Source organism: Castanea sativa, chromosome 4, assembly GCF_040712315.1.
Source record: "Castanea sativa cultivar Marrone di Chiusa Pesio chromosome 4, ASM4071231v1".
NCBI classification, from domain to species: Eukaryota; Viridiplantae; Streptophyta; class Magnoliopsida; order Fagales; family Fagaceae; genus Castanea; species Castanea sativa.
In genome coordinates, this window is record NC_134016.1 from 41,251,783 (window position 1) to 41,323,252 (window position 71,470).

Consider the following 71,470-nt stretch of genomic DNA (forward strand, 5'->3'; position numbering starts at 1 on the left):
ACTGCATACAAGAGAAGTATCCCTGATTATTGTAAAGATTCATATTTTTTTGGCAGGTAATAAAAACTTAGTGGGGATTATGTATGTTTGGGACTAATTTATATGCTAGTTTTGTGTTTTTTTAATTTTAACTACAGTTTTTTAGAACTTCTTTATTTTATTTTTTTCACTTTTTCAAAATACAAATATATTTTCTGCAAAAAGTTTTTAACAAAAAGCTAAATAAATTATTTCTAAACAAAAATAATTTTCATTTTATTTTTAGTTTATAACGTCTGCGTGCATGTCCATTATTTAAATTCCAAGGGAGTAAAAGCAAATGGGAGGGACAATCCTCTCCGTTGGGTGAAATAAAATTTTAAATCATGCATACCTTTTCATAGGTGTTAAATCTAAACCTTGAAATAGATTATTTCCATTGATTATTATTCGGAAAAATAATAATAGATTTTGATACCAATCAAATTACATTTTTTTCCCTTAATAATTTGAGGGTTTTGATTTAACTCATGATTTATTGTATGGGAGATTCTTGATTTTATATATATTTATATATATATATATATATATATATATATATATATATATATCATTTGGACACGATGAAGCCTTCACTCCAGACTTAATTAAGGATTAACTCTGTCGGCATAAGGTCCAAAATTGCTAAGTCCACACATAAAGAATCTCTTGTTAAATCCGTTAATCTGTATTGGTTCTTTGCTGAAGTTACTAAAGTTGTTTTGATTTCCTAATAAGAGTATGGCTCTTGCTTTGGTTGTTCCCTACAGGAATGATTCCCTCTAGATAACACATGCGGACAATCTTGTTGATTTACCATGAATAGTAAAAAAGTTAATTTTACCGTTTAACTATATATATATATATATAATTTTTAGAAAGACAATATTATTCATAATATTGTTGTATATGAGAGACTTCATAAACGCCAAGTGTGTTTGACAACTGATTTCTTTGTTCTCGCTTTGTTGTTCATTATTGTTTTAGGCCCATACCGCAGATCAGATTAGCTTTGAAAGGCCACTCAAAAGTACTCTTGGGTTGGGCTTCCTTTATGGTTTCAATTTACCATTGTTTCAAACTTGAGCTAATGTACCGTTAAAATACATCTGTAGTTTTTTTTTTTTTTTTGGGGCCATCGTTGGGCAACCTAGGTCATGTTAGTTGAGGGAGCCTTATTCTGAGACTCCAAAGGGCGGTGGATCAAAGGTTATTTCCGTAACATTGGGCTGTCCGTGAGTGAAGAGACAGAACTCTGGGCTTTAAGGAATGGACAAACCTTATGCATTGATCTCAACATTCTGGCAGTTGAGATTGAAATTGATGCAAGTAGTGTTTGATTGGATTTCAAACGAGTATAATTGCAACTTACATCATGCCTTTCTCATTATGGATGGTAGGACCCTCATCAATCAAATTACTTAAAATGAAGATGAATCACTGCTATCATGAAGCAAACAAATGCACAAACGCCTTGACTAGAAAAGACCCGATAATTCTCCATGACTTTGTTATTTTTTATAGTACACCTATGAACATTTCTATACTTTTATTTTATGACAAAATGGGTGTGTATTATGAGAGGAGTTATCCTCAAACATCTGCTGTTGGCTTTCGTTAGTTTCTGTTTATGATAATCATTTTTTCTACCCAAAAAAAAAAAAAAAAAAAAAACTTATAGTTATAATTTTTTGGGCGATGCTCGTCTTTATCTATGTCGAGAAAGTTATGGGTGGATAAGTGGATAGAAGCTTCAGAATTACTAACCAATGGCCATCCAAAGAGAGGGTGTTGATTAGGCACAGGAAAAAAAGAATATGTGCCGCTAAATTAAAAGAGATGTTTGATTTGTCGTAACGTGATAAACATTACGATATTAACTTAATGTGCTTCATTATTGTAAGCGATTGTGAAAACTATTACTCGCTACTCTTTCCTATAAAAAAATGAGATAAAAAATTTCTTTTCCTTTATGTAGATTTGGAGTAGAAAGAATTAACCCTCTTCTTCCACTGTAATCTTAACTACTTTGCTTTCGATGCGAAATCTCCTTTTGCCTCCCATATCTAGAGTCTCGAAGAGCTGATAGTCAGAGTGATTACTGCCTCCAAGGATTACTACCTAGCTAACAGTGGAGGTCCAATATAAGGGCAGGCAAGTGGTTTCCTAGAACAAGGAAGCAATTTTCGTCTCTCTATTGTTAAGCTCTTTTTTATTAAGCCAGTGTTCGTTAGGGTACAACGTTCATTATACTACACTAACTGCCGCATGCAGTTTTTGTGTTAGCATGTGAGTGCATTCTTTTATCTTATTCCCTTCCCTATATATATGTGTGTTTCTCAACCAAAAAAAAAAAAGTCTCAAACTATAAAAGCTAATAATGAGAGACATGTAAAGATCTTTATCTGGTTTTAATTGACTAGAAAGCATATGATTGGTATTATAGGTTAAAACTCAAAAGATATTATAGAAAATGTAAATCAAAGGATAATTCATAAAAATTGAGAAATTAAAGAAAATGTAAATCATAGAATAAGAGCATGGTAGATGAGGTGGAGAAGTGTATTAAGGAGTATTGTGGTCATGGAATACTTATTAAGTTAAGAGTAGTGCTATATGTATTACAAGTTTTTACTACAATGAGTTTACAAATTAATGTGTCACTGCACCAATCATAAAGAGAAACAATTCAAATATTCAATTATGAGATGGTTGAAACCCACCAAACATATTCATTGTCATATCAACCTGTAAGTTTTATATTATAAAACCTGTAATGCCTTAGTTGCTAGAGATTATTTAGTCATGTTTAGAGAAAAGAAACTTATACAGCGATAAGAAAGAGTAAGTTGATTCAAATTGAGCAAAAGAAATGAAAAAAGATGCAGAAAAAAAGAAAAAAAAAACATTATAAGTAGAAGAAGAAATGACATATCAATTAAGAAAATAATAAAATAACTTTGAATATTATAAAATGATAAAAAATAATAATAATATATGCAACCGTCTAACTAATATTTTGAGAATCTATAAATGACCTAAAATTTTTGAAACTAAATCTTTGTAGTTATTGTTTAATTGTTTGTTGGGTTTATTCATTCATTTTGATTAGTTTTTTTTTTTTTCATTTATTTTTTAAGAAATGTACAAAGAGGCTTATATGGATTTAGGTATAAAGGTTAGATCACTAGTAAAGAGGCATTCACATAAGTCATGATTTATATAATTGTAGATACTAGTACCATGGTACGCATCATTCCAAAAACATTTGACAAACACTGGAAGGACTGTAAACATGAAATTCAGATATAATAATAAGGTTAAATTACTTCTAAAATCTTATATAGTTAACTCGTCTGCATCAAGATCTCATCCATATAAACCCCTTAAAAGTAAGAGCCCTGGTTCTGCAAAAACACAAAAACAACATTAACTGGAAACATGATTTAAGAAAAAAAAACGAGAACACATTTCTCAAAGTTCAATCGTCAGTTTCGGTTTAGAATTAACTCATCTATTTTTATGCTAAATTTTTTTTGTTAAAAATGTGCTAAATTATATTTGTAATTTAAAAATTTTAAAACCCTAATTTAATTTAGTGTCGGTTTAAAATCAACTTAATTATTTAATTTATTTACTAAAAATTTTAGTTAAAAATATGTTAAAATATACTTCTACTTCAGAAAATAAGATTTTAAATACTTATACGATATAAGCTAAAATCAATTGCCATTTTCTTTCCAAGGACGGCTTGTTAATTATCAAATATTAGTTGTAGTAATGAAGGATGTTGATACTTTATCCATTTAAAATCAATTGCCACGACCTTTCAAGCTTGATAAAAAAAAAAAAAACAACCGAAGGGGTAATAACTTGTTAATTAGCTCCTTATCAAAAAAAAAAAACTTGTTAATTAGCTATGAAATCATGTCGTTTAACATGACTTTTTTTTTTTTTTTTGCGGGTAAAACAACCGAAGGGGTAATAGCAAGCATGACCTTTGATATAGAATAAGGTCTAATATTATAGACCGAAAAATTTCTAAATTATTGAGTTAATAAGTTTTTAAGTTTATTTTAGCTACTGAAAATAACTCGTCAATTTAACAATTAATGAAATTTGTCGTTTGTCTCTAGAATTATTTTTGATATGGACTTAACAGAGACTTTTGATCTAGGCAAATTTTTTTTCTGCTTAATTCTTTTCACAACTAGCGCCTTTATTTTTGTATATAAATTAACAAGTCCCTTACAAGTTACAAATAAATTTCTAGAAATTCCTTGCATTTAATATGATACAATAATACAAGAAGCAAGAGCCTAGTATGGCTACAGAAACATAAACAGCTATATAAATTTAGATTTTTAGACATCGATCACACACATAACATAAGCTTGATAGACACATACATAGCCAAACCGTTCGAGATGGACCTAAATTTAAAGCTAATAATAAACTAAGGCCATTGGGTCTATGGACATTTGGTCTTGTTCCCATGGGTGGTCATATCAGTGTAGCAAGTCCCACACAGCTCTCTGTTCCCTGCAGTACCAGGTGGCACACACTTGCACCTCACACAGCACGTGCCACACGCCCTGTTGCACAAGTTTGGCCTCGAGTGAAGACTACACCTCTGCTTGCACAAACCTCCACAATCTAAACCCAAAAACCAAAAAATATATATTAATATATTTGAAGTATATGTATATCTGACCATAAGAACCCAAAAACCGTTCATTTATTTATTACAAAACCAAGTATTGTGAAGCTCAGTAATGATTTTGCGGAGAAATTATAGTAATATGCAAAAATGGCAAATTGCTAAGGGGCTAAACTTCATTTTTAAGAAAACCCAAATACTGACCAACCTTTTCTCCAATTTCACCCCAAATGAAACAAGAATCCAAAGAAAAGTGTCTAATTTTTTTTAACTAAAGTTATGTTCTCCTCTTTATACTCCACTAGTTTTAACAACATGCACATGTGTTTAATTTTTTTTTTTCTATTTTAACTATATATAGAAATATTTTATACAAAAACTGTGACAAGTTAGAACATAAACTTTTGAGTATTTTAAGAAGTTTATATTAATAGAGTATGAAAGGCCAAAGGATTTTTATTCAACAAAGACGGTTAGCATATTGCAAACAATTTTTTTAGGGGCTTGGGGGTGTTTGGAAGATATGTTAAAATAAATTGTAGACCCACCAATTTCCTGCATGAGCCTTCTGTTTCCATCTTTCACAATAAGCTGGAAATAGAAAATATTGCCAAATGAGACGTGTGGAATAAGAAAAGGAGGAAAGTAATAAACAGCTTCAAGAAAAAAAAAAAAAAAAAAGGAAAGTAAATGGATCTTTTGTGCTACCTGGCTAGGAAGGGGTAGCTCTTCTTCAATCTTGATATCAGAGGAAACCTACATGCAAGAAGATTTGAAGATCAAAGATAAGTATAAGTTGAAAACAACAATATGTCACAAAATTATCATTTCTGAACAACAAACAAGAAACCAGACTGCACCATTGTAAAGCAGAAGAGTAAAGCTCCCAAGAAAAAGAGCACACGTAATGCCATCATTCTAGTCTCTCTTGCAAGTACCAAAGGCTAACTGAGAATGTGTGTAGTTACTTATTGCTACTTGCTCAGAAAGCTGGCATTGCGTGTTCTTTATAGGCGATTCATCAGTGGCGATTTTACTAAAATGGTCAGAGTTCACACCTTTTTGTTTTGGTAAAATGCTAACCAAACAAAATTACATCATTTTGCATAATTTTACCACAATTTTTTACGTAATTTTTGTCGCAACATATCGAGTAGTAAATGTTGAAAAAGAAATAAAATAGAATCTTTTATTATACCGACGAGTTGCAGTAAAAATTACACAATTTTTTGTGATTAATTTTCGTCTGTTGGTTATTATTAGGCCTGACATGTATATGTGGGGACTCCTCGAAGTTTGGGCACTGCCAACTAGTTGAGTAGTTCTATCAAAATATCAACCACTGTAATTTATGTGTGAATAAATTTAAAGAGTTGGTAAACGTGGTGCTAATCAAGATTATTGGTGTTGCTGTGTTTGGGTTCAGATCCGCTGCCATCATGACGTGGTGCTAAGTACTAAGTACTAACCAATGTTCTTTATATGCAAAGCGCACGTTTTATCTTCACAAAAGGTCATAAAATACACGTGACGAGTAAGAATGCATCTTGCTTATACTTTATACTATTATTTTTTCCCCTTTATAACGATAATAAGCAATATTAGGTATATCATTAAAATCTTGATAAAGTTATCACTTGAATTATTTATCATGTAAAATAATATGAAAACTTTTATTATTAAGCCACATTCCTATAGTGGTATATTAAATTTTAATTAAGATAAGATTACAAGGCTCTTGACAAGTATATGATTTATTAATATTATAGGTATGTTTTTGTTATGATTTATTTAGACAAATGTAAATTTTCAAAGTCTTACTGTTCTTTTAGATAGATTTTATTTTTTAAGACGAGTTGATGGATTAAAGTTATCAACACCAAAACATAATTGAGACTGCGCCCACCTGTATTTAATTGGCCACATTTTGGCACTCTCAAATGATTATTCGATTGGAAGTTTGACCAAATCTTGATCATATAATTGAAGCAACCAAAAGAGTTAAAATGGTGGTTAGCTAGGGAAGAAAAATGGGTTTTGATTGCTAAATAGGCTTCATGCTTTTGAAATATGTCTATTCTCTTTGAAGATATAGTAGAGCTACTAAATTATACCGAGTTTTTTTTTAATATATTATCTTAAACATAATGTGTTTTCTTTATTAGAGAATATTTATACTAATTTTCCTGGATTTTATTCTTATATTTGCTATCAAGCTACTTACCAAAAATAAAAAATAGTGCTTGCAAGCAAGCTTGATTTGCACAGGAGAAAGATTGAAAGAACATAGAAAATAAAAAAGTCATATTGGGGATTAGAAAAACACTTTTTTCTAAAATTCACAAATCTTGTCAGCCCAAAATCCTAATATTTTAAGAAAAAAATCTTTTGTGGAATGCTCGGTTTATTGTATTAATCTAAGATTTCAAAATAGTGCCACTTGAGTATGAGCTGCCGAGAACAATATATATATATATATATATATATATATATATATATATATATATATTAAAGGACAAGCAAAAAAAGAGTTGTTGGTGAATTAATTGTATAATATATAATCTCTAGGTTGTTCTTTGAATAATAATTAGGACTCTCATTATTTATTATTTTCTGGTCATGACTCATGAGACATCTTAAGCTTGTTGCCCTTGGACCTAGGACCTTTGCTCGTACTTGTACACGAGTCAAAATGGTGCTTTTACTCCACACAGCTGGATGTTCATTACGTACTGTAAAGCCTGTACTGCACAGACTAATACCTTGGAAGACAAGAAAAAAATAATTCTGGTACATTTTTATCATGACATTATGAATTATAATGAAAGTGACAGAAACCAATTAATCACAATATGTTATATAAGATGATTATGAAAAAATTAAGCTGTTAAAAACGTAATCCTACTGTTACTCATGGAAGACAAATACTATTAGCAAGTTGTTTTCAAAAAACATTATAAAAACAAAAAAGGCTAGAATATTCATATTAGCTCACGTAACGTAAAAATTTATACTATTTTAGTATAAAAATATACTATTTTTTGTTTTACATATTTACTTTTTAAAACATATTTTATTAAATTATTTATTTTATACTATATTATATTAATTTTTCTTAATTTTTTTTAAGCATAATAATTTCTATATATTTTCTTCATCAGATAAATAAAAAAATTATAAAAAATAAAAAATAAAATGAACAAGGTCAGTAGGCTTCAAAAAAAAAGAAAAAAAGAAAAAGGTTGGTATAAATTTATATTGTTGCTATAACAAACTTGTAAATTTACATCATTATACATTTATTAATATAAGTTGACAAGATATGTAAATCAATTTTATTTATTGATTATGTTTATGGGTGCCCTTAGGGCAATGATTAATAATTAATTTTAAGAAAGTTTTGACACTACTTTTATGAGAAATGAAAAAAGCTATCAATACATTAAAGTTATGTTTGTTAACAATTTTTGTATTCTATTTTCAAAAACTTGTTTTTGAGAATATAAAAAAAAAAATTATTTTTGAAAACAAAAACATGTTTAGTTAGTTAAAATTAAAAAAGATAATTTTTTTGAAGGAAAAACTATCTTAATTTTTTTCTTTACGCATAATAGTTTCTATTTAGTCTTGTTCTTCATCAGATACATAAAAAATATATAAAAATTTAAATATAAAATGAATAAGATTAATATAAATTTATACTACTACTATAATAAAATTGTAAATTTACATTATTATACACTAACTAATATAAGTTGACAAAAATATGTAAATCAATTTTATTTATGAGTCATGTTAACAAGTGCTCATAGGGCAAGAAATTATTAGGTCTACCAGAAGGATTGTTGACATGGTCCTCCCTAATCTCTCAGCCTAGGGGTGTCCACGCCAATCAAAGACCCGCCAGAACTGACCAAACCTACTCGTCACAGCCAAGTTGACATTTCCAACGGGTCGGTGACGGGTCTCCACTATCAGAACCCGACTCTTGTCTCTTCCTTACTCAAATCTGGAAAATCTAGCCAAGATCTACTCAAACTTAGCCAAAACTCCGGTAAGCCCGACTCCAACTTGGCCAATTTTTCATATATCCGAAGAAGTCTCGCCTAACTCTCTTTAGAGTCGGGCAGATCTGACAAGATCCGACCATATTTCGACCAAAAACCAGTGAATCAAAAAACCCAAAACCGACTGATTCTCACCTGAAGCCCGATACAACCCGACCTAATTGATCTGAAACTCTATTCGGGTCGGTTGCGGATCAAAATCTTCCCCACCTGATACTTTCGGGTTGAGTCTAGGTTGGGCACAAACTCGACCCGTGGACACTCGACTCAGCCAATAAAACACTCTTGTTTATGCAAATGTGATATTACTTGGTAATTTTTTTTATTTTTTATTCCTTATACTGATTAAGAAACTCACTCATATATTTGCATAGTCTATCTAAAAAAATTGCATAAATGACATTGTCTTATTGGTTAGAAGAATTATATTAGCAATTCTTTTGGAGAACTTGGTAATTTATCCCTTTAAGATAATGGTTAACTATTTATTTTAAGAAAATTTTGAAATTATTTTTATAAGGTATAAAAAAATGTTAAAGTATTAATTATTTTTTTATAATTTTTTTTAAAAAAAATAAATTATTTTAATATTTCTACTGCCATTGTCATTCTTAGCGGCAAGTTGATTTAATGACACCAATAGTTTTAAAATTTGTACGTGTCAATTGTCATATCACAGTACTTATTACAATTTGCAGTAGTGAAAAATAATAAAATATTTACCAACTCCTACCGGTACACCCTACAGGTCACGACAAAAAAAAGAAGAAAAGAAAGCAAAAAGCAAAAGAACGATATAAATGGATAAGTGAGCTGGCAGAGGTGAGTTGTCGTGACCCGTCAGAGTTTGTTCACTCCCTCTCACTAAAACTAAAACCAATAAAACTAGGAATGGTATTTGTCCACACTGACTTTGGCCTTGGGTTAGTGTCAAAGCATATCCATTTTTAACGCATATCAGATCATCAAGTGATCAGCCTTACAGCTGGCCTTGCTACCTGTATATGGGGACTCGGAAATATTGGACACCAGCTCATGCCTCTCTCTCATCTCTTCTTCCAACCCATCTGGCTCCCATTCTCTCTTCTTTCAAAAACCATAATAATAAAAATATCAGAGTTAGATGGGTTACTTGAGATATTTTTTTGGCTTCAGTGTTTATTTTTGGTAAGACCAAGATTCGGTTTTCGGAATTTTGTGTGTCATGTATATCTTCATTGACTCGGTTCATGGCCCATGCATGGGTCGCAATTCTGTCCTTTATATACGTAGTTTTTTTTCTTTTTGATAACGCTATGTCGCTATCTTATACGTAGTAGTAATGGATTGCATGCAATGCATGCGCCATGGCTAAATTTACATGTCCACGAACATTACTTTCATCTTCTTCTCAAATTTTAGAGTAAGTTATGTATTAAGCCTTTTAACTTTTATATTATATGTCAATTTGATATTTAGGGGTGTTTGATAGAGTAATATGAGATAAAATTTTTGTAAGTTTTAAAAATATTTGTAGGTAAAAAAGTGTGTAAAAATACTTATAATGTTATTTAAAATGTAAAAATATGAATTTAAGACAAAAGACCAAACAAGCCCTTAACATTTTAATTATTTCAATTTGATTTCTAATATTTTGATATTGTGTCAAAATAATGGATAGAAAATACTCACGGGTTTAACGGCAAAAAAAAAAAAAATTATGCCACATCAGATTAAACATGTACGACCTATGGAATAAAAAAAAAATTTAAAAATTAAACTAAAGATGAGAATAAACTATTTTGTCAGCCCTTCTCTTCTTGGTTAACAAACAAAAAACAAGTAAATAAAAAAAGAACCCATCACAGTAAACATAGAAGCAATTTTGAAATTAATTATTGCAAATTGTTTCCTCTCCTATTGTCTCCAAACGGAAAAGTGCTTCCCTCAGCTACAAGAGCCATCGGCCGGGTTCCTAGCAAAGCTGCTGCCTGTTGTAATGTCCTTTTCCCAATCTTGAACCAACAAAATTAAATGTGAATTAAAATTTAGGAACGATTCCCAGGTTTGAATAGAAAATTGTGTTTTACTAATGATATAAGAAAATCCAAACTGCTATGTAACTAATTAATCAAAAACAGTTATTCATATTGAGAAATACACTTAAAACAAGAGTTAGACCACAAAAAAGAAACAAGAACAAAAAAAGATTTAAAATAAAGTTTGCAGAGGTGTGATCTATTCTTGAAAAGTTGAAATGAATATACCTACATGTGTCCAGAAGGGAACAAGAACAGAAATAAAAAAGAAGGTGCATATGTGAAAAGTGAAAATCACAAATTTGAGATATAGATGCAATGACTGAGCAAAAACTCTACAAGTTCTAGGAAGTGCACCCCAAATTACGCTTTCCAAACTCACGATCGACAGAGAGAGGAAACAGATGGGTTGCAAAAATCAATCTCAAAATTGCTTCTACTTTCGTTTATTGTGATGGGTTACTTGTTTTCTCTTTGGTAACCTAGAAAATAGTTGATGAGTGAGACAGAGAAAATAGTTTATGCTCTTCTATAGTTTAATGCGATCTCAAGTGTGTAGATTTTAATTTGTTTGATTTTTTTTTAATCTGATGTGGCAATACAGATGTCCATTGATGTGGCAAAAAATATTTTTTATTTTAAACCATTTGCCACGTCAACAATTTCTGTTCAAGAGATAACGTAATGACTAAATGAACACAATTTAAATGGCTAAGGACTAAATTAACACAATTGAAAGTTTTATAGCCATATATTTAATGTAATTGACTAATCCTTTGTCAAAATGTACTTTAATTGTAAATTGGGTAGATTTAAGTTGCGTTTGATACACAACAAGTGATTGTATTAAAGATATGAAAATTGATCTAAGAAACAAGTGAAGAAAAACTGTTTTACTGAAACTTAACAGATAACTCGACAAATGGTATTTATTGAGATTTACTAGGCAAGCTCGACACCAGCTCAATCTATCGAGCTTTACAAATTCAGAAATTTCATATTTGAGTTTCGGCCCACATTTGACATATTTGTTTAGGGTTTCTTCTCTCATAACCCTATACATATATAAAACTTATTTTAAAAGCCGTCACACATGGAAACAGAGATCAAGAGCTTTATTTTCTCAGTGAGAAACTATTGCGTTTGTACGCCATAGGATTTTGTAACCAAGTGCTTTTTGATCTTCATTATTGATGAAGTGAAGAACTTTGTAGCCAATAATATCTATTCAAATTGCTGGAGTTAGTCACGTACTGGAATCCATGCAAAGGGTTAGTCACAAATTGGAGATTTGTGCATCAAGTCCAATTGGGTATTGGAGAAAGGGGTCAACTGTAGGTTGGTATTTCAAGATAGACCAAGGTAGTGGTAATATTCCTTATACTTGTAATCGCTTGATTGTTGATTAGTGGATCTTGGGAGTAATGATTTTAAAATCACCTGGTGAGATTTTTGCCTCGCGAGAGGTTTTCCTCATTTGTTAACAAATCACCATGTCAATTTAATTTCCGCTACATTTAGTTTTAATTGGTGGTTTGTTAGCGCCTTCACGATTTGTATGCAAATTAACCTAATTAATTAACTTGAATAATTAAATTAATTAATCAGGGTCAAGCTATCTTAACCCAACAGAAAAGTTAATGATCAAATTGAGATATGATGTAAAGGATAGAAACCAATTTTGTAATTTACCCATTAAAATATCATGTCTCTCTCCTCCTTTTAAATAAAATAATCTCTCTTCCAATCTCTCATCTCTCTTCTCTCTCCCCTCTTAAATAAAATAATCTCTCTTCCAATCTCTCACATTTCTTCTCTCTCTCCTCTTATGCTTTCTCTCTCTACCCAATTCAAATTTGTTTATGTTATATTGTTATTTATAGCCTTAGGTATTTGTTAACAAACCATATTAAAAAAGTTTTGAAACTACTTTAATTGGAAATATAAAAAGTAGTCATAACAATTAATTCATTTTTTCTTTTTTCATAAAAAATTCTAAAGATATTTCCTAATTAAACCAATATTCTTATGGCATCCGTTAAATTTTTTATTTTATTTTATTTTTAGTTACCATGGAGATGGGGGATTTGAGTGGATGTTTCTGTTTTAAACCCCAAGAGATGCTAAATGAGTTACAAGATTTTTGATCAACTGATTATGATTATGATTATGATTAGTATAACATCACTTTTGCATTGGACCACTACTAATATTATTTTTGTTGTAGATAAATACAAATTATTATGTATCTAGACTTAATTGTACCCACAATACCTCTGTTGGCACAATTTGTTGTCCTTCTGTACATGCTACATACTCATTTTTTTCTCTCATTTTCAATACCCATAAGTCATTATATCAAAATTTCATAGTAAAAGTCTTTCCAAATGTTATGTTGGTCAATTATATATATATATATATATATATATATATATATATATATATATATTTATTATTATTATTATTATTATTATTATTATATTTTTTTTTTCTTTTCAAAATGATGCCTCTACTTGTAACTACGATATTATTGCGACAATGCCTTTCCTTTAGGTTTCTCACCAAAAAAAAAAAAAAATGCATTGCTTTGGTACCGTCGCTTCCTCTCCCATGTAGTTGGTGGTGCACAATATGATGACACTATGCACCACAGAAAGCCAATTCTACAAGCGGTCGGTGGCTTTGAAACTTGCTTTTGTGCAATGGCGCACCTTAAATGCAATGATTACTTTACAAGTATTAAGTATTTGTAGAATATGAGAGTAAAAGCTGGGATTTTAAGTCTCTAAGAAAAAATTTCATATACATATACACTTGAGGCTAGAGTAGAATTCTATCTCATAAATTTTTTTTATTTTTAAAAATTGCTTTATTTAAGCAGCCAAAGACCAAATGGCGTTTTTAACTTCTCCCTCACACATTAAGGGGAAATTGCAAGGTGCAAATGCAATAACTCCATATCATGCAAAACTCACTCTACTCATTGGTGGCATTTTTAGTACACATACACACCATCAGCCTCTGCGAAACAGAACTCCCCCCATAGAACATGTAACATTCCCAATGTGATACATAATGTGCAGAGCAACTTAATTTTTATGTTCTGACAATTAAAATAACAAAATTGCAATGTCTTAATATATTATCCACCACCCAAAAAAAAAGTTTGTATTGAAAATTTTCTGTATTAAGTAATAAGTATTCCTATAATCTCTCATTTTCCTATTTTCTCACATGGCTGTTAGTACAGACCTGCACGATTAATTACCTCTGTGGACCAAAGTTATTAAAATTCGGAAACTTCACTTATTTCTTGAATATCACAAGGTACTACACAAGCAACCACAGCCCACAGTACCCAGCCATGCTGCACGACCTTCGTCTGCATGTAGTCGAATCAACTCCACATTCTTCATCAGTAAAACACCTGTGGTCGGCACGAGCATCAGTGATGTGGCAAGCACTCTCAACCTGTTGGTTATCATTAGCAGGACAGACTTGCAAAGACATTGCACTTGCCCGCCTTGCTTTTCACTCTGCACAAATAAAAACTTCATTACTTACATGATTCAATTCCACATTTGAGAACAACAGAAGTATAAACTACAAAAGTGAAAATTGAAATAAAAAGGTCCGAACTCAAAACTACACTAAGACTTGGTTCTCCAACAGTAGTAGTAGTAGTTTCAAATTCATCCATATTCGTGGAATGATGTCAATTCCCCTCGACTTTTAATTGTCAATTTTGTGACCCAACCTTCAAAACTGAGTCACTTTCTAATGACAAAATCTACTTGATTTTCAATTGACTTGATTTTGGAACTTAAAGGACGAAATGGATGTGATTAAATATATAGGAACGAAATTGAAACTGTGCCAAATGTGCAGGGTTGAAAAATGTTGTTTGGACAAATTATAATAATACAAAAAGGTTAGAGTAAACTATGCATGCCAGGAAAATATAAGTTTGCAAAAACTTCCATCCAATCAGGAAGCATCTTTGGAGTATGCTAAAGGAAGAATTTCAACAACGACGCTAAGGAAGGGGATTCTGGTCTATCCGATGGGGAGAATGTTCATAGGGCTGGTTTGCGGTCCCAGGTGGAGCATCTTCTATCCTTAGAAGAAATTTCCTGGAGACAAAAATCTAGGATGTTATGTATCAAGGAAGGGGATAATAACACAAAGTTCTTTCACAAAATGGCTAACTCCCATAGAAGGTCTAATCTTTTAAGGAACTTGGAGGTAGATGGGGTGGTCTTTGAGGAGGCCTCCGAGGTAACTTACCAAGTTGTACAATTTTATAAAAAGTTGTACAAGGAGACTGAGGAGTGGAGGCCTTTGGTGGAGGGCTTGAATTTTGATCGTATTGGGAATATGGAGAGGGTTTGGCTTGAAAGGAAGTTTGAGAGAGGAGATTCTTCAAGTTGTTAGGGATTTGGAAGGGGACAAAGCCCCAGGTCCGGATGGGTTTACTATGGCGTTCTATCATCATTGTTGGAAGGTAGTGGAGAAAGATGTCCTAGCGGTCTTCGAAGAGTTTTTTCACCATTGCAAGTTTGAAAAATCCCTCAATGTGACTTTCATTGCTTTAATTCCTAAAAAGAATGGTGCCTCCAATATTAGAGATTTTCGACCTATAAGTTTGGTGGGGAGTGTGTATAAAATCTTGGCCAAGGTCTTGGCTAATCGCTTGAGAGTGGTTTCAGATCAGTTGATTTCTGAGAATCAGAATAGCTTTGTGGGCGGGAGACAAATCCTAGACTCGGTTCTCATTGCAAATGAGTGTGTGGACAGTCGTGGGAAAAGCAGGGTTCCTGGAGTCATTTGTAAGCTCGACATGGAGAAAGCTTACGACCATGTGAATTGGGAGGTGTTGTTGTATCTGCTGAATAGGATGGGTTTTGGAGTGAAGTGGTGTAAGTGGATTCGTTCTTGTATATCCACAGTTCAGTTCTCTGTTTTGATTAATGGGTCCCCAGCTGATTTCTTTGGCAGCTCAAGGGGTTTACGACAAGGAGACCCGCTATCTCCTATGCTGTTCTTGATCTTGATGGAGGTGTTTAGTAGGATGTTGAGAAGAATGGAGGGAGCTGGCTTGATTCGTGGTTTTAATCTCGGGGGTAGGAGGGATGGTGGGGAACGTGTTTCTCATCTTATTTGCAGATGATACTATCCTTTTTTGTGATGCTAAGGTGGAGCAAATTCTCCATATTCGGTTGTTGCTCCTCAGCTTTCAGGCGGTTACAGGTTTGAAGGTCAATGTGCATAAGAGCGAGATGGTTCCTATAGGGGAGGTTGGTGATGTGCATACTCTGGCTGATATCTTGGGCTGCAGAGTTGGATCTTTACCTATGTTGTATCTTGGCATGCCGCTGGGGGCTTCTCACAATTCCCTTTCAATTTGGAATACAATTTTGGAAAATTTCAAGCGTAAATTATTTGGGTGGAAGAAGTTGTACTTGTCTAAGGGGGGTCGATTGATGTTACTCAAGAGTACGCTTTCTAGTCTTCCGACTTACTTTCTATCGTTATTCACCATTCCTACTCTTGTGGCTAATAAAATTGAAAAGTTGCAAAGGGATTTCCTATGGGGAGATAGCAAGATTCATTTGGTAGGATGGGATAAAGTTTGTGCGCCTATAGCTAATGGTGGCTTAGGGATAAGAAAACTCACTACCTTTAATAGAGCTTTATTGGGGAAATGGTTGTGGCGGTTTGGAAAGGAAGAGGGTCGGTTATGGAGGCGGGTAGTAGCCTCAAAATACGGGGAAGACTGGGGGGGATGGACCTCAAAACTGGGTAGGGGAGCTCATGGTTGTGGTTTGTGGAGAAGTATCCACATGGGTTGGGAGGATTTCAGCAGAAATTGTCAGTTTGTGGCCGGATTGGGGAATAGGGTGAGATTCTGGCAGGATGGGTGGTATGGGGATCAACCTTTTCAATTGGCTTTTCCAAGGCTGTATGGCATTGCCATTGATAAGGAGGCTTCTATTGAAGCTTCTTTGCATTGGCAGGGGGCGGAGGGTAGAAGATCTTGGAATGTTCGTTTTAGCAGATTCTTTAATGATTGGGAGATGGATGAAGGGCTGCAATTTCTTCGTATTTTGGGTGCTTTAACCCCTCCTATGGATGTTGGAGACCGGATGAGATGGAAATTGAAGCCTAATGGGGCTTTTGATATCCGGTCGTACTATTACAAATTAAGAAACTCCCCTTTAACTATCTTCCCTTGGAAAGCGATTTGGAGAGTAAAGGCCCCTAGGCGAGTTTCTTTTTTCGTTTGGTGTGTAGCTTGGAATAAGATCCTAACGGGAGACAATCTGAGATTGAGGAGATTGAATTTTGTGGATTGGTGCATTATGTGTCGTCATTGTGGAGAGACGGTAGATCACTTACTCCTTCATTGTGAGGTGGCCTATCGATTATGGAGCTTTGTCTTCGGAACTTTCGGCCTGGCTTGGGTTATGCCTAGATTGATTTCAGACTTGCTCTTTGGTTGGTGGAATTGGCTGGGAAAGCACTCATCTCAGATCTGGAATTTAGTCCCGTTGTGCCTCCTTTGGTGTATTTGGAAGGAGCGGAATCGGAGGACTTTTGAGGATTTGGATTGCTCCAATGATCAGTTGCTTGCTTCTTTTAGTGGAACTCTTTTTGATTGGTCTCGGGCGTGGGGACTCACGTCTTGTGACTCCCTCCCTTCTTTTCTATGCTCCCTCTTCCTTTTGTAATTTCTTAGTTGTTTGGTTCTCTCTCTTGTCTCTCTTTGTTTTTTCCTCTTGTATTTTCTGGGTTGCTCTATGTTCTTCAGGCATAGAGTAGCCGCTCGTATATATATATATATATATCTCTTACTTATCAAAAAAAAAAGAATTTCAACAATCAATCGCTATACAAGCAAATAGGAAGAACACCTGGGCAAAACTCCAGTTAGTTGGAATATAGCTCTCTGGAAGCCTGTCATGCAAATCTCTTAATACTGGAAGGGGATGACCCTCAGTTGTGAAGATATAATTCCAATCAACCAAAAATGAATCATCAAACAGAAGATAGAGATACTTGCACCTACAGGAAACATTAGACATTGACATAATTTTAAGAGTGAAAATTCTATGGCTGAGATAATATTTCTTTATTATTGATAACGTGAAAAAAAAAAGGGAATGACAAAGCTTTACGTTTCAGTGAGGAAAAAACTATGCTGATGATCTTCCAACTGCATAGTTGTCACATCTTTAACGCTTGCAAATCCCCCTTCCACTTTGGTGTATAAATTAAGAGAATTAACAATTGATTCACCCACTTTTAAGTACCACGAATCTGATAACATGGGAAAAAAAAAGGAATCAAACAAATGTGAGAATTAAAAATTAATTCACCCACTTTTAAGTACCATGAATCTGATAACATGAAAAAAAGATAGAAATCAAACAAATGTGAAAATCAGAATAGTCCAGAGCGCAGCTGAATAACCATCTGCCTTGATTAAAGTGAGAATTAATACATTTGCGTGATATGCCTGCAACCATGCTCATAACGAAGCTTAAAGAACACAAGAAAGCAAGTCCTAAAAATCAAGCAATCCAAATTATGGACATGATAATTAAAATGAAGTGTAAATTACATATTTGGTCTCTAACCTTTACACTGTATGTCAATTTAATCTATGTGTCAGTTTGGTCCCTAACATTTTGGCATTGTGTTAAAATGGTCTCTGCCGTTAAACAGTGGATGGAAAATACTGATGTGGCTAACAGCCAAAGTGACATTATTTTCATGCCACATAGACAGCCGGTACTGGAACGTCAGCATATACTCGACAACAAAAAAAGAAGAAGCAAAAAACCAAATTAGATATCTTATGCTCTATCTCTGGGGTAATGTCACCCACCATCAGTTGGGGTTTAAATTGAATAGGTTTAAATTAGGGTTAGAGAGAGAAGTGGATAGGTGGAGTGAACTGGGTCGATTGAGAGAGAAGCAATGAAATCAAGAGGGGGGGGGGGGGGGGGGCGGGGACAAAGGAATGGAAACCACTGTCTCGTCAATTCCTTATTTTTTTTCCTACCTTCCTTTAACTTATGTTGTCAAACTGTGGGCTTTCTTCATCTTACCAAATTTAAAACGGGAAAAAGGAGAAGAAGGGATGGTACTACAGAAAGTCAGGAATACAAAGATCTACCATTGCCAAACAATGGGAGTCACATCTATTGTCCCCCAATTGGGGAAAAAAATGTATAATGTATTCCGAGACTACATTATTGGAACTAAAGAAAAACTTGGATTGGGAGTGACAAACTTGGAATCCGTTTCAGAAGTAGGATTTACTTCATATCCCCTTTCTTTAAATTAGTAGAAGATATGACTTAATATCTTCTTGAAACAAATTTTTTCTTTCCTTTTGTTCTTAAAGTCTTCTTCATTGCCATGTTTGACTTAACCCCCTGCAAGAGAGAGCAAAAGATATCTAATTTGCTTGCTTGTTTTGTTTTGTTTTTTGTGTTTTTAAGTATATGCTGACGTGTCAGTTCATGTGGTTGTCTATGTGGCATGAAAATAATATTTTATTTTGGCCATTAGCCATGTCAGGATTTTCCATCCATTACTTAACGGCATGGACCATTTTGACATGATATCAAAATGTTAGGGACTAAATTGACACACAATGTAAAGGTTAGGCACCAATACATAATTTACCCTAAGATTAAACTAATGTGTGCTTCGCAACTTAATTACAAGGCTCATCAATGTTCAACTTCAATGCAAAATTACAACTTCTACATAAATGACCTAAAATTTACCACCTACAGTTGATTTACTTTTACAAGCTCAAAGTATAAATAAGCATAACATTTCCAGGGAAAAAAAAATCAAACAAAATAAAAATAAAAGAAAGTCTCAGACTGTCAGGTCAAGCTAAAATTAAAAATAACTGACATGAAACAATAAAAGACCTTTGGTGGCTTGATATAAGTAGAATGTTGACTCTGCCCATTCGGGGCGCAAAGGATAATATTTTTCTGTAGGATGCAACATTTGATGGTCCAGCAAATACCTGAATAATTACATGTTTTTAAGCCATCATGAAAAAAATTCTGAGATAGTAGAAACCAAAGAGAGAAACAAAATTAAACTAAGCTAATTGTTGTTACAGAATATACAACTAAATGAAGACACGGAAAATTTCAAAAGCCGGTTACCTCTCAGGTAGAACTCCAAATTTCTCCCATACATGGAAAAACTCACGGTGTGATGAATTAGCTGCTGCAATATCCCCAACAAGAACCTAAGCACCATATATCAAATATAAAGATCAGAAGGTTCTCTCTGAGACTTAAAATTTCATTTCATAATATGTCCTTGCCTGCAGGCCGGGCCAAAATGCTTGAAGGCTTGTAAGCTGCCAATAAGTAGCCTTTCCTGTTCTCATATCAGCTTCATGATACCTACATTACAATAACAAGCTTCAAATCAGAAACTTTTTTTTCTTTTCTTTTTACAGCCTAATACTCGATAGTTGAACATAAATTCTTTTGGCTTGTAAACTCCTAATATAAATTCTTTTATTAAACTTAGTGAGTGCTTAACAATTTACAAGGTAAAATAAAAAGTTGAATATTCACTCAAAAATTGTATAGCATCAACTTGCAAAACATGTAAAAAGCATTTGAAACCACAAACCTAAAAATACCATTTAAGCAATTGAGCAAAAGCTCCACTGTGCAAAGTTCTTATGTCTAAAGAAGAGAAAATTCCCCAGATAATTTATGGTTTATTTCAAAAAGGGTCCTGACCATTCCCCTGTGTAGTCTGTATTCTTCGTACTCTGAATAATCTGTTAATTTCCTCAGCATGATGATACAGTCCAGACTGTTGGCAAAGACAATACAACCCAGGTTGTAAAACCAATGGTCTGATTCACAAAAAGTACACCAATTTATTTATTATTTTGATTAGTAAGCTGCATTTGCTCCAGGTTTTTTTTTGACAAATCAAGACCTGAAATTTTGGGCAGGTAGAAAGTATAGCAAAGTATGTCAATCCATTTAACAGTCATGAAGTTAAAATCAATAAAGGTCACAAAATCTTGGAAAGTAGGTGAAAGTTTTTAGGCAAGTTATAAACGTAAATCAAGAAACCATAGGATGAAAACGAAAACATGTAGAAACATAGAAATTATTCAACAACGGAGAAAGACATCAGTGCAGTACCATGGACTGTCTAAAATATTTCTGCACTGCAAGATAAGCGGAATGGAACATTCTCCAAAACTCCTCCTTTCCAAAAAGAATGTGACCTTGAATAGATACACATAGAATGAATCAACCCCTAAAAGAAGCCACAGGGAATCCAACATCAGAAACATCAAGGCTGACTTGCCAAATATAGAGAGGCAAAATGATCCAGCATGCACCACAATCTGGAAACCGCATGGCATGCCATACTTGAAAAATTTTACAATAAAATATATGCTAAATTTTAAAAGAGATCTCATGTGTTTGGTAGTCTCATGAACTATATGACACAGAATCTAGCACAAAATGAATTGAAAGACCGAGAGTACCTACCAAACTGTTTAGATTTCCCAAACTGTATAGCACGCGATTCTAGAGGAGCTGCGTTGGGCAAGCCTAATCGAATACACAGACTCTGACAGCTTTTCTTTGAAACATAGGATGGAAAAGGTTTGATGACCACTTGTCTCCCACAGTTTTTTTGTTCAAAACGGCCATGAGAAGCCTGAGCTATCGGCTTGAAGACTCGAGATGCACCACTGTATAAGTTTTGATCTTGATCCAAGGAATTCAAGCCAATCTGAGACTCCTTGCGGTGTGTTATCTTAGGTACACAAGAAGAAAAGTCAATGAAACATGGGGAAGAATGACCGGGAATGAAACTACTGTGACTTTGGAGAGGTTGAAGGTAAACATTGAAGCTAGCCCCCTCTCCCTGAAGCTGCATTAGTTTCTTCTTTAGCTTCTCCTTCTTATGGGCATTTTGGTGTCCTCCAAATGCCTGCGAGCTTGAAAACTCCTTAAGACAAAACTCACATACATACCTCTTGTGTGCTGGTTCACATATTGAACTTTTCTCTTCAAAAGATTGCTCCATCCCTAACAATTCTTTGTCAGAGGACCTTACACTTTCCTGCCTTTCAAATTTTCTCATATATATATATATATATATATATATATATATATCCATTTTGTTTTTTCTTTTAGTCCAATTTCAACTTGATTTCTTAATTTATTGAAGAAATTCAAGTAGACCCCTTAGAAACACTTTAATAAACTCAATTTGAAATCAAACAAGGACATACTATAAAACACACAGTGAAGAAGGGTGCAATAATGTATTGGATGTATCACTACATTTTATGTCATATATCCTCCTCCTTCAAAACAAAAGGAAAAGCATAATAGGATCAAGCAAGGCTTTCAACCTTAAATTGAATTTATTAACTTGATTTCATACAAAGAGTTCTTGCAGTAATTTAAGAGAGGACAAGAGATTTCATGGGATTCCTTTCTTTGCTGCTTACCCACTTTCTTGGTGCATTTACGGCAGAGCTTACCATGGGTATACAGAAGACAGTTAAGATCAAACTTAAGTTCATTTGGGATACGCTGATTAAGATGAAGATATGTCTTGTTCCTGTCAGCCAGAGCTGGTACCCAACCAATGGCCTTTGCAATCTCAAACACCTGCATAAACATGTGAGTATGAGGAGAATCCCACAGTGCAAAAGAAGTGAAAAAAATATAGTACTCACGTGTGTGTCCACTGGAAAATCGTCTAGCTGAAGATTGAACATCAAAACACAAGCCACCTATCATCCATTTCACAATCATGAAATTCTGATGCAATTGGGGAAAAATATATACAATATATACATGGTGTGGTGCTTTGCATGTGTGAACAAAGGATAGTAACAAATAGGAAGGAAAGAAAAAAAAGAAAGTAAAAACCTTCTGGACCATTTCAACTACCAGTAGATGTGCACATTCTGTGTTGATCAATATGACCAACAAAGACAACAAAATTGGAGCTGAATTGGCAATTATATATATATAGGCCACCAATGCTCTTGATACTATGAAGGTTTCAACAGATGCAAGGATGAAGCATACAAAGTATTATAAAAAAGATGATTACCGTTTTGGGGCCAATTCCTTTGAATTGAGATAGCTCAGCCTTAATTTCATCAACTGACAAATCTCGCAAGTACTCCAAGCACAATTTGCCTTTTTTCTCAAGCAAACAATTCAATATATTCTTAATGCACGAAGCCTTAGTTGGGGCTAAACCTCCACATCTTATGGCATTTTCTAAACATTTTGATTCAGCAGCAAGGACCTTAGACAAAACACAAGAATCTTTCAAAACCGTAGCAATAGTAGCCCCAATAAGCAATAAACACCCATATCCATCAGGCCAAAGAAAATCATGCAGCAAATTACAAATAGTCAGAAACAATAAACCATATTGTCCATTTACAACAACTATTAAAACCAACACAAAAATAACTTATTCAAAAGGACACATTTAAGTTGAGAAACACAGTTGAAACGCCCACATTATCAAAATCGTTCTATAAAACACAACCCCATGAAAAATCTAGGTCCAAAAAAGTGCTAAGTTTTTATGATTCATTAAGAGTTAAGACCCATCAAACTAAAACTAAACTTATCAATCAAAATAAACAAAACCCATCTCAATGCAAGTCCAAAAACAGACAATTCCACCTCAAAATTCATCAATACCCATTGCCCACCAAACCAAAACAAGTTGAAAAGCTCAAACAAAAAAACATACGTACTTGTATGTTTCATTAAGACCCATCAAACCAAAACTAGACTACCAATCAAAATAAACAAAACCCATCTCCATGCAAGTCCAAAAACACACGATTCCACCTCAAAATTCAAAATTCATCAATACCCATTTCCCACCAAACGAAAACAAGTTGAAAAACTCGAACAAAACAAACATACATACATCTTCCCAGGTGGGAAAAGCAGACTTGAAAGAATCAAAAGCCCTCAGAGAATTAACTTCCGTGGTGTTCTGGGAGAGCACAGTTTTAACCAAACCGTCCAAAACAGTCTCCTTGGCATCCCCATCATCGAGTTGGATTTGGTTCTCGTCTCTGCGGTACTTGGCGAACTCTTTGGGGAAGCCATGGAGGGCCAAGAGGTCGTCTCGTACGGCTATGCATTCTTCTCGGGTGGGTGGAGTGTGGGTTGGATATGGGTCCTTGGTGAGTTTGGTTCCAGACTCAGACTGAGGCTTGCGATCAAGCTCCAGCTGCTTTCTTTTGCGGGACTTGTGCATTTTCTGAATGCTTTTTGTGTTTTTGGTTCAATTCAATGCTTAAGCTGAGCTTATTAAAAGTTTGAAGCTTATTTCACTAGAGATGGACTTTCCTTTTGGACATGGGCTTTTAGTGGGCTAATAAAATTTTTTGAACAATATGACACCTGTTTGTTTTCCTTGGAGCATTTTGTTTCTAAATGCGGTGTGGTGCTTGTGGAAAAACAGAAATAGTGTGGTGTTTGAAAACAGTATTCCAAATCCTCTCTTCCATGGCTGAGGAACACAAAAGCTTGTGTCGGGAGCACCTGATCGGAGCCTTCAACGAGGAGCGGCACAATATGGTGGGGAGGAGCTCGAAAAATCCTAGCCTACTGTTTTCATGGCACTGATTCGAAGAGTGAACACAATATGGTAGTTTCGCCGTTGTGGGTGAGAGAGAGAAGAGAGAAGAAAGAGCGTCTGAGACAGAAAAGAGAAAAGAGAGCGTTTGAGAGAGAGACGAGGGAGAAAATAGTAAAATAGGCATACCTTTCTAACTGTATAATTAGTTGTTACGGTTTTGTAAACTATATATTTTACTAGCATCTCGAGTCTAAGAGGCTCGATTTTGAGCCTAAAAATCAAATTTTTGAGGGTCGATTTTTAATGTATGATGTGGCAATTTTTTCTACGTGGAGTCTATCTGAAAATCGAGTCTCTAAGACTCGATTTACAAACCAAAAAAAAATAAATCTAAGTCTTTTACCATCTGTTCCCTGAAATACACAACAACCATAAAAAATTATCCACCACCATGGAAAGATCACAGCAGAGCAGAAATACACAACAACCATAAAAAATTATCCACCACCATGGGAAGATCACAACAGAGCAGAACCCAGCACGCACAAAAAAAAAAAAAAAAAAAACCAATGCCCTAGATCCACGGCGAGCGGCGACCTGGGGCGAGCGGCCTGGGCGCGACCCAGGCCGTCGCGCCCCAAGCCGTCGCGCCCCAGGTTCGCACGACCTGGGGCGCGGAGGCCTGGGTTGCACGGCTTGGGCGCGACCCAGCCGGCGCTGCGCCCCGGGTTCGCGCGACCCGGGTGCGGCGGCCGGGTCACGCCCAAGCCGCGCGCCCAAGTCGCGCGACCCAGGCCTCCGCGCCCCGGGTTCGCGCGACTTGGGGCGCGGCGGCCTGGGTTCGCGTGGGTCGGCGGCGGCTGGGCTTGCGCAGAGGAGGAAGAAAGAAGCAGATCAGGTAGTGAGAAGAGAGTGAAACCCAGAAAAAATAAGGAGAAAAGAAGAGTATATATAAAAAAACATAAATCGAGTCTTAGAGACTCGATTTCCAACTAGACGCCACATGGAAAATATGCCAGATCAGATGAAATTAGACTATAAAAATCGGCCTTCAAAGACTCGATTTTTAGGCCCAAAATCGAGTCTTTTAGACTCGAGATGCTAGTAAAATATATAGTTTCCAAACTGTAACAACTAATTATATAGTTAGAAAGTTATGCCTATTTTACTATTTTCTCCGAGAGAGAGAATAGAAAGCGGCTGAAAAAGAAAAAGAGAGAGAGAGAGGGAGAGAGAGGGGATAAGGGTTTCTGAGAATATAGAGGCAAAATTTGCCAAACAGTACCGTTCCATAAAATTTTTAGGAGAGTGACTAGCTTTATTTAGTTAGTTTGACTCTTTTTGGAAGTAAATTTTACCAAACTCGACTTCCAGGCATCTTCATTCCACTCCCACCCAATATATAAAGTCTAACGTGGATTAAAAAAAGGAAAAAAAAACACCACGTGAAAGTTGAGTACACTGAACTCGTTTTCAAGCTTGCGTAAAAAATCACATGTCATATAAAATCGAGTATGGCATACTCGACTTTCACTGAAAGTCGAGTATAGTATACTCGACTTCCAAGCTACTCAAACCCCACGTACCCCACCTAAGTTAGTTATGCGAGCACGGTAAAAAAATTAAATCAAACTCGAGTTCCAATTAATTTTACAACCACCTCTATCTCAGATATAATACAATATCATCTCTTAATCCCTCACACTAATTCATCTCATAACTCTCACTTCTCCCAGCTCTCTCCCACGCCCAAATTCTCCCTTTCACCACACATTGATTATTCTAAAATTAAAAAGCTTTCTTATTCTTCAATTTGTAGGTAAATTATTCAAACCATTTTTTTTTTTTTTTGTTAGACCTAGTTAATATTCAAACCTTCTTCAATTTTTTTTTTTAATAAATTACTCACCTTTTCTTTTGATATATATATATATATATATATATATATATATATATATATATATATATATATATATATTGTTGATGATGTGCTGTTTGTGATGGTAATTTATTATCATCATCATCATCATCATCATCATTATTATTATTATTATTATTATTATTATTATTATTATTATTATTGTTTTTGGCATTTGTTATTTGTGCTTTGTAATGGGTTGTTATTTGAAATATGCAATGGGTTTTTCCGTTGTAATGTGTTGTTATGTATAATGCGAATGAATGGGTAACATGTTATTTATTTGCAATGTGTTGTAATGTGTAATGGTTTGTTAGTTGTAAGGTGTAACGTATTAATTTTTTAAGGTTAGCGGCCATGTACAAATTTGTTTGAGTTTCAAAATTTGTTTATAGTTGTTTGGTGGACTATACAATGTTATCTTTATATTTGCCTTGAGGCAATATTTTGTAGTTCATATCGAATAAATGTGTTATATTTGTCACTAACTTTTAATAAACTTATTTGACTTATAGGCTTGTAATGAGTTCAATTGATTTATATCTATATTATGGTGGGGAGCCCTGCAGTGATGTGACTTATGGTGTGACATATAAAAAGTCTGGTAAAAAGTTAGAGATTATTCAGCTAAAAAAATAGCGAGAGATCAATTTGAAGAAGTTGAAAAAGAAAATTATGAAAGAACTGGATTTGGACCGTCGGTTGCATGACATAAAAATTACATATCGTGCTCCTCATGCAGTGTTCAGTGACCGTATTGTCTTCACGCCTATTGAAATAAAAGGAGACAAGCATTTTAAGATTATGTTTGACAGGATAAACTCTACGCTCCAATTAAAAGTTGTTGAGTTGTATATAAGTGTGGAGCCTCGTATAGAAGTTGGCGGTGAAAATGTGCAACAAACAACTTTGGAAGGTGGTGGCGGGGAAGAATTCCAATCATTACATGCAGATAGTCATCTGACTCTTACCCCGTGCACTGTAGTTGGGGGTTACACAATACCATGTTAAGAGACACCAACTCCAATGGAGGCTTGCGAATCTAGTTACCAACAAGAATATATTCAATCTCTAGGGGGGGAAGACAAAGACGAAGATGATGTTGAACATGGTAGAGATGAGTATGAAGAGATGATTGGAAGAGATGATTGGGAGAGATGACTTTCACGAGAATACTATAAACTATGAAAATGTTGACAATGTCCGTCATGATGTCATGGATGATCATGATGATGATGCTATAGAGTTCAAGATGATATAGGCGATGGTGATCATGCTACAGTCCCTACATATGAAGCTCATGGCCCGTCATTCCATGCAAACACTTGGGATAATATAGTTGATCCTTCAAATGTTGAGATACCATTTTCATCAAGTTGGGAGCGGAGAATGAATTTTAGCAAATGGTTGATTTTCCCTAATAAAGAGATTGTGAAACAAGCATTAATAGTTTACTCTTTGGACAACAACAAGAATTATATAACTGAGCGGTCCAACTAACAAAGATTGCGTGTGAAGTGCGCAAATGAGTCATGTGCATGGAAAGTCCAAGCATTCTCGCAATCGAAGCTTAACAGATTATGGGTTATCAAAGTATTTCAGCGGTCCTCACACTTGTCCATCAGTTGGGGTGAACAAAGATGGCAGAATGATGGATTCGAATTTTCTTGCCAAAGAACTTCATAAATATGTACTTGAAGATCACACCAGCAAAATAAAAGATCTCCAAAATCTGATGAAGGAAAGGTTTAACCATGATATATCGTACTACAAGATATGGGATGCAAAACAAAAGGCTATTGCAAACATACACAGGAATTAGGAAGAGTCGTACCAAAAGTTGCAGAAGTTGTTGGCATATAAGGATAGCGATCCAGGTACACAAGTAAAGTTTTGGTTGATCAACGGGGACATACCTGGTACTATTATATTTAAGTATGTGTTCTGGGCTTTCGCTCCTTCCATTGCTGGATTTGCACATTGTAGGCCAGTGATTAGTATTGATGGAACTCATCTTTATGGAAAATATAAAGGAAAGTTGTTGATTGCAATGGCTATCGATGCTAATAATGAGATTTTTCCGCTTGCCTTTGCGGTTGTGGATGATGAGACGGGAGCCAGTTAGGGATGGTTTTTAGAATGCCTGCGGACTGCAATACGGGATGTGGTACCCGATTTCGGCATTTGCATAATATCAGACCAACATAAAGGTACTGTTTGATACCAACTAACTAAATAACTTTGAACGCATGCCACCCTCTTAAAAATTTTCTAGAATGGTACTGTTTGGCAAATTTTGCCAAATATAGATGAGAAAAGATAGGTTAATAAGTTGACAATGAGTTATGGGCCTAACGCCATTTAGGGACCAAATTGTGTTCAGGGACCACTTTAGTCGCTTTTAAAAAGTTCTGGACCTTGTTGGGATTAATTCAAACCTTAAGGTAGTTTATTGGAATTTATCCTAAAAATTATTATCTGAAAACTAGTTTCAAGTTCATTTTTTTGAAAATTGTTTTTATACTGTTTTAAAAACAAAAACAAAAACAAAATCCTCCTACCAATCAGGCCCTAAAATGATGAAACTCAAATAGGGAATCATGTTATTAATAATAGAGATATGGAGTAATTTATATATATATATATATATATATATATATATATATATATATATATATATATATATATATATATATAACATGTAATTAGTTGTTTCTTATTAGTATTTTTTTAGTATTGAAATGTGAGTGATTGTTTGTCTCCTATTTAACATTCTTTGATTTATTATTATTTTATCTTAATCATTATACTTTACCTTGGGGAGCCAAAATATGAATAACACCAACTCCCCCCATAGAACATGTAACATTCCCAATGTGATACATAATGTGCAGAGCAATTTAATTTTTATGTTCTGACAATTAAAATAACAAAATTGCAATGTCTTAATATATTATCCACCACCCAAAAAAAAAGTTTGTATTGAAAATTTTCTGTATTAAGTAATAAGTATTCCTATAATCTCTCATTTTCCTATTTTCTCACATAGCTGTTAGTACAGACCTGCCCGATTAATTACCTCTGTGGACCAAAGTTATTAAAATTCGGAAACTTCACTTATTTCTTGAATATCACAAGGTACTACACAAGCAACCACAGCCCACAGTACCCAGCCATGCTGCACGACCTTCGTCTGCATGTAGTCGAATCAACTCCACATTCTTCATCAGTAAAACACCTGTGGTCAGCACGAGCATCAGTGATGTGGCAAGCACTCTCAACCTGTTGGTTATCATTAGCAGGACAGACTTGCAAAGACATTGCACTTGCCCGCCTTGCTTGCTTTTCACTCTGCACAAATAAAAACTTCATTACTTACATGATTCAATTCCACATTTGAGAACAACAGAAGTATAAACTACAAAAGTGAAAATTGAAATAAAAAGGTCCGAACTCCAAACTACACTAAGACTTTTGGTTCTCCAACAGTAGTAGTAGTAGTAGTTTCAAATTCATCCATATACGTTGAATGATGTCAATTCCCCTCGACTTTTAATTGTCAATTTTGTGACCCAACTTTCAAAACTGAGTCACTTTCTAATGACAAAATCTACTTGATTTTCAATTGACTTGATTTTGGAACTTAAAGGACGAAATGGACGTGATTAAATATATAGGAACGAAATTGAAACTGTGACAAATGTGCAGGGTTGAAAAATGTTGTTTGGACAAATTATAATAATACAAAAAGGTTAGAGTAAACTATGCATGCCAGGAAAATATAAGTTTGCAAAAACTTCCATCCAATCAGGAAGCATCTTTGGAGTATGCTAAAGGAAGAATTTCAACAATCAATCGCTATACAAGCAAATAGGAAGAACACCTGGGCAAAACTCCAGTTAGTTGGAATATAGCTCTCTGGAAGCCTGTCATGCCAATCTCTTAATACTGGAAGGGGATGACCCTCAGTTGTGAAGATATAATTCCGATCAACCAAAAATGAATCATCAAACAGAAGATAGAGATACTTGCACCTACAGGAAACATTAGACATTGACATAATTTTAAGAGTGAAAATTCTATGGCTGAGATAATATTTCTTTATTATTGATAACGTGAAAAAAAAAGGGAATGACAAAACTTTACGTTTCAGCGAGGAAAAAACTATGCTGATGATCTTCCAACTGCATAGTTGTCACATCTTTAACGCTTGCAAATCCCCCTTCCACTTTGGTGTATAAATTAAGAGAATTAACAATTGATTCACCCACTTTTAAGTACCACGAATCTGATAACATGGGGAAAAAAAAAAAGGAATCAAACAAATGTGAGAATAAAAAATTAATTCACCCACTTTTAAGTACCATGAATCTGATAACATGAAAAGAAGATAGAAATCAAACAAATGTGAAAATCAGAATAGTCCAGAGCGCAGCTGAATAACCATCTGCCTTGATTAAAGTGAGAATTAATGCATTTGCGTGATATGCCTGCAACCATGCTCATAACGATGCTCAAAGAACACAAGAAAGCAAGTCCTAAAAATCAAGCAATCCAAATTATGGACATGATAATTAAAATGAAGGGTAAATTACATATTTGGTCTCTAACCTTTACACTGTATGTCAATTTAATCCATGTGTCAATTTGGTCCCTAACATTTTGGCATTGTGTTAAAATGGTCTCTGCCGTTAAGTAATTGATGGAAAATACTGATGTGGCTAACAGCCAAAGTGACATTATTTTCATGCCACATAGACAGCTGGTACTGGAACGTCAGCATATACTCAACAAAAAAAAAAAAAAAAGAAGCAAAAAACCAAATTAGATATCTTATGCTCTATCTCTGGGGTAATGTCACCCACCATCAGTTGGGGTTTAAATTGAATAAGTGTAAATTAGGGTTAGAGAGAGAAGTGGATAGGTGGAGTGAACTGGGTCAATTGAGAGAGAAGCAATGAAATCAAAAAGGGGGGGGGGGGGGGGACAAAGGAATGGAAAACACTGTCTCGTCAATTTGTTTTTTTTTTTTTCTACCTTCCTTTAACTTATGTTGTCAAACTGTGGGCTTTCTTCATCTTACCAAATTCAAAACGGGAAAAAGAAGGAGAAGAAGGGATGGTACTACAGAAAGTCAGAAATACAAAGATCTACCATTGCCAAACAATGGGAGTCACATCTATTGTCCTCCAATTGGGGAAAAAAATGTATAATGTATTCCGTGACTACATTATTGGAACTTAAAAAAAAACTTGGATTGGGAGTGAAAAACTTGGAATCCGTTTCAGAAGTAGGATTTACTTCATATCCTCTTTCTTGAAATTAGTAGAAGATATGAATTAATATCTTCTTGAAACAAATTTTTTCTTTCCTTTTGTTCTTAAAGTCTTCATCATTGCCATGTTTGACTTAACCCCCTGCAAGAGAGAGCAAAAGATATCTAATTTGTTTGCTTGTTTTGTTTTGTTTTTTGTGTTTTTAAGTATATGCTGATGTGTCAGTACATGTGGTTATCTATGTGGCATGAAAATAATATTTTATTTTGGCTATTAGCCATGTCAGCATTTTCCATCCATTACTTAACGGCATGGACCATTTTGACATGATATCAAAATGTTAGGGACTAAATTGACACACAACGTAAAAGTTAGGCACCAATACGTAATTTACCCTAAGATTAAACTAATGTGTGCTTCGCAACTTAATTACGAGGCTCATCAATGTTCAACTTCAACGTAAAATTACAACTTCTACATAAATAACCTAAAATTTACCACCTACAGTTGATTTACTTTTACAAGTTCAAAGTATAAATAAGCATAACATTTCCAGGGAAAAAAAATCAAACAAAATAAAAATAAAAGAAAGTCTCAGACTGTCAGGTCAAGCTAAAATTAAAAATAACTGACATGAAACAATAAAAGACCTTTGGTGGCTTGATATAAGTAGAATGTTGACTCTGCCAATTCGGGGCGCAAAGGATAATATTTTTCTGTAGGATGCAACATTTGATGGTCCAGCAAATACCTGAATAATTACATGTTTTTAAGCCATCACGAAAAAAATTCTGAGATAGTAGAAACCAAAGAGAGAAACAAAATTAAACTAAGCTAATTGTTGTTACAGAATATACAACTAAATGAAGACATAGGGAAAATTTCAAAAGCCAGTTACCTCTCAGGTAGAACTCCAAACTTCTCCCATACATGGAAAAACTCACGGTGTGATGAATTAGCTGCTGCAATATCCCCAACAAGAACCTAAGCACCATATATCAAATATAAAGATCAGAAGGTTCTCTCTTAGACTTAAAATTTCATTTCATAATATGTCCTTGCCTGCAGGCCGGGCCAAAATGCTTGAAGGCTTGTAAGCTGCCAATAAGTAGCCTTTCCTGTTCTCATATCAGCTTCATGATACCTACATTACAATAACAAGCTTCAAATCAGAAACTTTTCTTTTCTTTTCTTTTTACAGCCTAATACTCGATAGTTGAACATAAATTCTTTTGGCTTGTAAACTCCTAATATAAACTCTTATATTAAACTTAGTGAGTGTTTAAAAATTTACAAGGTAAAATAAAAAGTTGAATATTCACTCAAAAGATGTATAGCATCAACTTGCAAAACATGTAAAAAGCATTTGAAACCACAAACCGAAAAATACCATTTAAGCAATTGAGCAAGAGCTCCATTGTGCAAAGTTCTTATGTCTAAAGAAGAGAAAATTCCCCAAATAATTTATGGTTTATTTCAAAAAGGGTCCTGACCATTCCCCTGTGTTGTCTGTATTCTTTGTACTCTGAATAATCAGTTAATTTCATCAGCATGATGATACAGTCCAGACTGTTAGCAAAGACAATACAACCCAGGTTGTAAAACCAATGGTCTGATCCACTAAAAGTACACCAATTTATTTATTTATTTTAATTAGTAAGCTGCATTTGGTCCAGGTTTTTTTTTGACAAATCAAGACCTGAAATTTTGGGCAGGTAGAAAGTATAGCAAAGTATGTCAATCCATTTAACAGTCATGAAGTTAAAATCAATAAAGGTCACAAAATCTTGGAAAGTAGGTGAAAGTTTTTAGGCAAGTTATAAACGTAAATCAAGAAACCATAGGATGAAAATGAAAACATGTAGAAACATAGAAATTATTCAAATTCAACGGAGCAAGACATCAGTGCAGTACCATGGACCGTGTCTAAAATATTTCTGCACTGCAAGATAAGCGGAATGGAACATTCTCCAAAACTCCTCCTTTCCAAAAAGAATATGAGCCTTGAATAGATACTCATAGAATGAATCAACCCCTAAAAGTAGCCACAGGGAATCCAACAACAGAAACATCAAGGCTAATTTGCCAAATATAGAGAGGCAAAATGATCCAGCATGCACCACAATCTGGAAACAGCATGGCATGCCACACTTGAAAATTTTTATAATAAAATATATGCTAAATTTTAAAAGATAGCTCATGTGTTTGGTAGTCTCATGAACTATATGACACAGAATCTAGCACAAAATGAATTGAAAGACCGAGAGTACCTACCAGCCCCAATTCCAGCTGAATACTCGATCCAATCCCCAGTAACCACATCCAGCGTTGTTCCAAGTAAATTCAGTGAACTCCGCATGCTCCATAATTTACGAAGAGCACGTATAGCTACATATTCGTATGTGGGGTCACCAGTTAATTGTGATAAGGCTCCCATTTCAAGAATCAGAGAACCTGAATCCAGAATGAAAATCAGCTGATTTCAGTGCTGCACTTTTTGTGATACTCTCACATCATAAACTTTAAAAGATAAGCCTCTCACCACACCCAGAAGTGCTCGTTTCAGTAGTCTCATTCACCATCACTCCGTACTGTCCACAGAATTTTGCATTGATGTGGAGTCATATATCCTTCTTACAGACAAAACCAACAGACATTTCATACATTTTGACAGTTGAAAAGTAAATTTTTTTTTTTTGGATGAATCAAAATGTGAGTAGGTTGAAAAGATGATGTAAGATGTGTGTAAGTAACACATAAGCTTGTCTTTCAGCATCATACTAATCAAGATAGCATCAAAATGAGCATGCTTAGTATCTGATTGATGACATTTCATACAGTTGGAGGATAACAAAGACCTTTTAGTTCTACATACAACAGAAGATGAACTATTTTGAATAGCACCAGGAGCATAAGATTGCAAGTTTGATATTAAAGTTTAGTAATTGGGTTTCACATATTATCAGACATGTTTAAAGAATGACATTTTTCAATATTTCAAGCTCAGTTGTTAAAGTCTTGAAGTGCCAATTTTTAGCATAAATTACTGAGCATTGAATAAGGTGCTATGGTTCATCTATATCAATTGAAAGTATGCTATTTTTATTATAAGACCATGAAAAGGGTGATATGGTTCATCTACATCAAACTAAAAGTATGCTATATCCATTATGAGACGATGGAGAAGTGATATTCTAGCTATGTCTGAAAGAATATCTCATATATAAAAACACTACAATGTTACAGATCTGCATGAGCCTTCTTCAAAGGCTTGCAAACATGTGTTGCAACAAAGGGCACATCCTATACATTTCTTGTTATTAGAAGGTATCCTAACACTGGTTTAGAAGGTAAGTATGATTTACATACATATACATACATACATACATACATACAGATATATATATATATGGAAATTGACTTAAGCATGTTTTGGTGGTACCTTTAAGTTAATCCAAGCATATGGCAACCCAGTGGGTGTATTGAATGCAGGTAGAAAGCGCTTCCCTAAATCTTCAGCCAAGATAAGCAGCTGATTCTTGTAAGCACCATGAACCAACCTGTTCGTAGAATCAGTTGCAAGTATATGAGCAGAAACTAGTCCTCCAAGAACTCTTATGTTGCACTACACCATAATGACCAAGTGGAAAAAACACCATTAAAACATTTCAAAAGCAACGTAGTATGTAATAATATTGCTTCTTGAATGACATTGAGAAATTAAAATTAGCGATCTGCTTCATCAAGATTTGATTAATCCATACTGCTCCACATGAAGCTTTAGAATCAACTAAACCAATGCTTTTCCAAGAATTATTTCAATCGCATACCTCAAAAAGATTTACCCTTGCATCAACATTGAATGTTATATTTTGAGAAAGCCAAAGTACTGCCCTTTCAAATTCAGTGCTGTTACCCATAATTAAAAGGCTGAAAAGGGAGGAGAGAGAGACAGTATCAGAATGATTATCCCACTATATAAAATGAAATCAGGAAAGCACCAGACTAGAATAAATTACTGCAATGACTAATTATCAGAAAACAATAATGATAGTAATAGATTATTGCAATAACCAGATACATAACAGTTCAGATTGAAAAATTAGATCTACAACCTAACTATCTATGCACTCTTTACTCAAGTCACATGTTATACCTGGATAATGACTCAATAAGTGTGAGGGCAGATCCATTATAGTCTTGCGGTAAGTGTTCAAGCTGTAATTGAGAGAACAAACAGTTATATTTCCCCTTGCAACTAACTATTAATAGCATGCTCAATAATAATAAAAAATTACCCTCAGATTTCCCAGCTCGCTAAGAGAGTCAGTGAAAGATTTAGTAAGAGGCTTGAGCTCATCATGCTGCCAAAAAAGGAATAAAAAGATAAATATGATATCATTATATGGAAGTCTGATGTCAACTCTAACAAAATCATTGAAGATCAGGAACTGACCGGGAATGCATGGGTCATGTAGTTGTCATATGCATGGTAAAACCTGATAAGAATGAGAAATAAAACATACTGTTAAATTTCATCTCTCAATTTATTAACAAGGAGATGTCAATATAATTCTTTCATAAAAAATTTTCTCCCCCTTTTTCTGTTCCACTTTGTTCAAATAGGTAAATCCATATAGAATCAGTGCTTAAAATGCAATGAAGTTGGTCATGAACAACAACAACAACAACAAAAGAGAAAAGCAAAAAACCACATATTTCTGACATGCTAGCTAATATTAACTCATTTGTCACCTAAAGTTTAAAAGCAAATTGAAATTAAAAATTAAAAATAAAACTATTCTAACTAGCAGAGATCTATAAAAATATAATAAATCCCTCATCTAAAACTTATTTGATGACAAATTTCACCCAGACACCAAGCATTGCCAACAACACAAGCCAAATCAAATCCTGATATCAATCAATAAATTGAGAACACCCCATGATTCTATTAAGATCAAAATAGAAGACACCCATCAGCTCAAAATGAAAACCAATACGAAAGTAATGAAATTGAGCTCAGAATATGAACTGGGCCAGTGTCAAAATTCAAGCTTTGCTTACATCTTTCGAACCTTCTCTCTCATAACGTGTCTCTTCTTAGCTGCCCAACGAGGTTCGAGTTGGCACGTGCAAGGGTTGAAGATGTTGGGAAGGATCACAAGGAGCACAAGCATCCATGCCACAATAAACTCTCGAGGCAACATGGTTTTTGCTTCGTGTGCTCAATTTGAAAGCTTTTTGTGAGTGAGTACGAGAATTTTTCGATTTTGTTGAGGTGGTTGTTGGGGATCTTGTCGAGCAGTGAAAAATTGGCTATCCGTTTAGAACATGAATAATAAAGGTCTTGGGTGAGAGATTCTTGACCAATGAGGTGGCGCCACGTAATGCATATGGTTTTGTGAATTTACACTTCTATTTGGTGTCCACTGATTGGTGTTTGACTAGATATCATGTCTCGGACTTCTCAACTGCGTGTTGACTGTTCGTGACACTTTTTTTTTTTCTTTTAACATTTTTTTTATCTTAAATTATGACCATGTAAAATCACATAATTTGTACTCTTTTTTTTTTTTTTTTTTTTTTTAGAGAAATAATTATAACATGCAAGTTGAACCTTTTTTCTTCTAGACCCCTAAACACTTTATATATGGAGTTCAATTCAACTACAAAACCTTTGACCATATAATTTATACTTGAGGTGTGATAATGGGTCAATATAAGAATATATTTATACTATTTATAACTTGTCACATAAATAAATTGTGCAATTTTATATAGTCTTTGCATTACTCATAACGTTTAATTAGTTCACTTTTTTATTAATTTTTGAGAAAATTTAGTTTCACAATTTATTTCGCAACTTCATTGTCATTATTGTGATGTGAAAGAGTGTGTGTGGTGGAAAAAAATTGTGGGTTCATATGTAAATGATAGACAACCAATCTGTCAGATTATAATTGTGGTAAAAAGTTGTGAAATAGTGTAAGAGAACGCGGAAAAGACAGCCATTGTTTTGTGGTAAGAAAAGAGAGAACAACCATTTTTTCCACAAGCAAAGCTAATTCAGTTTTGTGGGGAAGAGCTAACATATCCACTGCCCTTCTTTTTTAAGTGAGACAGTTTTGTGGGAATCTAGCTATCTACATGTTTGGATCGCTTTTATAAAATTTGTTGAGTCAAACACTTTGTTAAATTTAAACAAACATTTGGTAATTAATTAATCAAAACAGTTTTCGTATGCGAGTGGCATTGCTTTTACAAAATTAACGATGCAAAATTCAGACCAAAAGAGAAGCCAATTGACAATGCAAAATTATAGGTCATCTAAATCTTCCAACCCACTTTTTTCTGTTTTACTTTATATTCAACCAATTATTACTTATCATGTGGTTGTTGTTGTTGTTGTTTTTTTTTTTTTTCCCATTTTAAACTTTGATTATCTTATATAAGAAAAAAGTTAAATAAACAAACAGTAAGCTATAATTGGTGAAATACAAAATTTGAGATAGAAATTTATATTTGGACAATCTTGTAAAGAAAAATCCATAGATCGACATGTTTGACTCTTCTTACATTTAACTAGTCCCTAATAATGATGAGATTAGTGAACTCCGAATTACAATTCATGTAATCAAAAAAACAATAGGCCTTGTTTTAAAGATAAAAAACTGTCTTTACAAATGTCAAAAAGGAAATAGGAGATAAAAAGTATAACTAAAAGAAAATCATTCAAAACGAGGTAATCTATATCATGCTATAAATCCCCCCCCCCCAAAAAAAGTAATCCTTGATCTCTTGGCAATTCATGTTCTGAGAATTTTTTGAGTTTAATGTACATCTAAGTTATAACTATTTTCTCAACAACAAAAAAAAGGTTCTAATTAAAGGCCTATAGTTTTTTTTTAATTAAAAAAAAAACCTCTAACTAAAGAATGTTATGTTTAGCTGGAAAAAAAAAAAAAAAGGACAGGAGAGAAGAGAACGCAGAGGAGACAGCCATTGTTTTGTGGTAAGAAAAGAGAGAACAACCATTTTTTCCACAAGCAAAGCTAATTCAGTTTTGTGGGGAAGAGCTAACATATCCACTACCCTTCTTTTTTAAGTGAGACAGTTTTGTGGGAATCTAGCTATCTACATGTTTGGATCGCTTTTATAAAATTTGTTGAGTCAAACACTTTGTTAAATTTAAACAAACATTTGGTAATTAATTAATCAAAACAGTTTTCGTATGCGAGTGGCATTGTTTTTACAAAATTAACGATGCAAAATTCAGACCAAAAGAGAAGCCAATTGACAATGCAAAATTATAGGTCATCTAAATCTTCCAACCCACTTTTTTCTGTTTTACTTTATATTCAACCAATTATTACTTATCATGTGGTTGTTGTTGTTGTTTTTTTTTTTTTTTTTTTTTCCCATTTTAAACTTTGATTATCTTATATAAGAAAAAAGTTAAATAAACAAACAGTAAGCTATAATTGGTGAAATACAAAATTTGAGATAGAAATTTATATTTGGACGATCTTGCTGGTCCAACGCATTCCACGCTCGATAACCTTTCTCCTTCCAAACCTCAAAAACCAACCTTCCATACAAAAACAAAGCCATACAAAAATAGCATGCACAAGAAAAACAAAAACAAAAACAAAAACAAAGAAATTCCTCTCTTTTTCTCTCATTAATATAGCAATATAACAAACCTCCCCCCTAAAACCTCTCTCATCCACAATACTCTTTACCTTTTTCCCATCTCTCCTTTTCCCCCAAAGCCATAGATCTGCTTTCTCTTTCCTCCCAATTCCCTCCTGTGGAGGCTGCTTCATTGAGGAAAACTTAGAGGAAGTAGGTCTCAACTCTCAATCCCTACCACCCTTCCTCTCATTCATTCTTTCACCATGGCTTTCCCTTTACTTTTCCTTCTCTTCCTCTCCATTCCCTTCTCAGAATCCAAGCTCTCCGTCGACTACTACACAAAAACATGCCCTGATTTTGACTCCATCATGCGTGAAACTGTCACCACAAAACAAATCAATAGCCCTACAACAGCCGCAGGCACTTTACGTCTCTTTTTCCATGACTGCATGGTTGATGGCTGCGATGCCTCGGTCCTCATCTCCACAAACTCCTTCAACAAAGCCGAGCGTGACGCTGATATCAACCTCTCTCTCCCCGGCGACGCCTTTGATCTGGTTGTTCGTGCCAAGACCGCCCTTGAGCTCTCTTGCCCCGGCATTGTTTCCTGCGCTGATATCTTGGCTCAAGCTACACGTGATCTTATCACCATGGTGGGTGGTCCTTTCTACAAAGTACGTTTGGGACGTAAAGATGGGTTTGAATCAAAAGCTTTACGTGTTAACGGACAAGTTCCACAAACAAACATGTCCGTGAACCAGTTAATCAAAGTTTTCGCTGCTAAAGGGTTTAGCGCACAAGAAATGGTTGCGCTAACAGGTGCACATACCATTGGATTTTCTCATTGCAAGGAATTCAGTCACAGAATCTTCAATTACAGCAAGACCTCCCCATCTGACCCAGAAATGTATCCTAAGTACGCTGAGGCATTGAGAAAAACTTGTTCAAACTACCTTAAAGACCCTGGAATGTCTGCTTTCAATGACATAATGACACCAAGCAAGTTTGACAACATGTACTATCAGAATCTTCAGAGGGGATTGGCGCTCTTGGCCACCGATCATGCACTCAGTAAGCACCCTAGAACCAAGCCATTCGTAGACTTGTACGCTTCAAACCAGACTAAGTTCTTCGAGGATTTTTCACACGCAATGGAAAAGCTTAGTGTTTTTGGTATCAAGACTGGCCGGAAAGGAGAGGTGAGGCACAAGTGTGACGCTTTCAACACTCTCAAGGCATAGAAATATTTGTGATTGTCTTGATTTGTATCCAAAAGAAACAGGGTTTAAAAAAAACAAAGGTTCTAAATTTCTTTTAACTTCATATTTTGTTTTGCTTTTTATAAGAACCACGATAGTGATTATATTTATATGGTCATCTGATTGATGTTCTTCATGATGACATGTTCATGACAATATAATATTTAAGAATAGAAGCTTGTACTCTTTTTTTTAAAATATAAATGTTATGTGGTTTAAGATTAATGAATGATGAAAGAAGGGAAACGATTTTCCTCTTCATCCGCAAAATTAAGTGTGTTTGTTTGAGGTTGTAATTTCATAGGTGAGTAAAAACAAAATTCTTAGTTTCTCAATTGAGATTCTTTCCCCCCTTTTCCAAGTTTGTTTTCTGTTGGCTTTCGGAAGATGGATGAATGAAATTCAATAGGGATCCATGGCCAGCACATGTTTTAAACATGCCAAGAACTTCTCGAGGTCGAAAATTTTTTGGACATTATTGATCTATTAGTCAGAATAAGCATAAAATATTTGTACTCAGATCATAACGTATGAACAATGGAACAAAACATGATTTTGAATTTTTCAAAGGATGATTTTTAGTTTACATGAATAGTAGAATACAAAAAGATTCTTCTAAAGTATCAAATACTAGCTGCATTACGTGAGCTTCACATTCTAGTATTAATGTAAACTGATAATTTTCCTTTTTGAAATTCTCCAACGCTACAATTTTTAAGAATCTAATGATGGCGAGAAATCCTCTTGTCAGTGGAGTTGGGAGGAGGTTGGCGATCGTTGGTTGTGGGGATCAGTTGATGATGTTGGACCTTACCATCAACGCCACTAAAGAGCACAACCTCCATGAAGACGAACTTTGAATACTTCTTGACTCAATTCGTTTAATGTTATCAGTGCTTATGCAGTGTTGTTGCCATCCACTCATGTGGCCAATTTTATTTAAAAACGTTTTGTTTTTTATGCTGACTCAAAATCCCTACTTAAAACAATGCTGTTTAACAAAATTACGGCGAATTAATATCAGATTTGGACAAAGTGACTAGATTAAATCAATTTGACAAAAGGATTGAATTGACATAAATTAGACCCTAGGTTTTAATTTGACAACTAAAGGAAAAGTCAGATGATTGAATGGATTCCATGAATTTATACAACATTTGCAAACATATATGGCAATCAAAGTTTCACTATCAATTCAATGTAAATTGTCATGCACATTTGTATGCGGCCAAAAACACAATTGGCTCTTTTAAATAATTTTCAAGGAAAATCTAAACAAAAATGAAAGAACAGATCATTTGCGTATCGACTAGCAACACAAGGAAGTAGTAAACAAGCAGAAAGATCCAAAATATACATTGCAAATAGCATCCACTTAAGAAGTTGAATTGCTTATGTGATTTGCTTTCTCCGCTGAAGGTAAACTACAGACATAGAACATAATCAATAGAACCGTAAATAATTTAATCTTAAATCTAATACACAAACGCTGGTTTTTCATTGTCCAAATTGATCCAATAGCAAGCAATTAATGGATTGGCTTCCTGATCATATCATAGACTCAGCGAACTGTGGTAGAATCATCCATTCATGTTACATAAGGGTACAATGTCACAAGTCATATACTCTAAATAAGGTTGAATCTAGCATCATTGATTTATCTCAAATGAGAGATTGCTTGAAAAATGATGCATTATGATCAACTATTTTTATAATGCAGTCTCAGACTGCCTACCTACAGACCTTCCATAATACTTTACCCATCTTTTTCACTTTGAGAATCACAAATATCAAGAGGGGAGAAGGATAAGCACTGTTTAGATTTCCCAAACTGTATAGCACGTGCTTCTGGAGGAGCTGCGTTGGGCAAGCCTAATCGAATACATAGACTCTGACAGCTTTTCTTTGAAACATAGGATGGAAAAGGTTTGATGACCACTTGTCTCCCACAGTTTTTTTGTTCAAAACGGCCATGAGAAGACTGAGCTATCAGCTTGAAGACTCGAGATGCACCACTGTATAAGTTTTGATCTTGATCCAAGGAATTCAAGCCAATCTGAGACTCCTTGCGGTGTGTTATCTCAGGTACACAAGAAGAAAAGTCTATGAAACATGGGGAAGAATGACCGGGAATGAAACCACTGTGACTTTGGAGAGGTTGAAGGTAAACATTGAAGCTAGCCCCCTCTCCCTGAAGCTGCATTAGTTTCTTCTTTAGCTTCTCCTTCTTATGGGCATTTTGGTGGCCTCCAAATGCCTGCGAGCTTGAAAACTCCTTAAGACAAAACTCACATACATACCTCTTGTGTGCTGGTTCACATATTGAACTTTTCTCTTCAAAAGATTGCTCCATCCCCAACAATTCTTTGTCAGAGGACCTTACACTTCCCTGCCTTTCAAATTTTCTCATATATTTCTCACCCTTGGCATAAGGATCCACATCAAAGCCAAATAATTTGAGCCTTTTCGCCTCCATGTGGATATCAGAAAAGAAGTCATCATTCTTGCTCCTTCTATGCAAGAGTAAGTTAGAGGCACCAAAGTTTGTTTGCAACATATTGTTTTCCATTCTCTCTAAAACTAACAATTTAGCATACCCCTCTAGGCCTTGAATCTTTACCTTATATAGGAAACTTCTTTGGGTGCACCAATGGTTTACACCCAACTAACTAGTACTATTCCATGTTAAGAACAGGATAACTGTGTCGAAAGAGTCAGTCAAAGAAAATGAGTAACAAGAACAGAATTAGGTAGTTAGCATCCATCAGAGGATTAGGACAACATATTAACAAAGACATGCATCAAATTTTCCATATCAAAGAGAGATTATCTTACTTTGTATCGTATATAGGCAGCTAGACATATTTTACATGCAAAATTGATGAGGCATTATGAAATGCTGGTGGCATTATTAAAAGGGATTAGTCTAAATTATTTTATTTAACACCAAAAGTCAAAAAGAAGTGACGTGCCTGAGAGAGGGAAAGCTCTGAATTCTATACTTATCTGTACCATACTTTCAGCATGTCTAAGACTCTGAGCTTATTAATGATCACTCCTTTCATGTGTCCACATGCGTACTTATGCTAAATTCAGTAATACTGCAGCAACATGCCTCTTCCATAATCGTTTTCATAACAGTTCCTCTGCCCTCGTACAACGAATGGAAACTTGGTAAACCAAAGAATTTGGGGGTACAGTTACTGCATAAACAGGGGATGATGGAAGTGGATAATGATGTAATCTTGGCATATATATGTAAACAATGCAAGAACAATATTGTATGCCCAAAAACATGGACATAAATAAAGCCACTCATTTGCAAGGAGTATTGGGTCCACTACAAGCATTATAGCAAAATTTTGGGCACTAAGAGATAGTTTGCAACTGGCTATTCAGCTTGGGGTTCAATTTTTGGAAATGGAACTTGATGCTAAAGTTGTTTTAGATGTACTTAGTTCCGAGAAATCGCCTACTGCTGCTTATTCTTCCTTGTTGTTTGATTGCAGATTGCTACTGGAGAAGATTCCCCACATCATAGTGAAGCATGTCTTTAGGGAGGCAAATAGAAATGCTGATGCACTTGCTAGAATTGGTTGTAATTTGCAGGAACATTTTGTACTTTTTGATTCTCCCCCATCCGATGTAGTTGCTGCCTTAGTGAGTGCAGACAAAACTGGGGAAACATTTTGTAGGCATGTTGCCACTAACTTAGCCATTTTGGCTGCCTAGTCTTTATTTATTTATTTATTTTTGATAAGTTGCTTAGTCTTTATATATATATATATATATTGCTTTTAACCAAAAAAAAAATTGAAATGTGTACTTACTCAATGACTCGCAAATTGCACTCTCATTCCTTACCAACCCTCCCCCACCCAAAAAAAAAAAATCCATTTTGTTTTTTCTTTTAGTCCAATTTCAACTTGATTTCTTAAATTATTGAAGAAATTCAAGTAGACTCCTTAGAAACACTTTAATAAACTCAATTTGAAATTAAACAAGGATATACTATAAAACATGCAGTGAAGAAGGGTGCAGTAATGTATTGGATGTATCACTACATTTTATGTCATATATCCTCCTCCTTCAAAACAAAAGGAAAAGCATAATAGGATCAAGCAAGGCTTTCAACCTTAAATTGAATTTATTAACTTGATTTCATACAAAGAGTTCTTGCAGTAATTTAAGAGAGGACAAGAGATTTCATGGGATTCCTTTCTTTGCTGCTTACCCACTTTCTTGGTGCATTTACGGCAGAGCTTACCATGGGTATACAGAAGACAGTTAAGATCAAACTTAAGTTCATTTGGGATACGTTGATTAAGATGAAGATATGTCTTGTTCCTGTCAGCCAGAGCTGGTACCCAACCAATGGCCTTTGCAATCTCAAACACCTGCATAAACATGTGAGTATGAGGAGAATCCCACAGTGCAAAAGAAGTGAAAAAAATATAGTACTCACGTGTGTGTCCACTGGAAAATCGTCTAGCTGAAGATTGAACATCAAAACACAAGCCATCTATCATCCATTCCGCAATTATGAAATTCTGATGCAATTGGGGAAAAATATATACATGGTGTGGTGCTGTGCATGTGTGAACAAAGGATAGTAACAAATAGGAAGGAAAAAAAGAAGAAGAAGAAGAAGAAGTAAAAACCTTCTGGACCATTTCAACTACCAGTAGATGTGCACGTTCTGTAGTTGATCAATATGACCAACAAAGACAACAAAATTGGAGCTGAATTGGCAATTATATATATATAGGCCACCAATACTCTTGATACTATGAAGGTTTCAACAGATGCAAGGATGAAGCATACAAAAGTATCATAAAAAAGATGATTACCGTTTTGGGGCCAATTCCTTTGAATTGAGATAGCTCAGCCTTAATTTCATCAACTGACAAATCTCGCAAGTACTCCAAGCACAATTTGTCTTTCTTCTCAAGCAAACAATTCAATATATTCTTAATGCACAAAGCCATAGTTGGGGCTAAACCTCCACATCTTATGGCATTTTCTAAACATTTTGATTCAGCAGCAAGGACCTTAGACAAAACACAAGAATCTTTCAAAACTGGAGCAATAGTAGCCCCAATAAGCAATAAACACCCACATCCATTAGGCCAAAGAAAATCATACAGCAAATTATAAATAGTTAGAAACAATAAACCATATTGTCCATTTACAACAACTATTAAAACCAACACAAAAATAACTTATTCAAAAGGACACATTTAGGTTGAGAAACACAATTGAAACGCCCACATTATCAAAATCGTTCTATAAAACACAACCCCATGAAAAATCTAGGTCCAAAAAAGTGCTAACTTTTTATGATTCATTAAGAGTTAAGACCCATCAAACTAAAACTAGAATTAAAATCAAAATAAACAAAACCCATCTCAATGCAAGTCCAAAAACACACAATTCCACCTCAAAATTCATCAATACCCATTGCCCACCAAACCAAAACAAGTTGAAAAGCTCAAACAAAAAAACAACAAAAAACATACGTACTTTTATGTTTCATTAAGACCCATCAAACCAAAACTAGACTACCAATCAAAATAAACAATACCCATCTCCATGCAAGTCCAAAAACACACAAGTCCACCTCAAAATTCATCAATACCCATTGCCCACTAAATCAAAACAAGTTGAAAAACTCAAACAAAAAACATACATATATCTTCCCAAGTGGGAAAAACAGACTTGAGAGAATCAAAAGCCCTCAGAGAATTAACTTTCCGTAGTGTTCTGAGAGAGCACAGTTTTAACCAAACTGTCCAAAACAGACTCCTTGGCATCCCCATCATCGAGTTGGATTTGGTTCTCGTCTCTGCGGTACTTGGCAAACTCTTTGGGGAAGCCATGGAGGGCCAAGAGGTCGTCTCGTACGGCTATGCATTCTTCTCGGGTGGGTCGAGTGTGGGTCAGGTATGGGTCCTTCGTGAGTTTGGTTCCAGACTCAGACTCAGACTGAGGCTTGCGATCAAGCTCCAGCTGCTTTCTTTTGCGGGACTTCTGCATTTTCTGAATGCTTTTTGTGTTTTTGGTTCAATTCAATGCTTAAGCTAAGCTTATTAAAAGTCACTAGAGATGGACTTTCCTTTTGGACATGGGCTTTTTAGTGGGCCAATAAAATTTTTGAACAATATGACACCTGTTTGTTTACCCGCAGAAAATATTTGGGGGGAATTTCTCCTTAAACGGTTAAACCCTATACTTGGGTGGCCATAGCAACAAATTGAAATAACACCACTATCGCCCACCTTTGATGCGATAATCAATTTATAAGTATAATTACTTATGGGGTATGAGGGGTCAGGGTTCAAGTCTCTAGAAATGAGCTTCACACATATACACTTAGATTAAGTTAAATTAAAATTTATATCTTATATATAAAAAATATAAAAATAAAAATAAAAAAACAAAGAAATAACACTCTAAACTTTCATGGTTTAATTTGGACCATCCCTAAAGTAAAGGGTAAAAAGGTAAAATTTCCCCAAAATCTTTTTAGTATAAGATAATGTTGTTTTATACTCTTTTTTTTTTTTTTTTGAAAAGATACTTTTTTTTTTTTTATAGATACAATCTAAAAGATAATTTTTTCTAGCTTTGGTTTAAATGGAAATTCCACCAATAATGACAATTGTGAGAAGGAAAGGGGTGAGGGTGGTGGTAGTGACATCAAATGATCGAAGGATGGTGGCCAATAGTGGTTGGTGACAATGTTGAACAACCAATAACATCCATCAATCAATGGCCAACATGTGAACGACATCGATTGAGCTAATAATGACGGTGGATAAGGGGCAACAATTATATGTGATGCGGGAGGAAGTAGTAGTGATGATGTAAATTTGTTGAAATAAGGGTTGTGGAAAAAGTCCAAACCTTTTTCGAAAAATGTTATATGCCTTTTAAGTCATTATTATTCTTGTAAGGACACAATTTGAGCCCGAACCCACAGTCAGAAGGGAATGGGCCTGAAAGGCATTTTACAATAAAATTTGTAGAGAGTGGACTTGAAATCTAGGTTCTAGTGATATTAGATAACAACAATGATGGGTTTTGATCACAAAGATATACACAAGGAATTGTTTATATGAAAGAATTTTCTCCTCGAACACAAGCCGAGGATAATCTATATTACTTCTTCCTAATACAGATTACAATTATGGATAATGAGGTCTACAGTGGTTTTTCTCCCTTTCTTCCGATCCCCTCTCCTCCATTTTATATCCCCTCATTCTCCTCTTCTTTATGCTCCACGTCAGGGTTAGATTGTTGGTTTAGATATTTGTCCCATCCACCTCCCTTGAAGTCTTTGGAGACAGGAGCCAGGTTCCATTTTAATGCTTAGGTCTCACTTCCCCATTAATGCGGCCAGAATAGCACTTGCAGAGCATTCAATGCGGGAGCAGTGGTAACAGTTTTATCTTAGATATTCCACCGCCCTTTTTCTTATCTTCCATATTTACCCTTACCTATAGGGTTTTCTAGAACATAGTTTGTGGATGTTAACCAGTCATTTTCCTACCTCGACTATGTATAGCCGAAGACATAATCTTCCTCGGACTCACTCTTAGACATACTTGCTTCAGACATCATCCATTTTCTATTTAGTATTGCTTTAGGAGCTAACATTCATACATCCTCGGATCATTCAGTATCCTTGAATTGAGCTTTTAACCCAAAGAATACTTTTGGATCACCCCACACATATTCTCGGGCCCAATGAGCCTACAATTTTAGTGTATTTATTGATGATGAAAAATATTTTCTAGTGATTAACAATTTTAATTGTACCAAACATTATGTATTTTTTTTTAAAACATTTTATGTTAACGGTACCTTTTATTTATTTATTTTTAATACTTGTTAAGATTTTTCTATATGAGTCTCACTTAAAAAAACAAAAGGAAAAAAGTTGTCAAAAAAATTGCCAATTTTTTTTAAAAAATTGTCGAAAGCTGTCAAAAAATTTGTTGTTACTGTCAAAAGTTGCCAAAAAATTTGTTATTTGTAAAGTGCTTATTAACACAACCCTTTATTTTTAGTGGGTTTGATTATAAGAGAAGGAAGAAAGAAAGATTTGAGTTAATAATATGTGCCTATTGCTAACTTCCCTGTTATAAAAGGCATAAAGGGATTGTGAGGAAGAAATTGGTGGTGAGGGTTGTGGTCACGACGTTGAATGATCGATGATGGTGGCAACAACGAATGGGTGGTAACCAGTAGTGGTTGGTGACAATGTTCAACAACTAAAAACAACCAGCAGCGGATTCTCAAAAAAAATAAAAAAACAACCAGCAACGAATGGCCAGAATGTGGTAGTCAACGATGGTCAAGTTGACAACGATTGGATAGGGGGCAATGACAATCAACGATATGAAAGGAATTGGTAGTAATGGTAAAATATATCGAAACTTGAAAGGGGATGAGAGCTGTGAGATAAAGTCCAGGCTATTTTGTTGGAAAAAATTTTATGCTAATGACATGGGAGGAAGTAATGGTGATGGAAAAATGTGTTGAAACTTGAAAGGGGATAAGAGTTGTGGGATGAAGTCCAAGCTTTTTCCGAAAAATGTTATATAGCTATTAAAACGTGATTTTAGTGCATGTATTGACAACATAAAAAATGTTTTTCGTTGATTGACATTTTTAGTTGTACCAAATATTAAGTATTTTTTTTGAAAACATTTCACAGAAAAATAAATAGAACATTTTATTTATTTTTTGGGAAAAGTTATCTGATATTCTAAAAACATTGGTTATAAAATATGTTAAGAAACTTTTTATAAAAATAGAAAAAAGCAACAAGTTTTTTGGACAGCTTTTTTTTTCATAAAAATAGTATCAAAATTTTATTTAAATAATATATTAATAAATATTTTAAAGGCACCCATTCCTTATTTTATAACTGGATTTTATTATAAGAGAAGGAAGAAAAGAATATTTGAGTTAATTAACGTCTGATGCTTTCATGAGGCATGGTATCTCATTCATTATGTCACAGTCACACTAAATTAATCATTTATTCATTTAATTTGAAAATCCACAATTTATTGCTAACCACTGCAAGTTATGATTGGCCATTAAAATGAATTTTCGTTTTTAAGAAATTGATCATAAATGTTTTTCCCCTTTTCTTGCAATAAGTGCAGTTTGGAAAAGCTGGATAATACCATTCTCTTTTTTGTTTTTGCTGAATACTGATGGTAATTTGGCTAATGAATAAGGGATAATACTTACTGTATTTAAATTTCAGATCTGGTAACATGCCTTGCCATTTGTTTTTTTTTTTAAATTATAATACATGATGTGCATGAAATATATACAATAAAATGCCCTTATATTTGCATCTTTGGCCTCGTTATTATGGTAATTTGTGACTGGTTATAATATTTCTTTGTTTTATAGGTTATAAGGGCTTTGCATCCTTACAAGAATTATTGGAAGATAGGAAAAATAAAGAAAAAGCAGAGCAAGTGAAGTGTAATTGACTATACCAAAACTACGAGGTGGGCCAACTGATTCAAGAAGGCAAATTGTAGAGAATTGTAATTTGCAAGCCTGGAGACATGTGAAGGAAAGAAAAATAAAAATAAAAAGAGTTGGATTAATGCTAAGCTGACGTGATGAAGAAATAGAAGTTCAATTATGTGGAGTCTACAAGTGGGCTTGTGGTCTTTATGCATAGTTGTTAAGTGGGCCTCTTTCTTGCTTTTTTTTTTCTGGGCCGTTCGGGTTTATACCCAGTGAAACTCCTCAAGTCAGCGTGTGGTCCAAGCATTAAAAGTTCTAGTTCCACTTGTATTAGGGGGGCATAGTATCAGGCGGTGTAAGAAAGTATATAAATAGAGAGCAAAACAGAAAAATAAGAGGCGTGTGCTAAATAAGTAAGCCAATCTCTTATTGGAGGCTGTACCAATTTGATCAGTAGAACGATCTATTTCGATATCGGTGTACCGATTTAGATTTACCTTTATTTTATATATATATATATGTATGTGTGTGTTATAATAAATATAAAAATTTACTATAAAACATTACCTTAATTCAAAACAAATTATTAATGGTTTTAGACTTTAGTATCAATTATAAGAAGAAAAAAAACCCAATATAAAAAATAGAAAGTTTAATTGTTTATTGCATATTAAAAAAACAAATAATACTAATAAGTTAATGCAAGTAAGTTACCATTCTGCCCTTACAAAATTCAAAAATTATAAAACTAAAAAAAAAAAAAAAAGTTTTTTCTGTATCAGCCAATATACCCTGTACCGGCCGATATTACTTGAAATTGGTCGGCATGGTCGGTACGGCAGTTATCTAAATCGGTACAAAACGTTGGTGTTTCGATACCGGTATACGTACCAGTACGGTACATATCGGCCAATACGGTATCGACTACATCGGTGCTAGGGCTGGAGATTGAACGTATAGAGAGCTGCGGCTACGGCTACCTCTTTTGTTCTTCCATGACAATTAGTTTTATTTTATTTGTCTAGTTTAATGTCTAGTATTTTGTTCTTGTATTTTATTTCAATTACTATGAGTAGTTAAATATATAATTAGGGTTGAGGATGAAACCTTGTTAAGGATTATCAATAATATTTATGTGATTTGATTTTTCCCACAATAGTTGTTTTTTAATGATTTAAATTGTTCTAACTTCATATCAATTAACTAAGATGAGATTCTAGATATAAGTTCAATAATGTTTTTCTCATAATTTAGGATTTATCTTAATTAGTTGAATGCTTGGTTTATTAATTCTTGATTATAAAATTGGATATTGCATGTGATTTGTCTGTCAATGGATACAACTTATGATTTGATTTTTAGAATTGGATATATATTGTGATTTGTTTGGCTACGGATACAATTGATGATTTGATTTTATACTTAAGAAACGAATAAGAACATGCTTTTGATTTTTAAAATAAGGATTTTAATGAGAATATTTTCCACAATAGCAAGATTGATTCCTAGATTGTCATATAGTGAGTTGGGAAAAATTAATGATCATAAATATATGCTAATATGACTTACAAGATGGATTTCAAAACCTTAATTCATTTCCTTTGATTGTTTACATCTTTTTATTGCTTTATATCTTTTGTTTAGTTTATCTATTTGCTTAATTTTATAATTTGCTTAGTTTTTTTAATTTCAAAACAACCAATTTTTATTAAACTAGATTAAGATTAATTTGGTTAAAATTTGATTAATTTTTTTACGTTCATTCAAGTCCCTGTGGGTTTGACATTAATTTTGTCAAACTATATTTCGGTACAGTTCGTACACTTGCAAGTACTTTAAAATGTTACAACAATACACCTTTTCTATCTGGATCAAAGATTTTATTCTTTGGTGGTAACATACTAACATTCATGAAGTTACAAAAACATTTTAGTGCACTTGAGTTACAAATATATGGGTTTCAGTTAGTTCAGCTAGTAAAGTTTTTTATGGTGATTCAATAAGAGACCTAGAGTTCAATCTCACTTACACAAAAACTCGATTAGTGTCTTAATTTAATGATAAAAACTATTATTAGAATTGGAAAGAAACTCTCTTAAAAGAAAATTTGTTACAAATATACTTGTAGAATTTCATTAAGACAGACAAACTATCATTGTCTCACATTTATGTTGACTTTTAACACGGCCTAATTTTGATGAGCATTTGACGCGTTAAGTTGGAAAAAAAATCGTGCACGTATTCGTAGAAAAAATCGTGCTCCTATTCGTAGTTCTTCCTATTAGCAAAGTCAAATTGACATTCGACAGTAAAATTACCATAACTCAAAGTCTCAAACACATTCATTAACCTGTCTGTTTTACTCAAAAAACAGAAAAAGAAACATCCAGATTTTAAAAAAGAAGAGTCTACGCCCGGGGTTTTAAGTCTCAAAGCCAAAAAAGATTAAGGAAAAATTTTCAAACGTACGTACGTGAGGTATGAGACTCTGACTCACATGTCTATGAAAGAGATGCAGTGTAGAATGGACGCGGGAGATACTTTTTCATTGCGTCTAGATGAGATTAGTAAAAATAAAATAAAAGAGTCTACTTCTCATTTGTTTACTAATCTCATTTAGACATGTGATAGAACTATCTTTGGGTCGCTGTTTAGAATTTCAAAGTTCAGAGAACCAAAACAAAAACTATCTCATTCATTAGTCCTTAACAAACCTATTCTTGGCTCAGGACTCACGAAAGACCTAAATGGCTAAATCATTTATAAAATTCCTTGGCTTAGAATGGTAAAACAATCGAGAAGCCCAACTTTTGGCAAATAGAATCCAAAGCAGAAAAGGCAGTATGAACAGAACATCCCCCCACTGAGAACACAAAATTCCAACATCGAAAAAAGAAATCCACCATATCCATAACCAACAAAATCCTAAAACAATAAAGCAAATCAAGCAAAGTATTAAACTACCTTGATTTGGACCAAGCCATGCTCAAAAAGAAGTCACACCCAACATTTCTTTCTCACTCAGATTCTCAGAACATACAAGACACAACATATAAACAAGCATTTGTAGCTCAAATTAGGCAATTAAACAAACCAACTCCTTTACTATACAATCATGAACTTTAAAAGAAAAAAACAACAACATAATAATCTCAAACTTTTATGCATTGCATTGCCACAACCCCAATAAACAAAAGACCCTTCATGATTCCAACTTTAAAGTGTGAAAAGCAAAAGCAAAAGCAAACATATTCCACCAAAAAGAAAATTTTCCTTATAAGAAAGAAAAAGCCAAGGAAAAACACCAAACATATGTATTTCCAGATCACATTCTCTACGAAAATTTTATTATGTACACATTCACAAGGAGAATTACAAATGAACATAGACAAAATATCACAAAAAACCCATATATCCCACATTTTCATTTTCTCCCTAGTTCCTACAAATAATTAATTACAACCCAAAGACCCAACATTGATTACAAAATCCCTCAATTCATGTAAGCTGGACAGTAATTAAAAATTGGAAACTTACAAGAGATACCAAAATTCAAAAGGTGGTTGTGTTAGCACCATACAAGTTTTTCCCGGCAACTCGGTATCGACTCCGACTCATTCCGCCGGAGTTCAGAATTCCTTCCCAATCCTCTCCTTCTTCACCTCCATCCTCCTCTTCTCTCCCCTTCATCATTCTCAATATCCGCTTCGCCTTTTCCCTCGCTCTTTCGCTTCCTTTCTCTTCCACTTCCCTCAATGCCTCAACAGCCCTTGCTTCCTTTGCCAATCCTCTGAATCTCATACTCCCTTGACTGAGGGCATACATTGCGGCCACGCAGTTCTCGCGCGTGGCCTCAGACTCTCCTCCCTCGCCATTCCTAAGCATTCCCACCAAACACTCCACCGCATTGGCATCCAGCATAGCTGACCTCCCTTCCACGGATACAGCCAAGTTGCAGAGAATCAACAGCACGCGACTCGCTGACTCGCCGGTTTTAGCCATTGCTAAAAGACTCGGCACGGCTCCGAGTTTCACTAGCTTGACTCGGTTGCTTTGAATTAGAGTCAAGTGGTACAGTGCCAGTGCCGAGTCGTGCCGAGTTCGCTCGCTTTCGGATCTCAGCGCGTGCATCAATGGCGGTAAAGCTCCTAACACTCCGATTGCCATTTTGTTGTCGTCCTCCAACGCTAAGCTGAAGAGAGCGCCGGCGGCGTGTTCCTGCGACTCGTTGAATCGGCCTTTCAACGCGTCGATCAAGAAGGGAACGAATCCTGACCGCACGATCTGCACCTTGTTGCGCTTTTCCAAAGAGAGGTTCACCAGCAAAGCGATGGCGTTGACTTGTACGGCGGCGTATTTGGATTGAATCAACGATCGGACGGCGGAGAGTAGCCGAGGAGTACAGAGCGAAACCCTAAGGTCTTCTCTGGTCCTCGTGAGCTTCCTCAGCGAAACCACAGCTTCTTCTTGCTCATACACCTCCGCGCTTTTCAACTTCGCGATGAACTGGTCCTCTTCGGGAGTGGAAGAGTTAGGGTTTATGGTTAAGCTCAGAATTTCGTTGGCGACGATTTCGGAGGAGGAAGATGAGGAAGAGTAACACAAAGGCCGAGTCGTGAGTGGTAGAGGAGTGCCTGGACTCCCCGCCGCGATAACCACCGACTCGTCGGAGGAGCTCGAGTGGAAGTGATTGACTCGGTGACCTAACTCAGTCGCCGCGTGCGACAGAATCAACGGCGGATTCTCCGCCACGCCTCTCAGAAGCTCCCGCTCCGAAATCCTAATCTCCGGACCCGAATTCCTCTCCTCCGCCTCCATTGCCGACCGGACCATCCGCTCCACGGAGCTGTAATCCGGTGCGGACGGGTGCTCCGCACCGTTGCTGTCGCACCACTTGAGGATCGTGGACTTGAACGCCTTGTTCGGAATCTCCGTCGTGAAATCGGGTCTCGACCCGTCCTCGAGCCTCGGGGAATACCCGAGTTCGCGGCAGACGCGTACGGACACGCGCTCGAACGTTTGACCCGAAGAGACGACGACCGGGTCGGACATTAAGGACCCGGAAATCGGGCAGATGAAATCCTTTGGGGTCTGTTTGGGACTGGAGTTAGAGCGGTGAAATGAAATTTTCCACCTGTGTTTTCCGTTTCCACCCATTTGGGGTTTTGGGGTTATCTCTCTCTCTACTACCTTACTTTTCTCTCTCTGTGAGGTTGATGAGTGATGAGAGATTCTTCAATTTATTATTCTTGGTGTGAATGAGAATTATATTATATTATATTATTTATGGGGTCAGAAGACTCAAAACATAGAGGGGCAATCTAATTGGGCTTTTGGAGGGAGAGAGAGAAAATGAGAAATTCTGAGAGTTGGGAGTTTGTGGGGTTCATGGTGTGTTGGTGAGATGAGAATCATGAGAGTTAGCAGTATATTATTGAGGTCTACAAAGAGCTAATATTTCATTGAATTAGTCTAGGAAGAGTGATTTGACTTTTTGATAATGTTCTTAAGACTTTAGACTTTAGATATAAAAATAAAAAGTTGAGGACTAGTGGCTGTGATAGATGCAACTATGCAAGGAAGATATATATATATATATATATATATATATATATATATATATTGTTTATTTTAATTTAAGATTAGTTTCAAGTTTTGACCTTAATTTTGTACTCGTTACAGCTTTTTTTTTTGTTTTTTCTTTCTTTCTTTCAAGTTTTTGGTACAACATTGACTAGCCATCAAAGTCTTTGTAATCTCTTTCTACTTCCCTGTCTGTTGCTTTGCTGATATTTTGTAATATATATTTTTTTTATCACAATATATTATTTCTTTTGAGTGTGATACAAATAAATCTCTAAATTGCAAATGGGATAAGATGATTGGGAGTTTAAAATGTGAGATAAGAAAAGCTAATCCAAACATGAGATGAGAACAATATTTACTCATGGAGTATCAATATATTGCCTTTTTTTTTTAAGAATCCAATTGGAAAGATTTTATTACCAAAACAGAATTATGCAGAGTCACCATTTGTGAACACCATTTGTATATAGAGAATAATTTTTGTCTAAGTTTGTTTTCCTTTTATGAGTAACTGGATTCAAGGTTTATTTGCATTGCTTACCATTGACATTAAATTGATTTGCTCACTCTTAAATTGTTACAGTTCTGTATCTTTGGGTCACAAAAGGAAGATGAGAAAAGTTAACTAAGAAATATTTTTAGAAATTTTTTATAAGGAAAAAAAATTAATTTTTTAACAATTTTTATGCTACTCATGAAAACGGTATCAACACTTTTAGAAAATAGTTTATTAACAAACGTCATTCGTTAACAAGACCCGAAGAAGTTAACAAATTCAAAAAATGGAAAAAAAAAAGAAAAAAAAGAAGAAGCTCTAGACCTAGCAATCAATGAAAAGACCCGTAGCTCTTTGCACAATTGTTGTTTTCTCAACTACTCGTTGAACTAAAACTGGGGTAGTTAAAAGGAAAAAAATTATCTAATATTTTGGATGCATGCAATATTACATAGCGTATGAACTATGAATCCAATCCACCTATAAGGTCTATGTATTAAAAATGTGACGCCTGAAACACAAGAGACTGCATTAGAAAAAAAAAAGAAAAAAAAGAAGAAGAGAAAGATGGGGGTAGCTTTCCTTCTTAATCACTTAATTGTTTTTTGGCCACCTTTGGTAAAAAATGAGAATTGGAATGGTTTTGGCCTTTTAGCCTTTTAGGTCTTTAAAGTTTTAAAGGAGAGAGGAGAAATCTTCAGCAAGATTTTCACTTTCCGCTTGGAAACGGGACCCATTACTAGAAATTATTCCTGTCCTCTTCGGCTAACATAAGTATTCGTCTTCTTTTTGAGCTTCGAATAATGTTCATAACAACCTTTGGCTTGCATGCCAAATTATCAAGAAATGAATAGTAAAATAAAAGCAGTACAATTATTTCAGAATATTTTTTTAATTATAAGAAATTATTTCATAATTTTTATTTCAACCATTTATGTTCACAAGAAAGTGAAATCACTTAATTATTTTTAAAGCAATGTTAGTAACACAAAGATTATAATTAGAGTAACATCATTTTTATATAGATTCACCATTAGATATTACTTTATTATGCATTAATTAAAATAGACCGTGAGTTATAATTAGTTCAATTGACCTCCTTTACACTTACTTACATTGGTTATAAAAAAACCCAATAAAATAAACAATAGTGGTAAAGTCTCTTTCTCTCCAAAAAAAAATAAAATAAACTAAAATTTCTGATGGTTGAATAAGAGATCTGAGATTCAATCATTCCAACATCAAAAATTGATTAGTATCTTGGTCTGATAATAATGAGCACAATCATAAGAAGCAGATGTCATAGGTTGAAAATCTATAATAAAAAAAACGGTAATGTGGTATGGTTCATCAAGTAATAAAGTCTCACATTGATTAATAATGATAAGATTAAGTAGTTAATATAACTAGTATGGGGGGGGGGGGGAGGGAACTTGATTCCGGGCCGAGGACTAAAGGCCCAAAAGGTCATACTTAAAGAGATGGGCCAGGCCCATCAATGTGGATAGAAGTTAGAGCGTTTGAAGGGTAAAGGGTAACTCACTAGAACAATTCTCGTGGAGATTAGAGTTAGCCAACAATACTGAAACTCATATATGAGGTAATAAGGATGAATAGCCTTTAGGCAGAAAAGAATGGGGCCGCTGGTCACTGTTATGCTTTTAAATCCGCAATGCTGCTCCCACCAGATTCGCTTTGGGAAACATCCTGAAAGGATAAGGATCGCAGGAACAGTCACTTCCGCATTAATGAGAGGTTCTCTACCTAATCCCTTCCACATTGAATGCATATGAGACAACTTGAATTGTGCAGACACCTCTAAAAGTATTATTTTATGATGAAAGGGGGGGTAAAACAAAGGGGGGATGTGACAAGTATCCCAAAAAAAAAATTGGCTAGAAGCAGGCCAGTTGGGGAGATAAGGGAAGAAGAAATACCTATAAAAGGGGAGGAGGCTGCAACAAAGTAGGGTTGGGAAATATTAAGAGAAAAACCCGGGGAAGAACGAGAGAGAGAGAGAGAACCATCCTGTATTTTTCTTTTCTTACTCCTTACACCTCGGTATAACAATTTGGACATCCTAGAACTTCTCATTTTTACCTCTACTTTCTTAATCAGTTGTTTGAGCCTTCGATTGTGAGATTTTTACCTTATATGTATAATAAATAAATTGTGCAAGTCAGTTACCTAGACATTTTTATATACTTGTTTGTTTGGGTTTCTTTCCGCCATAACTAGTATGTAACTTGTACTTACACATGAGAATAATAAATTGTAGTGGTGCTATTGATGCTATTTTGAGTTATTAAAAATATAAGATATTAGTATGACCAAGATATTTGGAAGCAGGGGCGGAGTCAGGGGAGGTTGAGAGGGGGCAAGTGCCCCCTCTGACCTTGCCCAAAATTTTCCTTTTTTATGTGTGTAGCAGTAAAAGGTAGAGATTTAATTGAAATCATGATATATAGTGCGTGAGTAATTGAGCTGCATTGAAAACCCTTTTAGACGCACGTTTCAAAATAAAATTGTAAAGTGCAGAACCATAGTAAGCAACCAGGTACATCCTTTTTTCTTGGTGTGTATATATATCTCCCTATCTTTTTGAAAAGTCAAACTTAATTGATATATCATATATTTTCATATATTTTTTTACTTTATCAATATTTTTTAAAGTTCAAATTAAAAAAAAGAAAAACAATGATAAAAAAAAACTTAAATAAAGAAGAAAAAAAAGTCTTAATTGAAGAGACGAAAATACCACCCAAAATTTTTTTTCCTTTCAAAACTATTAAGCAATATTTGGAAACAATTACATGACAAATTCCATAATTTAATATTATTTTAAAATTAAACTCTAAAAATGTAGTTGCACAAATAGCTATTATGTGGTTTAAAATTGTTATAATCTAATCATATTAAGTTTAACAAAAACTGTATGTTAGATTGATTGATATATTAAAAATCATTATATAATCCTATAAAAAATCATTATATGAGAATTGTAAGGACAAAAAATCAAGCACAGCCCCAAAAGCCCAATGTAGATTTAGTAATTCAAGGCCAAAACCAAAGAATTTATAAAGAGGGAACACAACAACAAAGGACAGTGGCATCCAGAGGATTTTACTTAAACAAAAAATACTTGTCCTCAGATTTTTCTCGAGGAAGGACTTCTTACACTCAATTGTCAATATTCTCTCTATGTTGTCCCTATTCTCTCTGTCTTCTCCACCAAAAGGAAAAACTGTCCCTATTCCTTGTCACCTTCATCCCTATTTATACTCCTTGCCTTTGTTATCTTGACCCTTCATCTTTCACCTAACTATATTCTTTTGTTGACACTTGTACATTTTCTTGTAGAAGATAATGGAAAGAAGCTCCTTAGCTGTGATTTGCACTGTTCAGGTCACCTCCACATTAATGCAACTGATAAAGCTGGTGTTCCTTATTTAATGCGGCCAGAAAGCTTGGTGCAGAGCATTCAATGCGGTGTTCATAGCTACCAACCCTCAAACCCGATATTATCACCAATTTACCCCTGTGCTTCTCTAGGCAATCACACCTCTACATCCTTGGGTTCTCGGGTTCTTGACTTTCATCATAATTACCATCTCCTTTGTTTTTTAAGCTTCATCTTTGGTCCTCGGGTCTTCATCCTTGGTCCTCGGGTCCCCACAAGAATTATTAATGAAATTTTAACTAAGTAAAAAATTACAATACAACTTGGAATTATATTAAAAAAAAAACTAATAAAATATACACAATATAATGATATGCAATGATTTTAGGGGATCTTTCAATATTGAATGATCACTTACTACTCATATTACTGGCATTTAATTCTCAAGTTTGGTTAATATTTTGTATATATGATGCATGTGTTGTATGCTACATACACAATGTATTTGTTTATGGAGGCACATGTATATTAATTATTGTGGGGTATAAAAATTCTAGTAAGATAACTGTGCCACGTGTCATACCCATGGATGAGGAGGACCATTATCCTGCCAAGGAGGCCATGACCTCGGACTGTAAGGTCACGTCAGCAACACATTATCAGAGGAGGACGTATCGTACCAAAAGAGTTTCGGAGAAGGGGCTAGCACTGGCGTGACTGAAAAGTTGGTGGCTGCCATCACATTTAATACATCCCACCAAACCTCCTAGTTGCATTTATGTGGAGAAGACCCTGAACATTGTTGCCTTGGCTGCCGCAACTCACTGGAGGATTGGGCCTAGATGGCCAACAAATGGAGGGCCAAGATCGTCTAAGAAGGGCTATATAATGTAAGGAACTTTCTAGGGACAAGGGATCATAAAAGGAGGAAAGGGAGAAAAATATTGTTGCATTACGATAACCAAAACCCAAAAGAATTGTATATATATATATATAGGATTTAGTCTTCTCAGACTTTGCCGAGGACGATTTACTTTGGGCAAACCAATTGTATTCTCGTTTTCCTCTCATCTGAGCTTACCATAGTTATCTTTTGATTTTTTAGAGCCTAGTTTTTCAGCTCACTCTCTACAAAATTCATTGTATTGGATTTTTGGGCCCAAAAATCATTTTTTCTTCAGGTTGGTTCCAAGTCAGCCCATACAGTTATAAATTTTGCCTCCCCTAAGGTCAAATTTTGGCTCGGCCACTGTTTGGAAGTATTAAAATAGTTTTTGTTTGCAATTTTCATTATATTAGTTATGTCAAGTTTCTCATTACATTGCTATTACTTATATAATTTTGAAAATCACTATTAGATACTACATATATAATATCAATTCTAATAATTGTACGTGAAATTCTATTGAATACAAAACAAAATTAAAAAAAAAAATTGGTCCAATAATACCTCCTAAATTGAATGAGAATACGTGCATAGGATCATTCAACTAATTACAATTTTTTAAATTCAAGATCTTTGCATACAAAATATCTGAATAGAAATAGTATAAAAAATTTGCTCATTAATTTAGAAAAAAAAGCTAAAATCTAAACAATTTAATTTTTATGGATAGCTAACAAAATTACAATTTTTTTGGTTCAAGATCTTCGCATACAAATTTTTTGAATAAAAATAGTAAAAAATATACTCATTAGTTTAGAAAAAAAAAATAACAGCAAAATTCTAAATAATTTAATTTTTATAGAAAGCTAACAAAAACAAAATTCAATTTTGATTCAACTTGAATTTTCTCTAAACTTTGGTAATATATATATTACCTAGTTTGTAATGGACTATAAATAGTCATGGTATATTACATAAATGACTTACTTATAAATTTGAATTATTTTTAGCTACACAAAAAAATAGCTCATAAATATAAAATCATTCAAACTCTGCTTCCTCTAATTTTATATATAGAGTTAGATATAAGATTATATTTTTTTAATTGTTTATTTATATTGGATTCCTTGTTTTCTACACTGAATAACTCACTTGATACAAAAATTTTTAAAGCTTAGATTAGATGAGAAATGTCTATACTGAATTAACTCACTTGACATAAAAATTTAAAAGTTTAGATTAGATACGAAACATGGCACAAAATTAAAATCTAATTGAATTCCAATTTGAAATATAATTAGATTTTCTCTCAGTTTTGACTATTAATATATGTGTATATGCGCGCGCGCACGCGTGTATAGATTTTTAGTTATACAAAAAAAGGCTCACAAATATAAAATCATTCGAAATTATGTTTTTTATAGTTAATTTATATTGGACTCCTTGTTTTCTACACTAAATTAACTTATTTGGCATAAATTTTATTTTAAAAAAAACTTAGATTAGATAGGACACATGATGCAAAATTAAACTCTAATTAAAATCCAATTTTTATACTAAATTAACTTACTTGGCACAAAATTTTAAAAATTTAAATTAGATTGAACATGTAGCGCAAAATTAGACTCTAATGGAATTTAAATTTGAAATATAATTTTATTTTTTCTCAGTTTTACTTATATATATATATATATATATATATATATATATATATATATATATATATATGAGTCCGAATTTGATAAGGATGGAGTGTAAAATCCATATTTTACACCATTAGCTTTTTATTTAAAACTCAATACATCTTATTATACCTAATAACACTACATCAATTTTTTACTTAAAACATGAAATATGGTATTTATTAAAACATTATCATATGTGATCAGATGTATTTATGTTTTGGTAATATGATGATGTATCATATCCTTATTGGAGGGTGTTAACCAAAGAGTTTACATCAAGTCCTTACAGAAAGAGATTTGAGCCAGGTTAAGGATTTGCCCAACGATCAATGAAAGCTCAACATTGCAACCTATAATTATTGAATAAAAAACTAGGTTTTACAAAAAATGAAAGATTGCATTTTAACAAACTCTTTGATTTTGTACATTAAAAAGGAAATTATTGCTAAATTTAATATATAATTAATTATAGATCAATTTAATGATACAAAAGAATTTCAAGTTCCATTTTAAATATATCCTATATGACTAAATTAAAATATATTAGAAATAATTATTCACTTATTTGTATCTTTATTTTGTATATATTTAATGGATAGTAGTTTTATTTTTCATTTATTTATTTTTTATATAATAAAAAAATTGAGCTTGCAAGTGTAGTCACTGTTCCTAACTCACTTAAACCTTTTTTTTTTTTTTTCATGTATTAATTGAGTTTTAATAAATTTCTTATTCTTGAATGATCAAATTTTGTTGTCAATGTTTTAGCCCCTTAAACAAATTCCTGGATATATGTATATCGAAAAGTTCTATCAAGTTTCAATATGTGTTGAAAACTTGAAATACTGAAATGTCATTTCATGAGTCCTCTTTTTTTTTTTTTTGGTAAGTATTTCATGAGTCCTCTTGGACATCTTCTAAAGCTCGTTTTATATTATGCACCCTACTTTAGTTCAATGGAAATATGTACAATGCCAGTGTATATATCTTGGTTGCTTTATACAAATGTCAACACTCAAATCTCAATAGTATAGCCAGTAAAGTACAGGATATCCAACTTAATTAATATACAACAGCTACAGATCATAGTTATAATATAAATAGATAATACCACTAGAACTGTAGCATTCATACATTCAGACCATTCCTTTCTGCTCTTTTTCATTGTTAATACGAGCAATATTAATGACCTCTTCAAATCTTACGTGAGCAAGCTTACATGCTGCAGAAGTTGGGTGCAGAAACAGCCCTTCTGCTGCAAATTAATGATTCCTTGTATATATTATTAGATATGGGATTAATAATGCTAGCTCTTTGTTAGATTAATAATATTGCGACAGTTCTAGCTAGAGAAGCTTATTACGCTTTGTTTGGTATAAAATATATCCCACTGTTCCACTTGTAGGATATTTTATTCACTTCTTTGTAATAATCATCCAAGTCTACGCCTTTTTCATCAAGCAAAATATGAACTGTCACTAATTTATCTATAAAACTTAGAATGAAAAAGAAAAAGAAAAAAATAGAGATGGTCTCAATTAGTTGTCTGATAATACATATCTTTGTCGGTTGCAGCCTTTTGAAAACTAACTAGACAACTAGTTCTTGAGCCTGCACAATTTGTACAACCTTGAGTTTTTGAAAGAATATTTAACTGGTGATCGTGGCCTCAAATTCTAGGTGGTTGGCTAATCACATTAAGCGTGAAAACATTTGCAGATTTCAATTTACTATTAATTGTCGAGATTCGGTGGGTCTGTAAGAGACATCAAGAACAAGAAGATGGGTTGTTACTTAGCATGGTATATTTGGTCCTGACACTGTCTTCATTGGGGTTTGTCTTCTAGCTCGTGCAACAGACACTTGATTTGAAGGGGAATAATTTTTACATTACCAACTTTAACAAGCAACCTTCTTATCACACTGTAACAAAAAATGTATGGCTTGCTTCACTTCACAACAATGGAATAATTGTATAAAATTGATGGTAATAATTTTATATAAGGAATAACCTTCCTCGGGCAAGGAGTGTCATTTTATATATATATATATATATATATATATATATATATATATATATATATATATATATATATCATATTCGTCGCAACTTGGAACATTTACTTATTTAAATTTGGGGAACTCAAATTAATAATCATATGTTAGTTGGAAATGTTCCATGAGTAATCACATTGATATGCAAAGAAGTATGTTATAACTAGGAAAAAACAGTTGGTGCCACATCATAGCTGATCAAACTAATAAGGTACCCAAATTAACTGACTATATTGACTTTGTTGATTTAGTAATAGAAGAAGTTATTCACTCTTATACACGGGAAGAGTCCTCGCTCCTCTCATACTCATTATGACAGGAGGTATGAGAGGAGGGAGGACTCCTTTACAAATGAATAATTTTCCCTATAATAGAACATTGTATGAGAAAGCTTTCTAATCAAACAAAGTATAATTAGTGATATGAATATGATCTTTCTATTGACTTTATTAATAACTTAAGTATCAGAATTATGAGATTGATGTCACTCCCATTATTTTCAATTTTTGGCCGGCATTTTATCCATCTGTCAATAATATAACCAAAAGAATAAAATGAATTATGAAAACTCCATTGCCTATATTTGATGTGTATCATTATTGTATCTTACTCTCCATAATAATAATAATAATAATATTACAAGGTGGGCCGGGGAAAGTGTGTGTTATGTTTGGTTGTCATGAAAGTAAGTGAATGAAAATTAAAAAAGAAAAAGAAAAAGGTGAGATGATTTTTTTATTTCATCATTTTTTGATGACGTGGGAGGGAAGGGATTTTATTAAGATGATAATGTAACATTTTAAAATGTCAAATAAATTATTTTTTTATTATAATTAAGTGACATATAAGCATTCCACTAACCATGTTAACAATTTTTTTCCTATTATATAATGATAAGGACAAGAATAAAACACAGTTTAAAGGATTTAGAACTAAATGAAATACTAAATTTGTTGAAGGCCAAAATGAAAATATCCTCAAAGTTGAGAACCAAAAGCATATTTAGAGCTATAATTTATTTAGAGAAAGTAACATCTATTCAATAAGAATTTGTTTAGTATATGATTGCTTTACCCAAAAAGATGAAAGTGCTAACTAGTTTTTTTTTTTTTTTTTTTTTTTGAGAAATAATAAAGTGCTAACTAGTTTATATTAACATAGTTTAGTACTATTTATAACTTTGATAAGAAAATTTTAAAAAACATATATTAGAATTATGTCATAGAAAATGGAGATTTCAAAAGTTTATCACAACGTTAAAATGACATTAGAACATTTAATTTAATTAGAAAGATGTGGGTTCCAATTAGCTCAACTGGTAAAATCTCTGATGGTTGAATAAGAAATTTGGAGTTCAATCCCCGCCTACACCAAAAACTGATTAGTGTCTTGGTCTAATAATAAAAAGCTATAATCAGAAGCGGACGCCATATGTTGAAATTCTCTAAAAAATTAAACTAGAATGATGACAAGGAAATATACCGCCTTTCAAAACTTATCACTTATGTAGAAACAATAGAACAAGTAAACAAAAAGTGAAAATAAAAACTTATTTGATATGATAAATGTGGAATAGTTAGACAGTTGAAAATGCTCATCTTATGAAAAAAAATGAAGTTAATAACATTTGATATAAATTCATATTTTTATCAAGATGTTCTAGATTTTTTGAATAATTATTGTAGGGGGCTAAATTAACGATTAAGCCCAAATAGTGGGTAATTGGATTAGGAATGGGAAGCACTATACAATTAATTTGTAGAGGTGGATGATCAAGGTCAACACATCGATCTCTTATAACCACAGGTTTGTAATTAAAGAAAATAGATTAACAAAGATAACAATACAAATAAGGAATTATGTCAGAAAAAGAGAAATTCTTATTTAAGTTCTTCCTCGGGCAGGCCGAGGAACAACTATTCTTTAGGAATGCACTTCTCTGTTTTACAAGGGTCACTTTATAGCTACTTGGATTGTATCTCAGCCTTCCACTTGAAGGGCCGTTGATTTCTCTTTAGATACTTGTCCCATCATTGCCTTGCTGGTAGCGATAGGGTAGGCTGCAGCCTGTGGGGCATTGTTCAGGAGTCATTTTAGAATTAATGTGGTAGGTTGAGTTGGTATAGTGCATTGAATATGGAGGTGATGTGTGTTTTATCTGGAAGTTTCCTCTTGCTCTCACTTTGTATATCACTACGATCCTCCTCAACCATCAACTTTATGGTCTTGACGACATGTTTCCTATCTCCCGAGGAGTGTCTCTTCTTCGAGCTCCTCGGGCGGGTTGTCCTCCTCAGCTTCCATGATCTAATTGCCCTAACTAGGCTGAGCCTGATCTGATAAATAATTGGGCCCAGTTACATCTCTAGTGGATCCCACTTGATGATTCCTTATCTTTAGGCTTCCTCCTCCCACAATTATTATTTGAATACTCTAAATATATCATCTAATAAAGTTTGGTGCAATTATCTATCAATCATTGCCAATTATAATTGCGTGTTACTTTTAAAGGCATATTAAAAAACAAGATGGGGTATTTGATTTGTTGGTAGACAATGCAAAACTTAATTATTAACATAGTGCATGGGACTTTACCTAAATCTTTAGACTTTTTTGTGTCGTCTTGTACGTGTGCATGAGCATATCCAGTTAAAGCTACCTTTGCTTTAAGGCCTTCCCTTGCTTGTGGAATCGAAAAACTCAATACTTTTTGATGCATTCACATAAACTCATAAAAGTACCAATGTCCTTTTCAAATAAAATGCTCCAAATCCCATTCATATTATTGTGTAAAAGTGTACTGCCAATGAAGCTTTTATTGAATTTGGTAGAAGAATATATAAAATCTGAACCACCATATACACAAAGACAATGCCAACTTTTAAAATTATGCTTTCTTTTTGGCCAAATGAGTAAGACAATTCACAACACTAACTTAAATAATAAATAATAAAAGCCAGCTGATTGTTGTTTTAAGTGGAAGGTTTAGAATTTAGATGAGAGGCGGCTTTTCAAACTAATTTTCAATCCTTGAACTACAATTAGCTAATTTTAGTTACAATTATGTGACCCTAGCTAGATAGAATTTGTATGGTAGAACCATATTGGTTTACACAAATATTGAAACACACGATAAAAAAAAACCACTCATAATTGAGAGCATTTAAATCCATAATTAAGTTGAGAGGAAATCAATAAACATTGATTGGAATGTAGTATTCATTGATGATATAAGGAACTAAAATGATTTCACCCAAACTTTGTCCATATAACCTTATCTTATGGTTGTTGTTGTTGATTTTTTAATTTTATTTTAAATTTCCAAAGCAAATATACAAAACAACATATTAGGTGGGAACTTCTCCCAAAAAAAAAAGCATATTAGGTGGAAAGGAGATCTGAGATTCTGAATACCCAGGCCCATGAGAAAAAGAAGAAGTGGGCCATTTAGCAAGGTTGTGGGCTGCAATATTTGCTGAAGAAAGTAATATACATATAGTAAGGTCATTTCAATAATTTCTGTGAAGGAGTTTGCAAATTTTTTGTGTAGTTAAAGTCCAACTTGTTAATATTTGCGAAGCAAAATTATTTGTCTTAAAATTGGTTAGTTTTTGCTTGATTTTTGGTGCTCGTATTTCTCAATGGAATTGCAGGCGTATTGAATTTGGACTGGGCCTCTATTTTCAACCACTTTCATGATATCTTTAGGCCGCTTAGCCATGGTTTGCAGTCAGTAAAGAAATTGGGCTCGGCCTAAGTTAAGAATTAGGATCACGAAGCCCAATCATTACAAATGCTCAAAAGGCCCACACAGACTCGCAGATACAAAATAGCCCAGGCCTGATCACTATACTTGTGTAACCCCACTCCCTCCCCCCAAATAAATAACTTTTTAAATGACATAATAGTTTGTACACTTGGATCAAACCATAAATATTTTCTCAAAAAAAAAAAAAAAATCAAACCATAAAAAGGAGAAATAAAAATTCATATATATTCTAAAAAATGCTATATCCACAATATTTTCACAACAAAATCATAAGTGGCAGCAACCTGATTCTAATGAGATACAAAATCTCTTTGTTTACAATCTTGCTGCTTGCATGAATATTGTCCCTGGTCTCTACAAGTTCGGTTGTGATCCTTGAAGTTTTATGGTGGATCTTTGCTATGGTGCCATTTAGATTTAGACCAAAGTCTGGCAGTCTCAAGTAAAACTTATTTGGCTTGTTACCTAAGGAAAAAAAAAATCCCTTTTTGTTTTCCCAGTCTTTCCAACGTAGATGGCATCATTTGAAATAAAGGTATATAACACTTGGAACTTGAACAGCCTAAAGAATATTTTAAAGCTTCAACTTGAAGATCTTTGCAACCATTAGGTACCATTGGAAGAGGACTTGCAATATTATTGCATGAAGCATGAGAGATTGACTTTTTACCTGGGTGCTGGGTCCAGACTAGCTATACTAAATCAAATAGCTATCATAACAATGTCATGATGAATTGGATTTTAATGATAAACAACTAGGAAATTTAAGGGATTAGTCAGCTCAGGTAATAAGAAGCCATGATTGAACCTACTTAAAGGAGTGTATGCTACACTTTATCCCCATTTCAAATGGAGACGTATATTGGTTGTTCAAATGGGTAGATACTGCTCTATGTGATTGTGGTCACAATTCATGTCCATGTCAAAATCTTCAATATTGGAATGGTCAGCCACAACACCTACCCCTTTCGGCCCTTACCCCCACAACAGTCACACACAGAGTTGTCTAGATTCTGGTTAGTGATCATCACCATTTAAAAATGGACCTATTTTAATATTTAAATTAAATATTGCAAATTTAAATGGGTAATTTGGTGCCCCATGTAATATATAACTATATGGTTAAATATATGAAGTTAAATCCTAGGTTTCGTTTGCTTTGTTATAAAATATTTTCTCACAAACATTTTCAACATTTTGGGGTATATGTTTTGTTGTAAAAACACACACACAAATTAAACTTGTCAAATGTTTTCTGGTTTTTTTTTTTTACTAAAACATTATCCAAACCATGCGCCCCCCTCCTCCTCTCCCCTCTCTTCTCTCTTTCTCACACAGCCCTAGCTCTCCCCTTTCTTCTCTCGATCTTGTAGACTGCTACACTCCTTTCTCTCTTTCTCATGCATAGAGTATGCCTATGGTTAGACAGAAGGCGAGCCGAGGTTAGTGATCTTTTTGTTGGGGTGAGAAGGTGAGGGGCGGTGATCAATCAATTTGACATTGTAAGTGCGAAGAAAGCTTCCAATCTACTGATACTCTATTGTCAATTTGTAATTTTTTTCCTTTCTTACTTTTTTTTTTGGGTTGGATGGGTGTTTTAATTTCGTTGTAATGATTTAAAATATCTTTTAGGTGTTTTCTAGTTTTGTAATGAGTTTTGGTTGTCAATACACATGTTCTGTATATAAAGGAAAATTTCCACATTTTACATCACGTCAAACACCAATAAAATAAATTTTGAAGCATTTTAAGTACTACAACCAAACACCAAAAAATAAAAAAAATTTTCCCTAAAAATGTTTTCATCTGAATATATTTTACCCTAAAAAACATTTTATAACGAAACAAACAAAGTGTTAATTCTATTCCTCTTAAATTTGTAGTCCAAAGAAAAATCTCACCAATCTCACAATGCACTCATTATCATATCATTGAGTTAATTTGAATTAATTCATTGTTTCCAGCATAATCTCCATCAAAGAAGTTTTTATGATAAATGGTAGTATTTTCAACCACCACATTGTAGGTTGGAAGAAGATTCTTCCGAATCAGACTGAAGCTGAACTTTTTCTTACAATGGACAATAAATTCACATCTTACAAGGTTTTGATAGACGTGAAATTATCAATTGGAAACTACCGAAACAAAATGCTATTGGTGTTCCAGTCCAAATCTTTGGCTACATCAACAGAAACTTAGTCCACCAATCAAATTGAATTTTGAGACCCTATAGCTATCTTCCACAAAATGAATCAACACGGCTCTAATATCAAACAAGAAGGAAGTACTCGAAAATCAAAAAAGAGTTTCAGTGGAGATCTGGTAGGTCAAGCTTTGGGGATGGAGTCAACAAGAACACACATACATCCAACACATGCTTAGTATGAAAAGAAAATTAAGGCTCCAGTCAACCTAAAGGTGGTGATGGGACCCTCACCATGTTACGTAGTTTGCTAAAGTCGCAGGACTTTTATTTTGCTTAATCACTGTTATAATCACTCAAATTTCAAAGCATGAATTCTAAATAGTACATATTATATTTTCCTTTTAAACTTTAAGAAGCTGAATACCTATGTAGATTCCTTGCCTGCCTGTCAATAAAGACTCAAATAGAAACACTAAGTACAATGCATATGATCTTTTAGTAAAAAACGGTGAAAGACAATTTCTTTTACCTAGACAAAATACTTACAGTTTATCTCTGGCCAATGTTTAAAGAGGTAACACGTGAAACCTTTTGCAGTTTGAGGAGACTTGATTGACATTAGAACAGCCACAAAGCCAAAGGCATGGAAAAATCTTTCTGTCTAATGTGAATATGAATAGCAACACGTCTTCTAGAACTTCATTTTTCATATGAAAAACATTCGAAGGATTTAGGCAACTAATAATGTAAGATTCAAAGTAGTGAACAAGAGGATCAAGTTATCTTGTTGGCAAGAAAGTGAAAGGAGATTAGCAAAAGAACAAAAGGGTATAGTTTCTAAATCTCTGATTATGATTTTCTTCTTCATGAAAAATATTTCAAAAAAGAAATTCAATAAATTTTATACGTATGACACATGTACGGTGTGAGCCTTCAAATTAAGTTAAACACAATCATGTTTACTCACATGCATATATAAAAAATTAATATCCCCCTAATGTCTAGGGCATACACATGCATCTATATGTATCTACAATGTATGTCTACGAATTTGAATCATTCTAGGTGCGTGCTAGTCAATGCCATCATCAACATCAACATCATCATCTTCATCTTATAATTATTACTAATTACCACAGATTATTTCAAGTAGATCAGGTAAAACAATGAAATAAAACACAGGAAAAGTTGGAGGCACGAAATAGCAAACCCTAGCTCTACAATTAATAGACATGGCCATGGAACACAGTTCCTTATCAGTGAAATTAGGTATACGCTCTTCCAACATTATAATGATCATTATTCATGTACTCAAGAATAAGACATAGAAAAGCATTTATTACATGTCATAAGTGTGAAACACTGAATTTGTCCATAAACATGATTGCACTAACTGTATCTACAGAAAAATCCAGAGAAACCCAACACCAAAA

The 71,470-nt window shown here is 34.0% G+C and overlaps 7 protein-coding genes and 1 pseudogene across 11 annotated transcripts; 1 reads left to right on the plus strand and 7 right to left on the minus strand.

Moving 5' to 3' along the window:
• Positions 1-4,273: 4,273 nt before the first annotated feature.
• Positions 4,274-5,695, minus strand: LOC142631830 (snakin-2-like). The gene is made up of 4 exons (XM_075806153.1): positions 5,539-5,695; positions 5,387-5,434; positions 5,227-5,269; positions 4,274-4,674 (listed from the first exon to the last, which is right to left on the minus strand). The coding sequence occupies exons 1-4, from the start codon at positions 5,593-5,595 to the stop codon at positions 4,490-4,492; spliced, it is 333 nt and encodes a 110-aa protein (XP_075662268.1). The 5' UTR covers positions 5,596-5,695; the 3' UTR covers positions 4,274-4,489.
• An 8,040-nt stretch (positions 5,696-13,735) lies between these two features.
• Positions 13,736-22,037, minus strand: LOC142631717 (alpha-mannosidase I MNS5-like). Of its 4 annotated transcripts, XM_075806002.1 has the most exons (9): positions 21,332-21,430; positions 20,975-21,060; positions 20,558-20,762; positions 20,128-20,209; positions 19,964-20,049; positions 19,718-19,818; positions 17,942-18,083; positions 17,678-17,828; positions 13,736-14,299 (listed from the first exon to the last, which is right to left on the minus strand). In XM_075806002.1, the coding sequence occupies exons 4-9, from the start codon at positions 20,191-20,193 to the stop codon at positions 14,084-14,086; spliced, it is 762 nt and encodes a 253-aa protein (XP_075662117.1). In that variant the 5' UTR covers positions 20,194-20,209; positions 20,558-20,762; positions 20,975-21,060; positions 21,332-21,430; the 3' UTR covers positions 13,736-14,083. The 4 variants fall into 4 exon arrangements, with proteins under 4 accessions (XP_075662117.1, XP_075662116.1, XP_075662115.1 ...); XM_075806001.1 differs by lacking the exon at positions 20,558-20,762 and having other exon boundaries at positions 17,942-18,023; positions 20,975-21,092; positions 21,332-22,037; XM_075806000.1 differs by lacking the exon at positions 20,558-20,762 and having other exon boundaries at positions 20,975-21,092; positions 21,332-22,037.
• A 146-nt stretch (positions 22,038-22,183) lies between these two features.
• LOC142631719 (putative DNA glycosylase At3g47830) lies at positions 22,184-24,593 on the minus strand. Its single transcript, XM_075806004.1, has 4 exons — positions 23,763-24,593; positions 22,920-23,120; positions 22,537-22,593; positions 22,184-22,468 (listed from the first exon to the last, which is right to left on the minus strand). Exons 1-4 carry the CDS (start codon positions 24,096-24,098, stop codon positions 22,208-22,210), a joined length of 855 nt encoding a protein of 284 aa, XP_075662119.1. The 5' UTR covers positions 24,099-24,593; the 3' UTR covers positions 22,184-22,207.
• Positions 24,594-29,267: 4,674 nt separating this feature from the next.
• LOC142631186 (alpha-mannosidase I MNS5-like) lies at positions 29,268-36,946 on the minus strand. 2 transcript variants are annotated; one of them, XM_075805286.1, is made up of 15 exons: positions 36,684-36,946; positions 36,073-36,115; positions 35,915-35,980; positions 35,773-35,834; positions 35,447-35,546; positions 35,059-35,241; positions 34,159-34,207; positions 33,891-34,070; positions 33,531-33,651; positions 32,679-32,760; positions 32,515-32,600; positions 32,267-32,367; positions 30,487-30,568; positions 30,224-30,374; positions 29,268-29,691 (listed from the first exon to the last, which is right to left on the minus strand). In XM_075805286.1, exons 1-15 carry the CDS (start codon positions 36,824-36,826, stop codon positions 29,482-29,484), a joined length of 1,659 nt encoding a protein of 552 aa, XP_075661401.1. In that variant the 5' UTR covers positions 36,827-36,946; the 3' UTR covers positions 29,268-29,481. The 2 variants fall into 2 exon arrangements, with proteins under 2 accessions (XP_075661401.1, XP_075661400.1); XM_075805285.1 differs by having other exon boundaries at positions 30,487-30,628; positions 36,684-36,944.
• A 2,379-nt stretch (positions 36,947-39,325) lies between these two features.
• Positions 39,326-40,495, plus strand: LOC142632237 (peroxidase 65-like). The gene has a single exon (XM_075806661.1). It carries the CDS (start codon positions 39,518-39,520, stop codon positions 40,493-40,495), a length of 978 nt encoding a protein of 325 aa, XP_075662776.1. The 5' UTR covers positions 39,326-39,517.
• A 1,774-nt stretch (positions 40,496-42,269) lies between these two features.
• On the minus strand, positions 42,270-43,082 carry LOC142632915 (uncharacterized). Its single transcript, XM_075807228.1, has one exon. It carries the CDS (start codon positions 43,080-43,082, stop codon positions 42,270-42,272), a length of 813 nt encoding a protein of 270 aa, XP_075663343.1.
• Positions 43,083-44,625: 1,543 nt separating this feature from the next.
• On the minus strand, positions 44,626-46,604 carry LOC142630794 (putative DNA glycosylase At3g47830; annotated as a pseudogene).
• A 6,710-nt stretch (positions 46,605-53,314) lies between these two features.
• LOC142632101 (U-box domain-containing protein 38-like) lies at positions 53,315-55,362 on the minus strand. The gene has a single exon (XM_075806520.1). The coding sequence runs from the start codon at positions 55,169-55,171 to the stop codon at positions 53,567-53,569; it is 1,605 nt and encodes a 534-aa protein (XP_075662635.1). The 5' UTR covers positions 55,172-55,362; the 3' UTR covers positions 53,315-53,566.
• Positions 55,363-71,470: the final 16,108 nt, after the last annotated feature.

Excerpts from the sequence above, each read along its gene's own strand:
- LOC142632237 (XM_075806661.1), top strand. The coding sequence starts at position 39,518 with ATGGCTTTCCCTTTACTTTTCCTTCTCTTCCTCTCCATTCCCTTCTCA.
- LOC142631719 (XM_075806004.1), bottom strand. The coding sequence starts at position 24,098 with ATGCACAAGTCCCGCAAAAGAAAGCAGCTGGAGCTTGATCGCAAGCCT. Across the intron at positions 22,594-22,919 it reads AAGGAATTGGCCCCAAAACG|GTGGCTTGTGTTTTGATGTT; the intron begins GTAATCATCTTT and ends AATGGATGATAG. Across the intron at positions 22,469-22,536 it reads ATTTTCCAGTGGACACACAC|GTGTTTGAGATTGCAAAGGC; the intron begins GTGAGTACTATA and ends ATGTTTATGCAG.
- LOC142631717 (XM_075806000.1), bottom strand. The coding sequence starts at position 21,968 with ATGGATATATATATATATATATATATATATATATATATGAGAAAATTT. Across the intron at positions 20,210-20,974 it reads AATATTTTAGACAGTCCATG|GTATCATGAAGCTGATATGA; the intron begins GTACTGCACTGA and ends ATTGTAATGTAG. Across the intron at positions 14,300-17,677 it reads CTAACTGGAGTTTTGCCCAG|AGTGAAAAGCAAGGCGGGCA; the intron begins GTGTTCTTCCTA and ends TTATTTGTGCAG.
- LOC142631186 (XM_075805285.1), bottom strand. The coding sequence starts at position 36,826 with ATGTTGCCTCGAGAGTTTATTGTGGCATGGATGCTTGTGCTCCTTGTG. Across the intron at positions 32,761-33,530 it reads TATTTTAGACACGGTCCATG|GTATCATGAAGCTGATATGA; the intron begins GTACTGCACTGA and ends ATTGTAATGTAG. Across the intron at positions 30,375-30,486 it reads AGTTTTTTCCTCGCTGAAAC|GTGCAAGTATCTCTATCTTC; the intron begins GTAAAGTTTTGT and ends TGTTTCCTGTAG.
- LOC142631830 (XM_075806153.1), bottom strand. The coding sequence starts at position 5,595 with ATGATGGCATTACGTGTGCTCTTTTTCTTGGGAGCTTTACTCTTCTGC. Across the intron at positions 5,435-5,538 it reads TACTCTTCTGCTTTACAATG|GTTTCCTCTGATATCAAGAT; the intron begins GTGCAGTCTGGT and ends TCTTGCATGTAG. Across the intron at positions 5,270-5,386 it reads AGCTACCCCTTCCTAGCCAG|CTTATTGTGAAAGATGGAAA; the intron begins GTAGCACAAAAG and ends TTCTATTTCCAG.
- LOC142632915 (XM_075807228.1), bottom strand. The coding sequence starts at position 43,082 with ATGGAAAACAATATGTTGCAAACAAACTTTGGTGCCTCTAACTTACTC.
- LOC142632101 (XM_075806520.1), bottom strand. The coding sequence starts at position 55,171 with ATGGGTGGAAACGGAAAACACAGGTGGAAAATTTCATTTCACCGCTCT.